General features: G+C 44.5%; 1 protein-coding gene across 1 annotated transcript; it reads right to left on the bottom strand.

Annotated features, from left to right (window-relative positions):
- Window positions 1-15,024: 15,024 nt before the first annotated feature.
- On the bottom strand, window positions 15,025-53,023 carry PXDC1 (PX domain containing 1). The gene is made up of 5 exons (XM_083449680.1): window positions 51,691-53,023; window positions 30,220-30,311; window positions 27,980-28,097; window positions 22,327-22,438; window positions 15,025-17,155 (listed from the first exon to the last, which is right to left on the bottom strand). Exons 1-5 carry the CDS (start codon window positions 51,944-51,946, stop codon window positions 17,038-17,040), a joined length of 696 nt encoding a protein of 231 aa, XP_083305806.1. The 5' UTR covers window positions 51,947-53,023; the 3' UTR covers window positions 15,025-17,037.
- Between the last annotated feature and the right edge of the window lie 19,066 nt (window positions 53,024-72,089).

Below are 72,089 nucleotides of genomic sequence, written 5' to 3'. Positions count from 1 at the left end.
TCACTGAAGGATCATTCATGGACAGTCCCTGTCAGACGACAACTGCAGCTCCTGATCACTGGAGCAAAAATCATCAGGCAGTTTCCTCTTCGTCTTCATGCATTCATTTATCAAAGCTATTTGAAGCCCTCATTTCTCAGCTGCCGAGCGAAGGCTGTGCGGTTGCTAAATATTTCACATTTGCATAACGTTACAACACTAACACATTTCTCTTATGAGAAATGAACATTAAACTGTTGGCAATGCGGAATCTGTTAGCACCAAATTACTGCTCAAAACCTACAGTTTTAATGTTACCATTCATAATCTCCTGCACGCACAAACACACAATGAGCCTTCAAACTCCTGAATTGAAATGTGGCAACTGCTTTATTTCATAGGAAATGCTTTTAAGTTTTTCTGTAACATTCAAGGCTGAAGCTAACAGAAAAGTATCTATGATGGGGAAATTAAGGGAGAAAACAAGTCACTCAATCCTCCGGGTCTCTGTCTAATTGACTGTTTATGTCTCCAGTTAAATCTCTTCTAGTTACACCAGACATCTGTCTCCTCAGTCCCTTCAGGTAACTGATCATCTTAGCATCATCAACATGCCATTTCCTCTCCAGCAAACAGATTTCCAGCTGTTTGTGGTGTTTAAAAAAAAACAAAAAACCTCAAGCCCTGTTTGACTAGAAGTGGCAGTGGGACAAAAGTTTGTTAAAAGTTTGACAGCAACAGCCAATAATTAGAACATGTTCCATTCATACCTTGAAAGTTAGGGGAGCTGATGGGTTCTTTTGATATTGCCTTTTAACTGATTTTGTTTTTGTTTTTTAAAAATATATTTATTAAGCAATTTCAACATAACAAATTATCAGTCCATGTAATCAATTACATTATTCCTTCCCCTTTCCCCCCTCCCCATCCCTCCTCCCCCTCCCACCAAAGACTTTCCTCAGCTCCCCTCTCTGATTTCTTTGCCTATATCGCTCTCTGCATATTATAAAATTGTACATATCTTTATTTTGTTGATCATATGTTCACCTAATAAATTTGCGGATGTTTATTCAAAACCTGCCAAGGAGTCCAGTTCAATTTGTTGTCTTTTTAGGTAACTTGTAAAAAGCTCCCATTCTTCCTTAAAGTCACAGTTGTCCTTATCCCGCAATTTGTATGTCAATTTAGCCAGCTCTGCGTAGTTCATCAGTTTTTCTTGCCATTGTTCTTTCGTTGGGATTTCCTCATTCTTCCATCCTTGTGCAATCAAGACTCTTACCGCTGTTGTGGCATACATAAAAAAGTTCTTTGTTTTTCTTGGCAGGTCTTATCCTACAATCCCTAACAAAAATGCTTCTGGATTTTTTACAAATGTCATTTTAAACATTTTTTTTCCAATTCATTATATATCATTTCTCTACATTCCCACCACATATGATAAAAAGTACCTTCTTTTTCTTTACATTCCCAGCATATGTTTGACCCGGTTTTGTACATTTTTGCTATTTGTACTGGTGTGATATACCATCTATGCCTTTTAACTGATTTTGGCAGCAACCCTGCAAATGGTTGCATACTGGCTGAGCGGCTTTAGGAAGTCATATCAGTGGGACATCTACACCTCTAGAGATCCCTCAGTGCATTCCCAGAAAGCTTTGCCTGTATAGATGTCCTAAGGGAAGCGTGGTCATGGGCCCTCAGTCTCCAAAGCCACCACACTACCCTGGTACTGTCAGTTTGCATTTCTTAGTGCAGAAAGTATTGATCTGATGTGTAGAGATCTTTCCTATTCTATTTAATTCAGGAAGGTTCTGGAAGCTTCTCTGTGTGAAAGAAGCAAGCAGAAGGTTCATGATGTTTCAGTTATTCCTTCAGAGAAGCTGAGTACAGCTGGCTTAAACTGGTTCTCTTATCTTTTTCTGTCAAGGTCATGCTGACTATAAAATTAAGGCCAGAAGGAGCCTGGGTTTCACTTCTCTTTCTATCTCTCTTCCTTCTGGTGTGGTATTCTGTACATAGTATGCTTAGCGTTAAGGTTTAGACTTATTAGGAGAAATTATTAAGTTTAAGTTAAGAAGAAGAAGAAGAAGAAGAAGAAGAAGAAGAAGAAGAAGAAGAAGAGTTTGGATTTGATATCCCGCTTTATCACTACCCGAAGGAGTCTCAAAGCGGCTAACATTCTCCTTTCCCTTCCTCCCCCACAACACTCTGTGAGGTGAGTAGGGCTGAGAGACTTCAAAGAAGCGTGACTGGCCCAAGGTCACCCAGCAGCTGCATGTGGAGGAGCGGGGAATTGAACCCAGTTCACCAGATTACGAGTCCACCGCTCTTAACCACTACACCACACTGGCTCTACTGCAATTGGATTTCTTATGGACAAGGCCAATCCTGAATGTGTTGGATTTGTGACCATTATCCTCATTTGCCTTCAGTAGCAGCTCTGCTGGATGAAATGCGATCGCCTCTGGTCTATTAGGAATCCTGCAACATGTTTAAGTTTTTCCTCTGCTAACTATATGTTGGAATCTGCTCTGGATCAATATTGAGTAGAATTTAATGAAAGATACGCCCACCAAATTGGCCTGAGACTATGGCAGGTGTAGTTCCTTCCCTCAATGAGAAGGAAAAATAAGAATTCTGCCTACCTCCTCCCACTCTGGCCACAGTGAACTGGCAGGGCTAGGAATACAGTGATACCTCTGGATGTGAACGGGATCCGTTCCAGAGCCCCATTCGCATCCTGAAGCGAACGCAACCTGCGTCTGCGCGTCTGCGCATGCGTGGGTCGTGATTCGCCACTTCCGCGCATGCGCATGATGCCATTTTGAGTGTCTGCGCATGTGCAAGTAATAAAACCCAGAAGTAACGCATGCGCAGAAGTGACTTCCAGGTCACCGCAGAGCGCAACCCGAAAATGCTCAACCCGAAGCTACTTCAACCCGAGGTATGACTGTATAGGACAGCATCTTGCATTGAGTCAGACCATTGGTCCATCGAGCACCCTATTGTCGATAATGGCTCACAGCAACTCTCCTGTGTATTAGACAGGGGTTATTCAGGGACGCGGGTGGCGCTGTGGGTAAAAGCCTCAGTGCCTAGGGCTTGCCGATCGAAAGGTTGGCGGTTCGAATCCCCGTGGCAGGGTGCGCTCCCGTCGCTCGGTCCCAGCGCCTGCCGACCTAGCAGTTCGAAAGCACCCCCCGGGGCAAGTAGATCAATAGGTACCGCTTACTAGTGGGAAGGAAAACGGCGTTCCGTGTGCGGCTCTGGCTTGCCAGAGCAGCGATGTCACGCTGGCCACGTGACCTGGAAGTGTCTCCGGACAGCGCTGGCCCCCGGCCTCTTGAGTGAGATGGGCGCACAACCCTAGAGTCTGTCAAGACTGGCCCGTACGGGCAGGGGTACCTTTACCTTTACCTTTATTCAAAGCCCTATCTCAGGGGTCAGCAAACTTTTTCAGCTGTGGGCCGGTCCACTGTCCCTCAGACCTTGTGGGGGGCCGGACTAGATTTTGAAGGGGGGAAACGAACGAATTCCTATGCCCCACAAATAACCAAGAGATGCATTTTAAATGAAAGCACACATTCTATTCATGTAAAAACACGCTGATTCCAGGACCATCAGTGGGCCAGATTTAGAAAGCAATTGGGCTGGATCCGGCCCCTGGGCCTTAGTTTGCCTATCTGGAGACTCCAGAGACTGAGCACGCAGGGCATCCCAAAATGCACGCAATCCCCCCCCCCCCAAGAAAAAGAATTGTGTCTGTGGCTTGTATATTTGCTCTCTAGGGATTCTTTATTACTAGCACAGCCATGTCCTGGTTACCATGGCAACTATTGCTCAGTGGTAAATTCCATCAAAGCACAAAGGCAGACTGAGGGGAAAGGAAAGAAAAAAAGAGGTTGCATACAAAGAACTGGAGTGTGAAAGGACTGGAGTGTGTCTTATCTCCCCCACCCCCCCCACCCCTTTTCTATGTATGTGGCGAGTTCCGTATTATGCCAGAGAAGCAAAAAATAAGTTATAATGCAGAAATCCCAACCGTGACAAAAAAAAAAAAAGATTCTACATTTAATTTCCCCAGTGCTCTCCTCAACTCCACCCCACACAAGCTCTTCTGTTCATCTCTTTTTACCATGATATATCTTATGATATATCAGCTATATTTGGGAATCACGATATTGATATACTTCACCATTATACAGTGGCACCTTGGGTTACATACGCTTCAGGTTACATACGCTTCTGGTTACAGACTCCACTAACCCAGAAATAGTACCTCGGGTTAAGAACTTTGCTTCAGGATGAGAACAGAAATCGTGCTCCAGTGGTGCGACGGCAGCAGGAGGCCCCCTTAGCTAAAGTGGTGATTCAGGTTAAGAACAGTTTCAGGTTAAGAACGGACCTCCAGAACGAATTAAGTACTTAACCTGAGATACCACTGTATGGCATATCGAACAATCTGAGTTACAGAGCATCTGTGTGGAAGTCTGAGTGTGTACGGTGGAGGGAACACAATTTGCTAAGCCCTGCTGGCCTCACGCGGGAGAGAAAACAACGATGCCAGGACCAAGACAGGCTTATCTCGTCTGCCTTGTCAGAAACATGTCAGTGGAATGGGAGAGTTTGAATCCTGTGGATTCCCAGTCGCTCCTGATGCATGGCTGGCCTCTACCATTATTCTGCTCTGGTCAGACCTCACCTGGAGTACTGTGTCCAGTTCTGGGCACCACAGTTCAAGAAGGACACTGACAAACTGGAACGTGTCCAGAGGAGGGCAACCAAAATGGTCAAAGGCCTGGAAACGATGCCTTATGAGGAACGGCTAAGGGAGCTGGGCATGTTTAGCCTGGAGAAGAGGAGGTTAAGGGGTGATATGATAGCCATGTTCAAATATATAAAAGGATGTCACATAGAGGAGGGAGAAAGGTTGTTTTCTGCTGCTCCAGAGAAGCAGACACGGAGCAATGGATCCAAACTACAAGAAAGAAGATTCCACCTAAACATTAGGAAGAACTTCCTGACAGTGAGAGCTGTTCGACAGTGGAATTTACTGCCTAGGAGTGTGGTGGAGTCTCCTTCTTTGGAGGTCTTTAAGCAGAGGCTTGACAACCATATGTCAGGAGTGCTCTGATGGTGTTTCCTGCTTGGCAGGGGGTTGGACTCGATAGCCCTTGTGGTCTCTTCCAACTCTATGATTCTATGATTAGGTAGAGTGAGGCAACCACCTGAGACAATAGATACTGTAGGTCAGGGAGTGGCAGGGATGTGTTGGAGGGCAGAGGTGTATACAGTGGTACCTCGGGTTGCATACGCTTCAGGTTACATACGCTTCAGGTTACCTCTGACTCCCCTAACCCAGAAATAGTACCTCGGGTTAAGAACTTTACCTCAGGATGAGAACCAAAATCGCGCACTGGCGGCGCGGCGGCAGCAGCAGGAGGCCCCATTAGCTAAAGTGGTGCTTCAGGTTAAGAACAGTTTCAGGTTAAGAACAGACCTGCGGAACGAATTAAGTTCTTAACCCGAGGTACCACTGTATGTCATATGACCTGTCCTGCGCTATCCTAAACTAATCCGCTGTCCTCAGCCACTCTTTCCCATCACCACGGTTGATTCAACTGCTTCTGAACCCACCAGCTTGTTATTCACTTCATGCCACAAAACGCATTGTTTCCTCTGCTGCTGCTGCTGCTGCTACTTCTCTGCCCTCATTGTTGTTACTTCGATAATTTATTCTTTCAGTCATTAGATTAATTTTTAATCTTATGTTTTATTTCTAGTTTATTTTATTTCTCTTTTGCCTGCTTAACGTAGGCTGGGTTTCTATTTTAAGATCTGCTGGGTCCTGGTTGAGCTGGAATAATAATAATAATAATAGGGTGGCTTCCAGCAAAATATTGAAAAATAATAAAATGTCAGACATTAAAAACTTCCCGATACATGGCTGCCTTCAGATGTCTTCTAAAAGTTGTGAAGGGATGAGGGAAATATACTGGCATAACTCTTTATCTCTAGTTTATTTTATTTCTATTTTGCCTTCTTAACTTAGGCTGAGTTTCTAGTTTAAGATCTTCTGGGTCCTGGTTGAGCTGGAATTATTATTATTATTATTATTATTATTATTATTATTATTATTAATTTTATTAATTTTATTTATACCCTGCCCATCTGGCTGGGTTTCCCCGGCCACTCTGGGTGTCTTCCAGCAAAATATAAAAAAAAATATAAAATGTCAAACATTAAAAACTTCCTGATACAGGGCTGCCTTCAGATGTCTTCTAAAAGTTGGTAAGCATATGAGGGAAATATACTGGCATAAGTCTGTCTGAGCCAAGGAGTTAAGCTGCCATATAGCCTGTTTGTGCCAAGAACTTCCTGGACCATGCAGAGATCCTCTGGATCCTATCCCACTCATCCTGATGGATCTTGCTATAGGATCGCTCCCTGCAAGTGTTTAGACTTGCAGAGTTTGCCAGTTGAAAGCTAAATAATGAACCAGTCAGGGAAAGAGGAAAATGATGAATTTTTGTGGCAAAAGACTGTCGTTTTCACCTGACAAATTCCTTAGACAAGTGAGTTATTGTCTAGGAAAGGTTAATCTGCACGATCCCCATTTTGTAGGACTGACAGTTGAGCAAGCATGTTTATAAAACAAAGGCACTGTGTATGTGATTATGTCAGCTCATCTCTACGGAGGCAGTTTTCGATCTATAGACTACCGTAACAGCAACCGAAAAAGACTTTTCTGGCATTAGAAACTTACACAGCTTTGCAGCAATAGCTTCCATTCCATCCTATTGCCTAGCTGCACCTGCCTGATAGATACCATTTCTATTTTTTCAGGCAGCTTTATTGCTTTTATCTAAAAATGAGGAGTTATGAATATATTAGAAGCAGTAATGTCTCGATTAGAGCACCTTGCCATCGTGCGTTCGTTGCTCCTTAAGAGTTCCCCAGGGCACAATTAAAACTAAATTGCCAGACTTGGAAAGAAAAACTGTCATTATACATTGCATCATATTGCTATAGAAAATCTTCCGTATGTTGAGGCTGTTTTCATTTCCTCAGCCCTTCCCTGATGGAGCCTTATCCAAATGTGCTTGTTTGACAAGCCACTGACTTTGTTTCCAGACCTGGAGAGAATTGCACTTGTATGCCTAATAATCTGGAGATGAGTTTGTATACCACATTTCCACCTTCCGTCACCAGTGAGAAGTCAAGCTATTCCAAATCGATGGCGCATGATGTGTATGGACCCGCATAATGCAGCATTGCCAATGTAATAGTCCCATCTCCAGAGTTTGTCACAGATTTAGAGTTATTTCGCAGTTCCTTGTTGGCTCATTGAGCTATAGATTTCTCTGTACACACACACACACACACACACAGAGAGACACAGATTGGCTCATTGGAACAGAATATATGATCGTTCTCCAAGTCAACATTTTTAACAGCTTGGGGTGAATACAGAACACACAGCAAGTTCATTATGTACTCCTGGAACATCTGTAGTCATCCTGGAGGTTTTGTTTTCCCCCCGCTAACATCTTTTCACAATAATAACCAGACTGCCTGCTGCGATTTTCGTTTCATAACTAATGTCTTGACCCCTGCTGCCTACACTTCTTTCATTTTTCATTCATGGTTTTGCAGATTGCTAAGCATCAGGGAATCAAACGTCATTGTGGTAGATATCTAAAAATTGAGAAAACGCTTGGGAACTGGCAGCACAGCCCCAAATCCTAAAAGTGATACAAACAGCTTGTGAGATGCTCTTATAAACTCTGCATAGCACAACCCAAGGTGGGGCAAATTAACCAAACCTCCTCTTACAATATTTGTTTCTTCCAGACCCATCATTCCCTTCCAGGTAGGCATAACTGTTTGTGGCATCTCTCTTCTGTCTGTTTTCTCTGGGTCTTAAAGGCCACCTGGTTAGAAGAGAGAATTGTGACAGGGGCAGCTCATTATGCAAGAATTGGGGGGGGGGGGAGTTCACCTGCCAAAAGGTGACCTCTTTGAGGGGGCGGCCCCCACAAATATTTTATTGGAGGTACCAAAGCGATCTTGGCCCCGAGGAGTTGTCTCCGATGTCTGCATGTATTTGCCTGTGATTTGACAGGAGCTACGATACATGCCAATTTCACCCACCTCTGTCAAACAAGCAAAGAAGATGTAGCTATTTTTAAACTACTCCTGGTAGTGAAATTTGTGTGTGGTGGTGGGAAGGACACCGAGTTGTTCTTGTTTTCTGAATCAGGCTCTGACTCCAAGCTGAAGCTTCTGAAGTACTTCAGGCCAAGGCAAGCTATTTCCTGAAGTGCCAGGGGCCAAACCAAATTTTATGGCCAATGTAATGCCATACCCCTAATGCCAATGTAACCTTCCGTGTGCCTCTCAAAATACCCTGCTGCCCTTAGGTGCCATGGAGGATGTGGTGCCACCCGTGCTGGAATTAAGATTCAACTCACATTGCAGTCAACATCTCTGTGTGGTACCAGAGAAGCGGGGGGGGGGGGATTTTGCCTACCTCAGGCTGTCAACAACAAAATGTATTTGCTCAGGCCTGCTTGCAAAATTAGTCCTTCGGGTTACTTAGATCCTTCTTCCACACCAGACCTACTTACAGTTCAGTTAGAGAAGAACACTGACTCAGCAAGAAAGCAAGTGAAAGCTTGCGGGTAACTGCTGGAAAAGAGAAAAACTCAACCCAAATGTTGCTCATCAGTTGCTGCTTATTTACTTAGGACTGCACTAATTTATTACATTCTTGTTCCTGCATGTAACTGCCTATATATATATATATATATATATGCGCATCAGCACATCCTTCAAAAGGCTCACTAGGGTAGGGAGCAACCCTGAGGACATTCACTTTGTAATAGCAAGCTCCTAATTTATTTTTTTCCTCTGGTGCAATTTTTATTCTGAATGTTAAGGGAGCCTCAGTGGGGAAAATATTCAGGAGCAGCTTGTAAGATGCAGAGTAACAAACATATATTCCCTGTGCTAACACACACAACTAACAATGCAATACTAAGGGGAATACTAACAATGCAATCCTAAGGATGTTTACTTGGAAGTAAGTCCCATTGTGTTCAGCAGGGCTGAATGTCCATAAGTGATTTTTCTGGCAGAAATTGCTGGCACTACATACAGTGGTACCTCAGATTACATACGCTTCAGGTTACATACGCTTCAGGTTACAGACTCCACTAACCCAGAAACAGTGCTTCAAGTTAAGAACTTTGCTTCAAGATGAGAACAGAAATCAGGTTCCGGCGGCGTGGCAGCATCAGGAGGCCCCATTAGCCAAAGTGGTGCTTCAGGTTAAGAACAGTTTCAGGTTAAGTATGGACCTCCAGAACGAATTAAGTACTTAACCTGAGGTACCACTGTATTCCCTTCAATATTATCAAATTTTGGTATTGACTTTTTGCATGTACGTTGACTAAAATCCATACACACTAAACAGATCAATTATGTCTCATACAGTCATAGAATTGTAGAATTGGAAGTGACCGTGAGGGTCATCTAGTCCAACCTCCTGCAATGCAGGAATCTTTCGCCCAACATGGGGCTTGCACCCACAACCGTGAGATTAAAAATCTTGTACTCTGCCAACTGAGCTCGCTCCACCATCTGGAGATAGAATCTCGACTCACAGATTCTTGACCCAACTCCCTTTCTCCTGTAGTCCTGTCCATTCTGCGAAAGACCGGAGATACATGCCTTGTGCCAAATCAGTGGAGAATTATGTTGTGCTATCAAGAGAGATTTATTACGGCATGGCCATTTGTGGATTCGAGCCAATTTCATCAGACGCATGAAGTGCCGTTCTCGGTTGGCAGATATATGCACATCTGGGTGTAGAGGGGAGGGGTGGCATTGTAAATTGTGGGGCAAAACAGCCATGAAATGCAAAGATACCATCTGTGGCAATGCTGTGCAATGCTTAAACGTACAGCTGCTGCACTTGGCAGCACCTTCTAGGTGGTTGGACTGTCTGGTCCTGGCAGTGGCAGGAAGAAGGAGCAAGCATCCAGACATCAGAAGCTTGAAGAACATTGCTCAGCATGTCACCCAAGGCACCTGTTGTTGCACCTGGCTTCTCCCTCTCTGCCCTTGGGCAGTGAAATGTCCTCCCATCTTCAGGGAAAGCGAGGAGGGACCATTCAGCAGGACAATTATTTGCCAGCCTTTGAGGGAGTGAGATAGGATGGAAGGCACTGGGGAAAGCCACAAGGATCTAAGAATAACCCAGAGAGGATATGCTAGCCTGGAGCGATCCATGCATTGTAAAGGAGTAGAAGGAGTCCTGATGTAATCAGATTTCATTCTGTTATGTAAACTGGTTTGGGGATTTTTCTAGATCGAAAGGTGCAATACATATAAGCAGAAAGAAAATACAAGATTAAAAAACATTGTCCTGTATCGGAAGATTTTTGGCAGAAGGTAACTGAAACTTGGGGGACGCGGGTGGCGCTGTGGGTAAAAGCCTCAGTGCCTAGGGCTTGCCAACCAAGAGGTCGGCGGTTCGAATCCCCGCAGCGGGGTGCGCTCCTGTTGTTCGGTCCCAGCACCTGCCAACCTAGCAGTTCGAAAGCACCCTTGGGTGCAAGTAGATAAATAGGGACCGCTTACTAGCGGGAAGGTAAACGGCGTTCCGTGTGCTGCGCTGGCTCGCCAGATGCAGCTTGTCACGCTGGCCACGTGACCCGGAAGTGTCTGCGGACAGCGCTGGCCCCCGGCCTCTTAAGTGAGATGGGCACACAACCCTAGAGTCGGACACGACTGGCCCGTATGGGCAGGGGTACCTTTACCTTTACCTTTAACGGAAACTATCAACAGAACAGTGCAGAACCACCTTACATTTATGGAGCAAAATATCCTCTTGAATTATATACTCAGCAGATGGAAACTTACAAAAGGACAATACGAATGGACTCTCCATGCCCTTACTACAGCAAAAAGACTGATACTGATGAACTGGGAAAATAAAAATGCGGCTCCCTTCGACTATTGGATTGACGACGTATACAAACTCACAACATATGAACAGCTTGCATATAAATGCAGACTTGCCATGGACAAATTCAATGGTATTTGGAATCCATTCTTACAAATGCAATGGTACCTCGGGTTAAGAACTTAATTCGGTCTGGAGGTCTGTTCTTAACCTGAAACTGTTCTTAACCTGAAGCACCACTTTAGGTAATGGGGCCTCCCGCTGCCGCTGCACCACCACCGTGTGATTTCTGTTCTTATCCTAAAGCAAAGCTCTTAGCCTGAGGTACTATTTCTGGGTTAGCAGAGTCTGTAACCTGAAGCGTCTGTAACATGAAGCGTCTGTAACCCAAGGTACCACTGTACTGTAATAGGTTAAGATCTGGTGAAGTACAATAACAACTTTGTAAAATATACAGTTTTGGGTTTTCCTCCCTCCCTCTTTATTTTCCCTTATATACGGGTGCTGTTCCTTTCCCCCCTTTTTTCTCTCTTTTATTTACATCTCACCATGTTTAATGCACATATAACTATGTACTTTTTGAACTTTCAATAAAGATGGGGGGGATACAAGATAAGCACAGTGATTATTTCTTTCCAGCAAATGTTGGACTATGAAAGCACTTAAGAACCTTTAACTCTCTAAGGTGTGAGTCCACAATCTTTACATGTTATTGGTGTTCCCCAAAGAGGGTACACTTCATATTTTTTCATTGCTGGTTTGTGCCATATTAAAAACCGAGAAGATGATAGAATGCTGACTTAGTTCTTCGAATACAGCCTTATTGTGAAAGCGAGAGAATATTATATCAAGAGAAAGAGAGATGCGGTTTTCCAAACCTCTCTCTAATAGGAGGCAGTTTCACCTTTGGACTTCAGACTTTGTACAATTGCTTCTTTCTGGAACGATGAAAATGGCAGGTGGGTTTTCAACAATGTTGAATGGATCTTGGTAATACTGGCCATAAAGAGATGCTTGACTGAGCGACACACTAGCCCTATTGACACCTTCAAACCACGCTCATCAAACACATCAGGGCAGGGATCCATCATGCTTCTTGGCCCACCTTGGCATATCTAGCAGGAGGAATGAAGGACTTCTCTGTGCATGTAAAAAGTGCACAGCTGGAGGCCCAGATTGTGCACGGGTCACAAATCATGCTTCAAAGCCTCTGTATATTTAGGTGTGCAATACAGAGTTTCCTTGGCGCTTTCTGTGAGCACAGAGAGATTTGAGGTAGATCTAGCAGGCAAAATCCCACCCTGTTATCATCCATGTGTTCAGTGAATGCTGTTTGCAGGTTCTCATGAACAGAGCTCCCATTTTGTAGGTTACATGCTTTGGTCAGTGAGCGCAACTTAAGAATCTGACGGCAATTATATTGATGTAAAATGCATTCCTTAAACACATAGATGTGGCTCTGTCTAAAGCAGTTCAAACTGACCATTAAAGGGAGCTAAGGAATCACTCCCTCAAAGGGTTTTACTGATATTATTTTGTTTTGCAAGGAAATGTATGCAGTGAGGCTGCAATGATACTGATGCGATGCACCTGCTGCCATTCTGGTGCCATTTCAGTGAGACAAAAGCAAATGGTTTGTTTCCAGGAAATTATTATTACTGTCATCAGCTTCAGAAAGCAGCCATAGCATCAAGCACAGCTAAATTCATCTTTTGAGCCGTTTCTTTGGAAATAGGAGTCTTGGGTGGGTTGTGGTTTTTTTTTTAATATGACATCAAGTACAGTAATGACCTTGCGTAAAAATGATGGCAGATGCCAAGCTGTCATACACTGATTTCTGTATGTTGCAGAGAGGAATGTGTTTGGGTTCTGAAAACCTAAATGGGAAACAACAATGGATTTTACTCCAGGGGCTCAAATGAAACCGCAACATGAATAGACCACAATAAAAAGAGATTCTTAAGATGACCAAGAGTTATTACCACAATGTATGTTAAGCACTCAAGTAAAGGAGCAGCTTTTACAGGATGATTTGATAATTACTTTGCTGGCACCGACTACGGAAAGCTTTTTAAAACAAACACAGCAGCCAACGTACTTGGACAATCTCTGGCACAAAGGTACGTAAAAGATAATCCCTGCCTCACCGGATTAGTCAAAAGTGTTGTGATTATATTGCTAATAGTAGCCAGCCAACCTAGACAGCATCTTAAAAAGTAGAGACATCACCTTGCCAACAAAGGTCCGTATAGTAAAAGCTATGGTTTTCCCAGTAGTGATGTATGGAAGTGAGAGCTGGACCATAAAGAAGGCTGATCGCCAAAGAATTGATGCTTTTGAATTGTGGTGCTGGAGGAGACTCTTGAGAGTCCCATGGACTGCAAGAAGATCAAACCTATCCATTCTTAAGGAATGGATCTGTCCTGAGTGCTCACTGGAAGGACAGATTGTGAAGCTGAGGCTCCAATACTTTGGCCACCTCATGAGAAGAGAAGACTCCCTGGAAAAGACCCTGATGTTGGGAAATAGAGGGCACAAGGAGAAGGGGACAACAGAGGACGAGATGGTTGGATAGTGTTCTTGAAGCTACCAGCATGAGTTTGACCAAATTCCGGGAGGCAGTGGAAGACAGAAGTGCCTGGCTTGCTCTGGTCCATGGGGTCACAAAGAGTCGGACACGACTAAATGACTAAACAACAGCAGTAGCCAGCTGTTAGCTTATAATACTTAAGCTAATGGCCACCACATCTCATATTTGCTTAAATTCCATCAGTCATTTCTATGCTGTGCGGAGAAAAATATATATCTCCTTTCGTTGTCTTGAACCTACTGCCAATCCCCTTTATTGCATAATTCCAAATTCTAGTCAATATTATAACGGAAGAAGTATTTAGCTCTCTGTGCCTTTGTTTCCATCTCTAGTGATTGCATTTTTTCCCCACGTTCAAGTCTCTGTCCTTACAAGTCAGCAGAAATAAAACTTTCAACTTCTACAATTGAAGCAAAAATTAACCAGTGCGTAGTTTTATTAAGACTGTGGCAAGTTGTTGTCCCCCCCCCCCCAGCCCCTTAAAGAGCTGGAATTTAGTAACATGATTTGACTTGTCATCTGGACATAACACTTAATTATGTAACCTAACTAACGGCAAGAATTGACATAAATGATCACTTTATAGGTTACAATTGGTTAGTTCTGTACTAGAAAGAGCTTGAGGGCAATCCCCAGATTGCTTCACCAAAGACAGTACAGTTAATCCATCTCAACATTTGGTATTAAGAGCAGGATTTCCCTTTGGGTATTAATGACATCACAGTGCCATTGATGGAAGCAGAGAAAAAGCAACAGCAGTGCAGTTGCTCTGTCAGTCCCAGTAAAGAAATAGCTCTGGGTTCTCAAGAGATCGTTTTTAGATTTCTCTCCCACCAAGCAAATACATTGTGATGTACTTAGACCTGGGAGACCCAGGCATTAAGCCCTGCTCAGCCAAAGAGCCAGTCGCTATTGCTTTGTGTAGCGTACCTTGTGAGGATAAAATTGTGTAGTACAGGGACAAGGAATCTGCGACCCTTTCAGGGTTGTTAGACTGCCATTCCCATCAGCTGCAGCCTTCCTGGCCAGGGCTGATGGGAGTTGGAGTCTAGCACCATCTAGCAAGCTGCAGGTTCCCTATCTTGAATAAGGGCATGTGGCAAGTGCAAGCCATGGTCCAACTGTCTAGTGATCCAGGAAGAGTGATGGACAACCAAACGAACACTGAAGGTAAACCATGTTACAGAAATAAGCAACTCCTCTTCAATACATGGTAACCTCAAAACGCCATCTTTCTTCCAAGACAACGTGTTGACACTTCAGTTCTCTGTGTTAATGGGGTCCTGCTTGGTGCCATGATGATGTGACGCTCCCATGCTGCTGCTCTGCATTGGAGCGTGCTGGGTTTGCCTTGTTCCTCACAGCCATTCTGTCCTTTAGAAAGCTACTCCCATTCAGAGCAGGAAGTATCACACTAGATGGACCAACAGCATATGGCAGTTTCATACGCCAAATACCTTAAGATCACGCTCAACACCAGGTGTTACACGTACAATGAGTAATATTTTATTTCATTAAAATATATTGGAAACATCTCTTGCAAAAGAGTTGAGTTCTCAATAATTTATTACTATTTACATTAGCAAATTTTGTTTTACAATCAATATACAAAAGAATACTGAAAGGTTCACAGGAGAAAAGGGCGATGTACCATATTCTTCGGAGCTTGGGGGGAAACAAATGGAGCAAGGAACTTGGAATGTATTCTGTTCTTCATTTCCTACACACAACTTCTGGCAATTCCACTAAACACCTCTATCAGTTTTATCTCAGTTTAACCACCATTTCCCCTTCCTCTGGGAACTATAATTTTCAGTGGGTGTTGATAATACTCTGCTGGAGCATGGCTCACAGAAATACAGTTCTTCATATTCCCCCTGAGTAGAAGGAATGGCAATTAAACCAGTTGAGGCCTATAGTTTAGATGTGCCTTTATTAAGCAGCTTCATCACAGTATGTGGTTGAATAAGCTGCGATAACAGGTGCTTTGCCACCCTAGGAGCTGGAGCCAAAACCAAGCTTAACACAGCACCATTCAGTAGTTAAAAGGCTTTGAGGCCTGCTTCTGCTGTTACCTCAAATGCTTCATATTAACAGAGCCCACTACTGTCACCACAGAACCAGTTTTCCCTCCTCATCCGTGCCATTCAGGCCTACAGAACTTGTCTCTGTGCCATGTCCTCCTTCAGGGAATGCAAGAGTTGTTTACGCTTTCCCCCAAGCCAGTGGCAAGCAGAAGGGACAATGTGGTTGTCACTTTCAAGGACCTCCAAAATTGCACTTGTTTTCTTAATAGCTGTCCATGGAAGGTCTTCCAGGTTCAAAACTCTGCCTGCTGTACAGCTATTTTGGTCAAGCTTCCACCCCCAGAAGACAAACAGAGGGGGAGGGCTAGAGTCAAAGTGGGCTAGTGGATTTTTATAAGGCTGCACCTGTTGCTGTAGCACAGCTTTAAAATGTCCACATGTAGATGGATGAAGCTTATTTCTGAATGCAATGAGAAGGAAGAATAATGGGGGCCATAGACAGACTCCCATCACTCCCAGTTGGCATGGACAATGGTCAGGGATGATGGATGGAAGTTGTAGTCCACAAATATATGGTGATCCCCAAGATCCTCATTCCTGCCCTAGAGAGCCAGCTGACAATTCTGGTGGAAACCCTGCAATAGTGAGAACGGCAAAGATTTCCTGGTTCCAAGACAGGGGAGAAATCCTAACAGCATTTCTAGCAGACCCATCCAAAATTCAGGTACAGTTAAAAAATTAAAAAATAAAAATTGTGCATTTCTTTTCCTTTCCCCCAACTTGGGATATAACTTGCTTGTTTCCTTTATAATTATATTTATTATTAATTATTATTTCAAGTGAAAAAGACAGGCCCTTGGATGATTAAATAAAACCACAGGCTTAGAATAAGTTAAATTAAGCAATCCATTTATGTGCTTATTTCCTGCAGGCACGCATGACATAAGGCATCTTTCAATGAATGAACTACCATGACACTTGTTAGAAGTTGTCACTCTGAGGAATGAAAACTGAACACAGGAGGTCTTTCATTGGAAAAGGTTAAGAATGTACTTCTGGTAAGAGGGAGCTTGAGGGAGGAGAAATGCGGATGGTCTTTGCAAGTTCTACCGTATATCAGTAAGAAGCGGCGCCACTGATTTTTGCACATTCACCAATGATTTGTCAACAGCGTGGTTGCTGCTGATTTTGCTGCATGACGTAGTTCCTTGGCCTATGATGCTCCAGGTGTCTTTGCTTCATTCCCTTTGGCAAAACGAATGTCTCTTTGTCCATTAGAATAGAAAGGCATCTTCACAAGCTGCTTCCAGGAACCACGATAAAGAACCAGGCAGAGGTGCCAGCATCAAGACAGATGTAGCGAGCCCCTTTCTGCCTTGCATCTCAAGACAAATGCAAAACTATGGGACGGTGAACGCCATGCTTAAAGACGCCCCTCTGATGTCAGCCACAAAGTTCGTTTGGCACTCTTAGTCCAAAATATCAGTTTCAAAGGGAACCAGGTGGTAGTACGACAAGTTGGTGACATATGCTGCTGGGTCATCGCTGCCCTCGAGCTCGGAGGTAAATTCGCCAACATTTTCAAACCTAGAATGGGACAAAACAAGGAGTTCACGTCATTCCTGCTTGGTCATGCTACTGTATTAAAAAGGGGAAATGTGCCTTGGGATGGAATGCACATAAGGAAACAGAAATTAAGCTCATGAGAAGTGGCAGATGCCCTTGACAGAAAGCACTATGGGATAATATATGGCATCGGTAGGCAAACTCAGGCCCGGAGGTCGGATCCAGCCCAATTGCCTTCTAAATCCGGCACCGTGTTTTTACATGAGTAGCATTTGTCCTTTTATTTAAAATGCATGTCTGGGTTATTTGTGGGGCATAGGAATTCTTTCATTCATATATATATATATATATATATATATATATATATATATATGCGGCCCCCACAAGGTCTGAGGGACAGTGGACCGGCCCCCTGCTGGAAAAAAGAAAGTTTGCTGACCCCTGGTATATGGTTCTGTTTTCCTAATCACAGTGCTCAAAACCACCAGCTTGTTCACAACAATACCAATGGTGCTAAAAGCCTTTTGCAGGGGAGATAATGTTTGGGACCTGCCGAGTTTTCTTTGTTGTTGTCCCCAGAAATTCTTTGTTCAGGCTCCATATTCCTTTGCTCAAGCAAATCAATGGTTTGAATTGACTGGCATGCAGATCTAGTAGCTGAAAAGGCTTGAAGGGCTACCAGAAGTATGCAAATTATGCTCAAGTCATACTTCTTGGTTATGGCAAGCCCACTAGGCTTCAGAGTCTACACTCAAATGTCCACAGGCCACCATTTTCCATGTCACCAAAAGCTTCCTAATAACTATATAACCAACAGACCAAAATCCTGCACCCCGATTGAAAACAAGCATTTTTCTCTCTGGGTCACCAAAGAGGGTCATGTCAAATAGTAATAATGTTTCATTTTATTATAACTTGGATTGGAGGATGAAGAAAGGAAGTTAACTGGAAAATGCTATGGCCATGGTTTTTGCAACAAATGCCCATATCTTCACTCTGAGAGCCTTTGACAGCCTCTCCAAAGGCCTTTTTACTTAGCACATAGCAAGCAGTGCAGAAAGAAATCCAAGCTGATATTCAATGCCAGCCCTACTCAAAGCAGGCCCATTGACATTAATTGGCACAGCTAAATAAGGTTCATTACTTTCAACGGGTCATCTCTTGACCAGAACTCTTAGTTATAGCTAAGATGGTAAAAATCTCCTGTTTCTTCCATTTTGATTCCTATGAGGTCACCCACTGACAGTTAACATGACTAAAAATTAATGTAGATGGAAAATGTTGATGGGATCTGGGCTGAGCTTGGCATCTGACGAAGCATGTGGCTGGCCGCATACTGGGGGCTCGTAACTCACCCATCTTCTACTTTAAACAAATGCATAGCTACCCAAAGTGGCTTGATGAAAGTGTAGTAAGCTAAGTTGGTATATTTGGAAGCAAACACTTCATTCCTGGTGTAGTCCCATTCTGTGCACTGTACGAACTGGCCTTCATTTCAGGCTGAATTCAAGCAACCACAGACGTTGTTGATAGTCATGTGGTATCCTGAATTGAAGTTCACTTGTTCCGAATGGATCATGTGGGAACTCCACTAAATGCCCAGGTTAATATTGGCCGCAACTCCACACATTTTCCCTAAGCTGGTGAGAGGACAGAATGTTCAGTTGTGCTCTAGGCCTGTTGTTGATGGCCTTACATGATCTCTTCCTTGTGAATTTGCAACATTTGTGGGCATTATTTGAAAATAATAACCGCCACAGAGAACATGACTTTATATTCAGTGGCTAGGAAACTGCCCCTCATTTTAGTCATGAACAAATGAGCTTTACATTTTAGCTAAACTAGATGAAAGATACTTGCATTCCCTGCCTCTCTCTTGCTAGGTCATTTACCATCGCAGTATCATGGTCCTTGCAACCTAAGACTTGCTTCTTTGAGGCTAACAAGACACTCTTAGAACATCTTTCTAGGCATGAGAACTTTATAGTATGGCTGGATCACTTCAGCCGTTCTTCTGAACTAATATAACTGCAGCGATTAAAACACCCGGAAGGCTGCAACAATCAAGCCAATCTAATGTTCCACATGCATGAAAACTCGAGAGGAGAGACTGCCACCTACTGAATCAGAAACACCTCCTTCTGAAGGATGTTGGAAATATTTGTCTGCTTCCTGTTTAATTGAAATTTAAACCAATCCCCCCTGCTGCCTCAATCATCTTGCAAGACTATATAGGTAAGGTAAAGGTTAAGGTAAAGGGACCCCTGACCATTAGGTCCAGTCGTGACCGACTCTGGGGTTGTGCCGCTCATCTCGCTTTATTGGCTGAGGGAGCTGGCGTACAGCTTCTGGGTCATGTGGCCAGCATGACTAAGCCACTTCTGACGAACCAGAGCAGTGCACGAAAATGCCATTTACCTTCCCGCCAGAGCGGTACCTATTTATCTACTTGCACTTTGACGTGCTTTCGAACTGCTAGGTTGGCAGGAGCAGGGACCGAGCAACGGGAGCTCACCCCATCATGGGGATTCGAACCACCGACCTTCTGATCGGCAAGTTCTAGGCTCTGTGGTTTAACCCACAGTGCCACCTGTGTCCCAAAAGCAATAGGACCCCTGGGCGGTGAAGTCCAGTCAAAGGCGACTATGGGGTTGCAGCGCTCATCTCACTTTCAGGCCGAGGGAGCCGGCGTTTGTCCACAGACAGCTTTCTGGGTCAAGTGGTCAGCAGGACTAAACTGCTTCTGGCACAACAGGACACTGTGATGGAAACCAGAGCTCACGGAAACACCGTGGGGATTTGAACTGCCAACCTTCTGGCCAGCAAGCCTAAGAGGCTCAGTGGTTTAGACCACAGTGCCACCCGCGTCCCTACTATATATTCTATGTGCATAAGCAAGCCCCCACTGAAGCTCATCCAGTGTGACTTCTGCTTCTGCCCCTGACATTCATTAATATGAGCAACAGTACCAGTGGAGGATTTAGCTGTGTGGAGTATGATTGCAAGATCCCTATGGAATAGCTGGCCACTCAGATGTACACAACAAGATCCTTGCATGCAAGATATGTACACAACAAGATCCTTGCATGCTGTTAAGACAAAACAGGCCACTGCTGTGTGCAAGGATCTGAAGACTGAAACCACTAGATCTAGTCCAAAAATGCTGCAAACCAACTGTCGATCCATTTTATTGTAATCGTTTTGGTTTTCAATCTTTTCTTTCCTCCTCCTTTCTCTTCTGTCTTGACGTATGAAGAGTTCAGTTTTTACACTGCAAATATTTAAGTTCTTGAAGATACTGTTATCTGAAGCTAATTAACACTACTTGAGGTGACACATCAGTTACCTGCCAGAACAGAATTTCCTAGGGATCTTCTGCAGTGAAGAGTGTCAACATAGCTGCCTATGAAGACAGCATTTAAAAGTTTGGTTTGGTTGCTATCTGTAAACTCTTCTCCTATCATTAAAGCAACATAGAAAACAATATTTGCAGTGGATGGGAGATAGAAAAGAGAGTGTTTTCAGTACTGTACTATACTAATGCCAACTGGGATTCAGCATTAGTAATATAATAACCACCTGCCTGACTCATAGTAGCTGTATTAAGAGTATGTGTTGGTTGTTTGTTTGTTTGTTTGTTTGTGTGTCAATACACACAAACCAGCATGATTGGGTTGGATAAGGTTCAATACACAATCCCAAGCAATTGAAGGGAAGTTCACAACATAAATATATATATATTCAAAGAGAAGACAACATAAAACTGATCACACAATTGGAATCTGTTGCTGCAAGGGAGCAGTTGTGCTGATATAAAAACTAAAGGAGTGCTCTTGTGCTGGACTGGTACATTCAATCCGTAATGACTCTCTGCCGCACATTATAATGGAAAACGCTAAGTCAAAGGAGTCCCACTTTGTATGTTAATTTATACAGGAGATTCGGATCTACAAGCGACTCATTGCTTGCAAATCTAAATTTCTTATGAATGCCCAAATAAATTCAAGTCTTTGGATTCTCAGCCTCATCATGTTGCCGTGGTAATGGGATAAAGACTGGCGTTTCAGAGCTCTGCCACTGGGATGGGTGTCCAAATTATATTGAACTAGGTAAAGGCATATAGAACTTCATTCCTTGATTCATGCTGTCTCCTCTCACTACCTGCCCCTAGCTGTGATTCAACTCTCCTCTCTAATGTCTGCCCCCATTCAATTCCTCTCTTATGCTTTTACATTCAACCCAATCTTGGTAGAATGGAAAAACATATTGTCTAACACAGGGTGATACCTGCTTTTCAATATTGAACTATAGCACCAGCTAAACATCGCTATATATCAATATATCACAATGTCTGAAATAAGGATGGAACGGGGTACCTTTACCTTTTTATGTAGAGGCATACAGTAGGGCTGGGTGATGCCTGGTTTTCAACATGGTGCTATATCGCCAGCTAAACATCATGATATACTGATATATCACAATGTCTGAAATAAGGATGGAGCTGGTTTTCAAAATTGTGTTATATCATCAGCTAAACATTGCGATATACTGGTGTACAGTGCTTGTTTCCTAGAAAAATAGGTGCCGGAACTCACCGTGAAGTTGTTACAGTAGGTCCCACAATTTTTAACAACAACAAAAAAGAGGTGCCAGTACTGCATACTCCATGGGGGGCAAAAAGCACTGCTGGTATATCGCAATGTCTGAAATAAGAATGGAGTTTTGTAGAGGCATTGGCTGGCTTCACAGTTTTTCCCACATTGTGATTTTTGCATGGCACACAGACACACACATCATGATTCGCAATATATTGGCAGGTCAAAATTTATGAAACTGCTATCACAATAGGGACTTCAAACGAGTTTTGGACAATATATCGTCTAGCCCTAATATTGTTCCCTCCCTGTTATCTTCCACCTCAATATTAGTTCTCAGACTTGTATCTCCAGTCTACTTTTCCTCCAGATTATGCTGCTCTTGGTAGTATGAGAGGCATTGGTCCACGGTAAACTCTCACCCCAAACTTAGATCCTGTTTGGGGTGGGGCATGGAAAAGAGGCGATATATTTCATCAAACAGCTTCGTCTAACATTTTGGTTCTTGATCAACCCTGGGATGACACAAAATGATGTTGAGAATGGGCATTTATGTTTACGGGTGGAAATATTCATTCAAATACCATGTATACTTACAAATGTTCTGCTGAATCGACATCTAAGTGCTTTTCTTTCCCATTTGGTATACTGTGATCAATGACTATTGTTTCAGTGTTGGCTAAACAAAACCCATTAGATCGCATGATTTCTATGGAAGAAGAAAGAAAAAGGGGAAACATCAATATATGAGGACTAATCCCGGAAAGAAACGTGTGCCTACCTAACAAATGAGATCACAAATCAAACATTATTTGAGGAAAAGGAGACATAAATATTTTACCCACAAAGGAACACACCGACACAAATTTAATGTAAGCATCTCTGCTTTATGGATTAAGCCTTAGCGAAAGGAAATTTATGGGCCATCTCTTGGATAAACAGCCTCTTTAGAAATCACTGGCAAATTCCAATTGTTCTCAGACAGAAAGCATCTTATGGTCTTTCTAGCTGTAAGACGTCAGTGATGTAAACATCCTTGAGGAGTCCACAAGGGAAAAAATGAGGGGGTGTATGTTGTTGTTGTTGTTTAGTTGTGTCCGACTCTTCGTGACCCCATGGACCAGAGCACACCAGGCACTCCTGTCTTCCACTGCCTCCCACAGTTTGGTCAAACTCATGTTGGTAGCTTCGAGAACACTGTCCAACCATCTCGTCCTCTGTCATCCCCTTCTCCTTGTGCCCTCCATCTTTCCCAACATCAGGGTCTTTTCCAGGGAGTCTTCTCTTCTCATGAGGTGGCCAAAGTATTGGAGTCTCAGCTTCAGGATCTGTCCTTCCAGTGAGCACTCAGGACAGATCCATTCCTTAAGAATGGATAGGTTTGATCTTCTTGCAGTCCATGGGACTCTCAAGAGCCTCCTCCAGCACCATAATTCAAAAGCATCAATTCTTCGGCGATCAGCCTTCTTTATGGTCCAGCTCTCACTTCCATACATCGAGGGGGTGTATGACCACAGGTAAAAGAAGTGGAGCAATTGGTATTTAAATAACCCTACCTCCCAATAAGATCCTTTAAGCCCATGGTCTAAAATTACCAATTGGGCCAAACTGAATCATGGAACATGCCCAATCAGACACCCAAAACTGAACTTGGAGAGCTAAAAGCATATTTTAGGGTACAATGCCGCCCTCCCACCCCACCCTGAGAAATTGAATTGATAAGTGGGATCTATTGAAGTTTTAATGTTGTGAACCTTTCACTTATTTCCACGTATAGCTCTGGTGGCAGCGACCCAAAAGTGCTTTATTTGCTAAGCAGAATCAACAAGGGCAAAAAGTTGGATGGGCGACTACATGAGAACACTGACTCCTGCTGGCTATATGTGGCATTTCATTCTTCTTTGGGTCAGCCTGGATAGCTTAGTTGGTTAGAGCATGGTGCTGATAATGCCAAGGTTGCAAGTTTGATCCCCGTAAGGGACAGCTGCATATTCCTGCATTGCAGGGGGTTGGACTAGATGATCCTTGGGTTCCCTTCCAACTCTACCATCCTATGATTCTATGTAATGTGTGTAAATAATGCCAGTGACCTTCTTCCAAACAAACTGACTCCTGCATGAGCACTGTACCCTTGGAATAGCTCCCCACTTGGAAGTGGGACGCATATGCATAACAAGAGACATTTGACTTTTGATTCCTCAACTGTGACAGAAACCGTTATGATGGGGATTGTAAACTTCTCAGTATTCAATTAGCGTGGGAGGCTGCAATTCTGTTTGTCTTGAACTGAATTTTGCCAAGAAATGACAGCCTTTGGTAACAGATTTTCAATGGGAGGAAAAGAGAGGGGGGAGGAGAGAGAATGAAAGGGCTCTTGTACCTTACACGCCAGTGTTTTGTGCAAAAATAATGGAGAAATTCTCTAATTAGGTACGGGATTTTAAAGCCAGAAACTTTATTCCGGGAACCCCTAAAAGATTTTGCTCACTTTGTCACACTAACCTGGCTGTGCAAGATGAAACTAAACCGTCTGTTATTCTTGGTTTTAAGCATATTCTCATTATCTTCACTCAGACACAACACTTGAGCAGAAGGATGATTCTTCTGCCTATTCTGAGCTTAGTAAAAGCACATTTATTGTTAAGTTTTCTATCAGTTCCCTGTCTCTGCTGCCCTCCTTCTCCTAACCCATCAGGAAGTGCACTTAAAGTATGACTCATCTTCTGCAACAAAGGATTGTACTGCAGACTGAGACGTAAACTCCAGACTCAAGCCTCTTACCATCTGGTATGCTTTCCTTCCTCTTTAATCTGGAGAGAGACTGTTTTGGGAACAGGCTTTTCTTTATTGAATACAAAATATGTCCTCCCTTTCCCCTTTCCAATCTTCTTTGGATGATAACAAATGGCCAACAAACAAAACCGCAGCAGATCCAATGTGAAATATGACCAGAATATTATTTTGCTTTGCTTTTCTCCCCACACAGAATCATAGAATTGTAGAATTAGAAGAGACCCTGAGCACCATCCATTCCAACACCCTGCAATGCAGGAATCTCCACCAAAGCGCACCATGATGGCCATCCAAACTCCGCTTAGAAACCTCCAAGGAAGGAGAGTCCACCACCTTATGAGAGAACACATTCCGCTGCCAAACAGCTTGGAATCGCCTTTCTTGCAATTTGAATCCATTGGTTTGGACCCTACCCTCCAGAGCAGGGCAAGCTTGCCCCATCTTCCCCGTGACAGCCCTTAGATATCTGAAGATGGCTATCATATCTCCTTGCCAACAAAGGTCCGTATAGTAAAAGCTATGGTTTTCCCAGTAGTGATGTATGGAAGTGAGAGCTGGACCATAAAGAAGGCTGATCGCCAAAGAATTGATGCTTTTGAATTATGGTGCTGGAGAGTCCCATGGACTGCAAGAAGATCAAACCTATCCATTCTGAAGGAAATCAGCCCTGAGTGCTCACTGGAAGGACAGATCCTGAAGCTGAGGCTCCAATACTTTGGCCACCTCATGAGAAGAGAAGACTCCCTGGAAAAGACCCTGATGTTGGGAAAGATGGAGGGCACAAGGAGAAGGGGACGACAGAGGACGAGATGGTTGGGCAGTGTTCTCGAAGCTACCAGCATGAGTTTGACCAAACTGCGGGAGGCAGTGGAAGACAGGAGTGCCTGGCGTGCTCTGGTCCATGGGGTCACAAAGAGTCAGACACGACTAAACGACTAAACAACAACATCATATCTCCTCTCATTCCCTGTGGATCACCCAGTCAACAGAGCATGAGACACTTAATCTCAGGATTGTGGGTTCGAGCTCCACATTGGGCAAAAGATTCCTGCACTGTAGGGGGTTGGATCAGATGAGCATTGTGGCCCCTTTCAACTCTACAATTCTATGATTCTTATCCAGGCTAAACATACCCAACCGTTCCTCATCAGGCTTGGCTTCCAGACCCTTGATCATCTTGGTTGCCCTCCTCTGCACATATTGCAGCTTGTCAACATCCTTCTTAAACTGTGCCTCCCAGAACAGCACACAGTATTCCAAGGGTGGTCTGACCAAGGCAGAATAGAGTGGGATTATTGCTTCCCTTGATTGTGACGCTAGACTTCTGTTGATGCAGCCTAGATTAGCATTAGCTTTTTTTCTTGCATCCTTGAGACTGCAGCTTTTCTCTTCCAAGCTTAAATACTACCTTAGCAGTTAGCAAAAACACTGGATAATTCTACCCTGCAAGATTCTAGGAACATAGGAAGCTGCCTTACACTGAGTCATCCATGCGTCTAGCTCAGTGTTGTCTACACTGAATGACAGCTGCTCTCAAGGGTCTCTGATAGGGGTGCCCCCCCCATCTGAAGATGCCAGAGATCGAACCACAGTTGCTTTACCAGTGAGTCACAGCCTTTCTGAATGGGACGTCAACTTTCAAAGGAAAGGAGAGGGAATATACAGATCCTATCTCCCTCTCTCCTGCCTGAAGTGGACCTCTGCCCCCTCTGCCTCTTTCCAAGTCCTTCTTTAAATGGTTTTTTGATTCAGTTAGCTCTTCTTCTTCTTCTTCTTCTTCTTCTTCTTCTTCTTCTTCTTCTTGACTGTGGAGGCCAATTCCGGATCGCTCAAACCCCCTGCTTCTAGCATCTCCCAGCTCATCTCTTCTGCAGACTGCTTTTCTGTGTCCCACCATCAGGATCCGGGATCTAAGTTGTTGTCCTCTGTGCCCTCTTGGACAGACGGCTCTCACCACTCTTCCTCATCCAGCCAGCCCCTGACACAATAGGACTCAGCACCTGATGGAGGGCAGTTCCCCTGGACAGGGTGCTGAGCCAAGGGGGTGCAAAACTGAGAAGATACATGATTGAGAAGATCCATTTGGGGTGCCAAATTATGGGCTCACAAATGGCGCCATATTATGAAAGATTACCAAAGTCCTCCCACCTGCTTTTTCTTCTTCTTTGGCGATCACTCGTAGCCAAGTAAAATTATCTTCCATAGACACGGTTTTAATAATGAGTTCATCAGTGACTGTGGAGGCCTATTCTGGATCCACACGTCCTTCCACAGTGGGGACATTGGTTTCCGGGCGGGAGTTGATCATGGTGTGGATTTGCCAAGCGTGCCTTCCTCTTAGCACATTCCTCCTTTTCGTGCTGAGTTTGAGCATCTTCAAAGCCCATGACACCTTTGTTAAGGATGTTCTCCAACTGGAGCACTCGCAGGCCAGTGCTTCCCAGTTGTCGGTGTTTATACTACATTTTTTTTAGATGTGCCTTGAGAGAGGCTTTAAACCTCTTTTGTTGAAAGCATTACGCTTTCCATTTTTAAGCTTGGAATAGAGTAGTTGCTTTGGAAGACGATCATCAGGCATCCGCACAACATGACCAGTCCAACGAAGCTGATGTTGAAGAATCATTGCTTCTTTATATGATTTTTGCTTCAGTTAGCTAAAACGTATAAGACTGAATCAAACAAAGCTTTACATTGTGCTTTAGAATCAGAGAACTGGAGGGTTTGAAAGGACCACGAGAGTCATCTAATCCACGCCCCCTGTAATGCAGGAATCGTTTGCCCAATGCGGGGCTCAATTCCATTACCCAGTGATGAAGAGTCTCATGCTTTGTCAACTGAGCTGCCCTAGGGAGTCTTCAGTATGATGTCCAAACACAGCCATTATAGAAAGCTGGTGTAGGCAATGTGGTTCCATCCAAATGTTGTTGGACTACAACTCCCACCCTTCCTGCCACGCTGGCTGGGCCTGTTGCAATCTGGAGTCCAACAAAGTCTGGAGGATGCCACATTGGTTATTTTTGAAAGGGACCTTGGAAGCATCTAACAACATTCAGAAGCATTTTACAGTGGTGGGAGGAACTGCTATTACTCCAACATGTGTTCAGCTCCCTGTGTGACTGTCCTGAACAGTATTATCCAAGATCAGCACACACAAAAACTAGATTACACCCCCTAACCACTTTAGATAATAGCTCCTGCAGAGGTTACTTAAGAATTATCACAGCAGCCCAGATCATCCTGTCAATTACCATGTCTCCAGTAGCATCCAGTTTCAAAGAAAATTAGAAGGCATGGGGAAACAATGAAGTAATTCTCATTTTTGGAGTAAAATCCTTTGAGAAGCCTTAGGAAAGGGGGGAGGATAGAGTGAAAGTGACTCTCTTTTGAACCATATGGATGAAGATGGGTAAAACAGTAATATTAACTATTGTCGCTAAAGCATGTTGATAACTCTTACCTGATATTTTAACTGGACTTTGAAAGCTTGGTTGAATTTTATGGACATTGTCGTTTTTTAACACCTGATCTAAAGGAGATCTTTCAAAGAAGGTGAGGACAACTTCTGATCTGGAGTACTGGAGAAAAAGGATAAAAAAGAAAAATATAATTACAAGACCTCAGGAACGGGGGGAAATCTCATCTGAGAGTTCATTTTCATGGTTGCCTTTATTTACTGAAGGAGCACATTCTAAGCAGGGTCAACAAGACACAATAATGGCAGCCATGTGTGTTTAAACATGGAATTGGCCCAATAATATAGGAAGTGAAAGAGTGGGATCTGGTTTTAACCACAAAGGCAACACACAGATGAAGGGTCCAGGATCCCCTCTGGGCTTGCCACCTACTTCTTTGCTGCCCCTAGAGAGAAGAATAGAAGAAAAACCTGCTGGGTCACATCAATGGTACAGTGGTGCCTCGCAAGACGAAATTAATTCATTCTGCGAGTCTCTTCGTCTAGCGGTTTTTTCGTCTTGCGAAGCAACCTTATTAGCGGATTAGCGGATTAGCGCTATTAGCGGTTTAGTGGCTATTAAAGACTATTAAAGGCTATTAAAGGCTTAGCGGATTAGCGGATTAGCTGCTAAAAAGCTATTAGCGGTTTAGCGGCTTAGAAAAAGGGGTTGGGGAGCGAAAAAAAATCTCAAGACTCGCAAGACATTTTCGTCTTGCGAAGCAAGCCCATAGGGAAATTCATCCTGCGAAGCACATTGAAAAACGGAAAACCCTTTTGTCTAGCGGGTTTTCCGTCTTCCGAGGCATTCGTCTTGCGGGGTACCACTGTACATCGAGATTAGCATCCTGTTCTCACATTGCCCAACTAGATGTTTGTGGGACACCATGGAGCAGAACATGAACACAAAAGCATTCTCCCCCCCCCTTACCCCATAGTTTCCAGCAACTGATATTCAGAAGCATTGCTGCCTCTGACGATGGTTGGTAGGCATCCGTAACTTTATCCTCCATGTCTAATCCACTTTTAATCCAAGTTGGTGGCCTTAACTGCCTCCTATGGGACCAAGTCCCCTGGTCCTAGATCAGGCATAGGCAAACTCAGCCCTCCAGATGTTTTGGGACTACAACTCCCATCATCCCTAGCTAACAGGACCAGTGGTCAGGGATGATGGGAGTTGTAGTCCCAAAACAACTGGAGGGCCGAGTTTGCCTATGCCTGTCCTAGATCTTCCAAAATTCAGTCCTATGGGTTGTCCATGGGTTCTGGTATTGTGAGAGAGGAAGAAAAACCGCTATCCACTTTTCTCCATACCATGCCCAGTTTTAGAAAGTTTTCAAAATGGATGGAAGCTGATTTGAGAGAAAACGCATCCAACAGCAGTTTCCCCCAAGAAGCTCCAGGATAGATGCAGATTGTGGCTACTGTCATGAGTTTGCGGCTTCCAATGCTAGTGTGACGAGAACACTAGAGGCAGGGTAAATGGTACCCAGCCTACATCCCCCATGAGCTATGCACCATACTGGATACATTCTGTCACTCCTGTTGGGTCAAATCCTTTTATGAAGAGGGAGGGGAAGATCAGCCCCATTCCCATGACTGCCCTGCTTCCGTATCAGCTGTAGATCTACGACGTTTCTCAGCATTTGCTGGACGGATTTGTTTCTGCATTTCTTAATGGTGACGGAAAGGTGGAAGAAACTCTCCCACACAGTATGCACACATAACAACTGCTAGCGTTAAGCAAGCAACGTCCAAGCGTCTCTCTCAAATTGCAATGGTAGTGATTTCAATGGGCAATCATTGCAGTGGCTGTTTGATTCAGTGTTGGACTGAATCAGACCACTGGTCCACCAAGTTCACAGTGGTCTGCATCCACTGGCAGTGGTTTTCTGGAGAGACCAGGGACTGAACTTGGGACCTTCTGCATGCAAAGCAGATGGCGCTACCATTAGGCTACAGCCCTTCCCCAGTGCAGGCTGTCCAATGGATTGAGTTTCACATGAAAAGAAGCTATTTGCCTATTACCTTTTACGGATTTCCATAAATTCCAAGAATGGATGCAACTGAATGGAATGAGGGATTTATTTAGCAGAAAGAATCAGAAGCCCAGAGACCAAAACAAGGAAAACGACCCATGGGGAAGTTGAGAATACAGACCTAGTTTATCACAGCTGTTAAAACCACAACCTATAAGGTGGTAGCCCAGGTTTTCATCAGTAAGTCTTCACATCTGCTCCACTTACCTTCCAAGGCATATTTATAATATTCTTAAGGAGCTTCTCTACTTCATTAAGCCTGGCTTCTATGTCGTGAGACTCCTTAATGGTGATTAGTCCTGGAAACAAAGAAGATCTGTAAGGAATGTGGGGTGTGGAGGGACCAAACACACAGCATCGTATAGAGGAACCGGCTTTTCATTTTCTTCAGTTATATGCATTCAGGTATACATTTAATGCTGAACCTATCTTAGCCTGAGGACTTCAACATGGCTAAAAATCAATTAGACAGCTGATTTTATTAGAAGGCTATGATGCATATTCCTCAGACCTTTGCTACATCTAAGCCTGCCCACCATACATCACTATCAAATGAGAGTCTAAAAAGATATATATTAGGTCTTATGGCAATCTGGATTGCATTATGGATGCTCCATCTATCGTTGGCAGAACACTCAGAAAGCAGCACAAGGGAGGTTCAAAGACGTCAGGTGTAAAGGGTTTCTAAAATTAATCTAAATTTTAGCTTTGTAGAGTGTCCATACAGTTCCACAACTGCAAGGTCACCACTGAGAAGGCCTCCTCGTATTTCCTAGACGTGGCACACACTGATGCTAAGAACATAGGAAGCTGCCTTCCACTGAGGCAGCCCATTGGTCCATCTAGCCAGACATTGTCTACCCTGATTGGTGGTGGTTCTGTGGGGTTTCAGATGGAGGACATTCGCAGCTCTACCTCAAGATGTTGGGATTGAGCTAGGGACCTGTTTCACACAAGGCAGATGCCCTACCACTGAGCCATAGCTGCTCCCAACCCTTGGTTGACCTTTACGATTTCCCTGCCCCATGTTTCCATCCTGGGTCACAACTCTTACTCTAGGGAGCAGCCGCCTCCATGGAAACTCATCAATGCCAATTGTTCTGGAACTTCTAGAGGCAAATTAAGACTTAAAAGGCTAAAGGTAAAGGGACCCCTAACCATTAGGTCCAGTCGTGACCGACTCTGGGGTTGCGGCGCTCATCTCGCTTTATTGGCCGAGGGAGCCGGTGTACAGCTTCCAGGTCATGTGGCCAGCATGACTAAGCCGCTTCTGGCGAACCAGAGCAGCGCATGGAAACGCCGTTTACCTTCCCGCCGGAGCAGTACCTATTTATCTACTTGCACTTTGACGTGCTTTCAAACTGCTAGGTTGGCAGGAGCAGGGACAGAGCAACAGGAGCTCACCCCGTCGCAGGGATTCGAACCGCCGACCTTCTGATCGGCAAGTCCTAGGCTCTGTGGTTTAACCCACAGCACCACCTGTGTCCCATAAATTAAGACTTAGTGTTAACCAATTTCACAGAGCATATATCAGATTGTTATTGCCTTCTTTTAAATGTGTGTGTTTCCGTGTGTGTGTTTTAATTACTGGTTTATGTTACCATGAACTGGAAATGCATCTGCCATAAGGGAAAGGCATATGTGTGAAGGTCACAGTACCTCTGAATGTGTTTTATTTTAAGCCATAGGAATGAATGAACACCACTCATTAATATGAAAATGAGGACGTGTCCCAGGGATGATACCGGGATAGGTTGAAGCCTGTTCTCTACTCTTGTTGTACCAGCCATGTAAAATCAAATGGTTGAGAGTCAAGCCTGATTCTATCTCCATAGTCTGTCCTGAGTTCTGTCTCTTCATCACTTTAGTGTGTGATGCTGAGAAATGGTTTTTTAAAAAGGTATCTGTTCCTATTACAGTGGTACCTCGGGTTACATACGCTTCAGGTTACTTATGCTTCAGGTTACAGACTCCGCTAACCCAGAAATAGTGCTTCAGGTTAAGAACTTTGCTTCAGGATGAGAACAGAAATCATGCAGCGGTGGTGCAGTGACAGCGGGAGGCCCCATTAGCTAAAGTGGTGCTTCAGGTTAAGAACAGTTTCAGGTTAAGAACGGACCTCCGGAATGAATTAAGTACTTAACCTGAGGTACCACTGTATCTAATTATATATATTGTCTTATGATTTGGTATGCATCTATTGTATTTAATTAAAAGTAAAGCTGGCTTGATGTCGATGTTAAAGGCAGAGGAGAAGCTCAGGAATCAAAACGCAAAATAAATTTTAGGAAGTGCTGTGACAAGCGCATGTGCAATGCATCCAAGCACTGCTATATGGAGAGACAGATTGAAAATGTCAATTCCACAGCAATTTCCAAGACATCCAGCAGAGAGCAGCATAACGCCACATATAACCTAGGATTACCTCATAAGGGAAAAGCAACTATATAATATGCAAGCATCCTGAGATCATTTGGCAAAACCATCTTTTTGCTAAAATTTATTTAGCATTTAATGCAAACCAGCATGAGAACTTTTGACTGAAAAGTGATGCAGATGTTTAGGAAGTAAATGAGCAAGAAAAGAGTACAGATCTCTGCCCCAAGGAAATTGCAGTCACTCTAGTTGATGGTGCAGGGAGCAAGTAAACAGAGCCTGAAGGAAAAGAAGGGGAGGGTAATATGCCAAGGTTATAACTCACATTTCTGTTTCACTTAGAGACACTAATAAGCAGCAAAGTTGTCTCTAAGTGAAAGCTGCCTATTTATAATCAGACTGCAACCTGGCACAAGTGCAGTTTCAAGAATTCCCTACAGGGTGACCTCAAAACCACCTATAGAAACTTTTTTCCATTAATGAAATAGAGCCAGTAAGTGCTAAAAATTAACTTTTCCACTCCAAAAGCCACAGGTGGGAAACACAGTGCAGTTCACAATATACCACCCTCAATTGCACTGTATCTAGGGTTGCCATATTTCAAAAAGTAAAAACCAAAAGTTGTTTTTCACTGCCTCTAACCAAATAACACCAGTCTTGAAAGACCTACATTGGCTCCCAGTAGGTTTCCGAGCACAATTCAAAGTGTTGGTGCTGACCTTTAAAGCCCTAAATGGCCTAGGTCCAGTATACCTGAAGGAGCATCTCCACCCCCATCGCTCAGCCCAGACACCGAGGTCCAGTGCCAAGGGCCTTCTGGCGGTTCCCTCACTGCAAGAAGTGAGGTTACAGGGAACCAGGCAGAGGGCACCCGTCAGATGTCAAGGAAATAAACAACTATCTGACTTTTAGAAGACATCTGAAGGTAGGCCTGTTTAGGAAAGTTTTTAATGCTTGAAGTTTTATTCTGTTTTTAATGTTTTGTTGAAAGCTACCCAGAGTGGCGGGGGGTGGGGTAGAAATAATAAGTTGTTGTTGTTGTTGTTGTTGCACTTTCTTTAGACAAACCCCAAAGTTGTTGAGTTTGACTTGCCTAAGATTCCGGCAGTCCTAGCTGTATCTAGACCGCAACGCACATGTGATGAATAGGCTATCCCAATGGTCCCTTTTGAATGCAAAAGCCCCTTCCAGTGAGGGCTCCTTATCAGAATCTTTTCCAGCCTTTCTGACCATTGAGGTAAGGCTGTTGGGGGAAAGAGAAAAAGCCTTTTCAGTGGTGGCACCCTATTTTTGGAACCTCCTCAGAGTGGCCCACCTAGTACCAACACTGTTCTATTTTCAGCACCAGTCAAAGGCATTTTTTCTTTCCTCATCTTTTTTTTTTGGGGGGGGGCATATTTTTGGTTTTTAATATGTCTGGGTTTTGTTTTGTTGCTTTTTTAAAATGAAATTTCTATTATCTTTGGAAACAGCTCCGGAAGTTCTGCTGGAGGCTTTTAAATAAATAAATAAATAAAATGTGTCCGCTACTCAGAAATTTCCAGGGTTCGTTGAACAGAAGCAACTGCAATTCAACCACAAGCATGCCCTAACAAATGTTAGCAGCATGTTTGGAAAGAATGTTCCCTTAGGTTAGATTAACTGAATGTGGAAGCGTTTTGGAGGGGTGGGGCCGCAGGTTGGCCTGTGTCATAGTTACGTGCTTGCTCAGATATCTGGGTGGGGTCAATGAAGTGTGTCTCATTAGATCTTTGCCTTGATCTGCATGCACTGCTATCATGGTATACTCATTCTGACTGCTTCTAGATTGCTATAATCTCCAAGCTGTGAACTATGGGTTGTTTGGATTGGAGGAGGACACTCAGTTATACAGACTTTGGCTCAGAGCCACTTCAGCCCCTTAATCCACAATACATTTTAGAAAATGGCTTGCCTGTCCGTCTGTTCTCTATGCATTCAGGTGCCTCTCGAGATATCATCGCAAACTCAGCAAGCGGGTTGCCAGAAGTGGGAGAGACTGTGTCTTCATTTAGATACCGCACGGCATTTTGAATCAAGATGGCAGACCAAAATGTGACTTTGGTATGACTTCTCCCAATTTTGGACATGATGGATCCAAACTCACAAATTCATTATTATTTTTCACCACAGTGTTTGTTGGTTTCTAAGAAATCTCAGGCAGCATTTGCATGGGCATAGCCAGGATTTTTTTGGGTGGGGCCAGAACCGATGTGATTGGTCAGTTAGTTATGTATTTCTATTGTTTTACTTGATCTGGGGGGGGGCTGCCCCCTGCTCCCCCTTGGCTACTCCCATGATGCTGGGCACTCCTGCTAGTACTATGAACAAATGTATTACATGCCCACCTACTTGCACTTTGCCAAATTCTGGACGAAATTTGGGTGAGATGCAAAGAATTGCCTATTGAGAGTTCCTCTCAACCCCAGAACTACAGTTCCCAAGCACTATAGGAAGAGGAAATAACTGCTCAAATCAAGTTACGAATGCAGTCCTGAGCTCATCTATCAGAGAGTGAGTTTCACTGAGCTCAAAGGGGCTTTTCTTGTTGTTGTTGTTTAGTCGTTTAGTTGTGTCCGACTCTTCGTGACTCCATGGACCAGAGCACGCCAGGCACTCCTGTCTTCCACTGCCTCCCACAGTTTGGTCAAACTCATGCTGGTAGCTTCGAGAACACTGTCCAACCATCTCATCCTCTGTCGTCCCCTTCTCCTTGTGCCCACCCTGGGTGTTTTCCAGGGAGTCTTCTCTTCTCATGAGGTGGCCAAAGTACTGGAGTCTCAGCTTCAGGATCTGTTCTTCCAGTGAGCACTCAGGGCTGATTTCCTTCAGAATGGATAGGTTTGATCTTCTTGCAGTCCATGGGACTCTCAAGAGTCTCCTCCAGCACCATAATTCAAAAGCATCAATGCTTCGGCGATCAGCCTTCTTTATGGTCCAGCTCTCACTTCCATACATCACTAAAAAGGGGCTTACATCTGAGTAAAGCTATTTAGGATTACAGTGCACACACATAGCCATCAGTGAAGCTGATGGCAGCAGTGAAGCAAATACCCTTGAAAAGAATAAGAGGCAAGTGTATTTGTTTGCAACACTCCTTCTTGTCTGGTGACATCAAATGACATCATACTATTGGCAGGTGGACAGAGTTTGGTAGAAATGGCCGCACAGGCCAAATGAGGCCAGTGAGATGGAAGGTCCTCACCCCCTAGACCAGACTCTCAAAACAATGATGAACTTCAGGGGGGAAATGATAGCTGTAGCGTTCATACAGTTACAAAATTCTACAGTGTCCTCTTGGGCATCTTTATAAGCAAATCGCTGAAATTTCTTTCCAAGTTTACTCCCTAGTAGAAACCATCTTCCAAGAGAAACAATCTTCCAAGCCTGTGAGCAAAAAAGTAAACAAACCCCAGAGCTCTTCTTATATTAGGTACCTAAAATTAGCCACTCTTTGGTCAGATAGCTAGGAAAGAATAAAACTGCTTTGACATATATGAGTATCCGTCTCCAAACTGTCAAACATGAGAAATGTTACCCAACTTCATTGTTACGTGGGTAAAACTTGCTGAAAGAGCAAGAAGAGATTTGTGTTGTTCTCTGTGGGCATTTTGTCTGAAAGAAGATTACAGCATTTACAGCTGTCATTTGAAATTACAGTTAACAGCCGTCTTTGAAACTGCAAACTTCTTCCATACCTCATAGCCGCCTCCTGTTACATATAATTTCAGAAGTGTGAGGAACTATGTTTAATGTCATCACGCTTAGTCAAATATCCTGAGGCGCCAAGTCATCCCGTAATCATGAGAATCACCACATCAGCTTCACGTCTCTCTTCTGGGCTTTCACAAGATAGTGCCCAGATACTTCCAAGCTAATCTCCAGAACCGTAACGCAAAAAAACTTGCTCTTTTGAAGGTGAGATTCTGAAAATGCAGAATCCCACCAAATTCCATAGTTCTGCAACATATTTAGAGAACTGCATGATACAGAGCCCTGAGGATTATATAGGTTCCCATATCATTTTTGCTATGATCATTTATATACTTGCAAGGTTATTGTTCTTTAGTCATTTAGTCGTGTCCGACTCTTCGTGACCCCATGGACAAGAGCACGCCAGGCACTCCTGTCTTCCACTGCCTCCCACAGTTTAGTCAAACTCATGCTGGTAGCTCCGAGAACACTGTCCAACCATCTCATCCTCTGTCGTCCCCTTCTCCTTGTGCCCTCCATCTTTCCCAACATCAGGGTCTTTTCCAGGGAGTCTTCTCTTCTCATGAGGTGGCCAAAGTATTGGAGCCTCAGCTTCAGGATCTGTCCTTCCAGTGAGCACTCAGGGCTGATTTCCTTCAGAATGGAGAGGTTTGATCTTCTTGCAGTCCATGGGACTCTCAAGAGTCTCCTACTTGCAAGGTAAAGGGTAAAGGGGACCCCTGACCATTAGGTCTAGTTGTGACCGACTCTGGGGTTGCGGCACTCATCTCCCTTTTTTTGGCCGAGGGAGCCAGCGTACAGCTTCCGGGTCATGTGGCCAGCATGACTAAGCCACTTCTGGTGAACCAGAGCAGTGCACGGAAACGGCGTTTACCTTCCCACCAGAGCGGTACCTATTTATCTACTTGCACTTTGACATGCTTTCGAACTGCTAGGTGGGCAGGAGCTGGGACAGAGCAACGGGAGCTAACCCCGTTGCAGTGGCGTAGCGTGGGGGGTGCAGGGGGGGCCGGCCGCACCGGGTGCAACATCTGGGGGGTTAGGGTTAGGGGGCACAAATCCATGGGTTAGGGGGCGCAAATCCATGGGTTAGGGGGTGCAAATTACTTGCCTTGCCCCGGGTGCTGACAACCCACGCTACGCCACTGCCGTTGCAGAGATTCGAACTGCCCACCTTCCGAATGGCAAGCCCAAGTGGCTCAGTGGTTTAGATCACAGCACCACCCATGTCCAACACATGTGTGCACATGTACAGACATATACAGAGTTTCCAATTGCTTTTCACGTGCCCTGTTGCCTACCTTAAATATACAGAAAGCTGGAAAGCTGTGAAGTCTGTAGTCTTGAGCTGCGATCAAGCATTCACATGACCAAAATGAAATTAGGAAAGGGGTGCCACAGCTGATTCTTAGAATGCTCAAGATGGCTTTAAAAGATTAGGCAAATTCATGGAGGATAAGGCTACCAGTAGCCACTAGGCACCATGTCTATGTTCCTCCTCCGCTGTATGCCTCTGAATATAAATTGCTGGTCATCACAAGTGGAGAGCACTGTTGCAAACAGCTCCAGCTTGAAGGTATCCCATAGGTATCTGGTCGGATGGCATGAGAACGGACTGCTGAACTAGATGGACCTTATATGTGATCTACCAGGGTTCATCTTACATTCCTTTTAAGACTGCAGTGAGATGGGTCTCTGAAAGGCTTTTGCAAGTCTCCTCCCTCTTCCCCACTGAAGTCCCTGAGACCAGGAACTTCGAAGGAAAGAAGAAAGAAACCTGCAAACGCCTTTGCAGGTCTCCCCTGCTTTAAGTCCCCAATATTGTGCCAATCTCACTCTGATCTTTAACTGTCACTCATTAGCTGATGGATGAAGAATAAACCCTAGGCTATGTGATCCTGTTCCCAACGGGATAAAACCCTGTCTGTCTCTCACCCATCAGCTGGTGGGCAGAGTTTGGGGAAATGGTCTGGCAAGTCAGCATTGGTTCATGGACTCGAGATTCTCCAGCCCTGTTATAGTGGGATGTTCTGCAAGCACCAGCAACAGCTAACTGAAAGGGGGTTAGATTTGCTGCTGGGGGAGAGGTAAGGCATGAAGAAAGTTTTGCTGTGGAGAGATAGCTGTGCTTCTCTTCGGCAAGGTTAAAATCAGGTAAGATGTGCCCTCTTTGCCCAGATCCAATGACCATCTTTTGCATGCACTAGGCATCCTGCATGCATGGAACAGGTACATTGTTCACACAGAACCTTACAGAATCCTGCTATGAACTGGAAAACAAAAGTAGATACTTGTGTTCTGTGCATGGGAACACATGAGATCTTGCTGCAGGAGACAGGCAAGGCCTGCAGATTCACTACCATATATACAATGTGAATGCATGTTTATATTTAAGCACGGCACACAGTAGGAGTTCTGTAAAGAGCCATTTCAGGGTGCATTTCTACAAACCAAGTATCTCAGCAATTGCATACTTCGATAGCAGCCACTTCTCATCACTGTCAAAGACACTAGGACATTTTCTGTCAAGGCTGAGACTTAATGGGTAGGGTAATTTGATGGAGGAAGCATTGGTCCAGACAATAAGATTGTTTTAATGGTCACGTGCCAATTTAACCATGGACTTCGTAAACCCAGAATTTCACTGGCTTTCTTCTGTCTCCTTGGTGAGTGCCAAAACTCTTCTAATTGGAAGAGTCATTTCCATAGAGGAAACTGAGTATGTTGACACAGTGTCAGCTCACTGAATTAATTTTGAGTGACGGAATAGCAAAGAAATGAATTCTGAATAAAGCACAGCATTCTACATTGCCTGATTGGAATGCACAAGTGGAAATATGTAGCACTTGGTCATTATATAAATGGGATCTGAATATTTGTTTAAGTTCTAATTCGGATCCATCAAGAGATGAGGAATGAATATTCACAAATGGAGTTTGATGCTCAACTGCTGCATTTTATGGGTGTGTGTTTGGACCCAAATTCTCAAAACAGCAGTAGTAGATTGAGGGCAGAATTCCTCCACTTCTGTATTATCTGCACTCACTGGAAAGTCAGATGACTTCCCACCAAGTTAACAGTCCAGTGTACAGAAAGGGAAGTGCTAAATTTACACATCCTCCATCAACTGTAATCTCATACTATGTCCCCTTCCAACTCCTCTTTGCTGGGGCAAAGTTATATACTAAGAGAGCAGTCCTAACCATGGGAAATCATGGTTGCCCTAAGTGGACGAAGGGATCTCTAATGCAATGTTTGAAACTAGCCAGGCGCCAGGCGCATTTGGTTCTGGAGAGGTCCAATTGCAACTACGTGGAGACTTCTGGGCAGCAGGTTGGCAACCACAGTTTAAAGACCTTTGCCTTAGTCCATTGTTAATGCATTTCCATTTCCTCTGTGTGTGTTTCTGCTTCTTGCATATTGGGACAAGTGAACTGCTGTAAGAAGCAAGCAATGTACTGTAGTTTTCCATGTATAAGACGAGGTTTCTTTTACTGTAAAATAATCTCCCGAAACTGGGGGCATCTTATACACTGCTCCTCTTATACACGGGTAGTGGGTAGGGGTGACCGATGATTGGTTGCAGCTGCGAGCTGCAGATTGTCATTGGCGATTTGGTGTGTGATTGTTGGCTGAGTCAAAGGCTGCTTTGTATTGGCTGATGCTGCGTTAAATGGATGCGTGATTGGTTGCTGTGACAAGGGCTGTTGTGGATTTGCAGCCACTGCAGCAATGGGGCTTGCGATTTCCTTCCACTGTCGGCGATCGGGCAGACTCATTTTGCAAATGTGAGTGATTGTTAGCAAACCACGCTAGCAATTGTAACTGTGATGGGTTAGCTCAACAACTCTGGTCAATCCTCTGGTTCATCCCCCCAAAAAGCTCAAACCTTGGGTCATCCTCCCCCAAAAATCTCCACAACTTTGAGCCATCCTCTCCCCAAAAGTGGTGCTGTGGGTTAAACCACAGAGCCTAGGATTTGCCAATCAGAAGGTCGGCGGTTTGAATCCCCACGACGGGGTGAGCTCCCATTGCTCGGTCCCTGCTCCTGCCAACCTAGCAGTTTGAAAGCACATCAAAGTGCAAGTAGATAAGGTACGGGAAGGTAAACGCATTTCTGTGCGCTGCTCTGGTACGCCAGAAGCGGCTTAGTCATGCTGGCCACATGATCCGGAAGCTGTACGCTGGCTCCCTCGGCCTGTAAAGCGAGATGAGCGCCGCAATCCCAGAGTCGGTCACGACTGGACCTAATGGTCAGGGGTCCCTTTACCTTTACTCCCCAAAAAGTTCAACAACTCTGGGCCATTTTCTTAATTTGGAGTCCCCCAAAATAGGGTGCATCCTATACAAGGGGGGCTGTTATACATGGGAAAGTACGGTATGTGAGCTCACAGAATCATAGAAGGGACCCTGAGGGTCATTTAGTCCAACCCCCTGGTGAATAAAAGTTGTGGTGACCATAACCTAGGTTTAAGGTGGCATTTGCCACCTAGCTGATATACCCGAGGTTCTAACACTGCTCTAAGGTCACCTCTAGACTGTTGGTGTTTTGCAGGATGGATTCAAGTGCATATTGGAAATTTAGCTTTGCAGCATTAAAGTGGATGATAGTGTTCTGTTGCCCTGGTGCAACAAATTCCCTTTAAAAAACAACAACAGACTTTTTACAGTAAGGAAAGAGATGGGGGAACACAGTGAAAGGGACGGACTAAACAATTGCTTAATAGGAAGGTGCATAACCAACCACACAAACAAATCAGAATGGGTTCAGGATGAATGCTCACTATCCTATCGCCTCCCTGCGAACAAATCAGAGCAAATGCTCAAAAAAGATTGGACACAGTCCAACCAGTAAGTAAGCTTTGTGCAAACAAATCTGGATTTACTGCCCCATAAACAGGTCATCTAGGGGAGCCCTGGATGCGACAGGGGAGAGGAATATTTCACTCTGGAGACAGATAACTTCCTTCTCTCTCTCCAGGATTGCCAAGTCCTGATGCCGCTGTATCTTTGGGAGTTGAATTTCATCAAAATTTGGAGCAGAATTCAGGAGGTCACAAAAAACTGCACATCACAGCAAATATTGTAGATTTTGATAGCTTAGCTCAGACTAGTAATATGAGTAAAGATTGTATCCGGGTTACTCTGCAGTGAAGCTTTCTAAATATTTGTTCTCTCTTTTTTCCATTTCAGCAAACTCAAGCCTAGCATATACAGTGGTACCTCGGGTTAAGAACTTAATTTGTTCCGGAGGTCTGTTCTTAACCTGAAACCGTTCTTAACCTGAGGTGCCACTTCAGCTAATGGGGCCTCCCACTGCCGCCGCACGATTTCTGTTCTCATCCTGAAGCAAAGTTCTTAACCTGAGGTACTATTTCTGGGTTAGCAGAGTCTGTAACCTGAACCTGAAGTGTCTGTAACCCGAGGTACCACTGTTGTGGGCACACAGCTAGCTTTTAAAAAAGGAGGGTGGGGGGGACTAGTAACCTGTGTGACTTTGTTTTGCAAGCCTGGCTTAGTTACAAAGTCAATGTATTCAAGTAACCCTGTGACAACATATATCAGCTAAAAAAACTATTGTCTTGTTCCCAGTAGAGTGGTACCTTGGGTTACAGATGCTTTAGATTACAGACGCTTCAGGTTACAGACTCCACTAACCCAGAAATAGTACCTCGGGTTAAGAACTTTGCTTCAGGATGAGAACAGAAATTGTGCAGTGGCAGTGGGAGGCCCCATTAGCTAAAGTGATACCTCAGGTTAAGAACAGTTTCAGGTTAGGAACAGACCTCTGGTACGAATTAAGTTCTTAACCCAAGGTACCTCTGTAAATTCAAAATGATTGGCAGCACAGCATTAAGATCTTTTTACCAGGGCACTTAAAAGCAAGCAATTCATAACAAAAGATACAAACTGGCTCCTTTTTCGGCAAGCTGCCCTGCCAGGGTGTACAGCCCATGCCATATTAAAAACAACAGCTCCTTGCAAAGGAGAACGAGTCAGCCAAAAACTTACTTTCAGCTAGATAATTGAAGAGTCAGAGCCTTTGTTTGCCAGACAAAGATTCTGAGCAGGCTCCGTTAATGCACTGTTGACACTGCTGACAATAAAATGTGCCACAACTGATGCGGGGCATCAATTGCGAAAGTATCTTTACTGCCACAGCATAGCAACTGCAGCCGCTGCCTTTGGAAACGCTTGGTTTGCTTCAAGAAAGTTACAGACTTCCAGGAAACAAGGAGAAACCTGTAGACCAGCGTACATGCCTAATGCATATGTACAAATGGTCTTCACCAATATGGAAGAGCCCAAAATTGTTGAACCAAAAAAAATGATGTTTCGATTGACTTGTCTAAGTTCCAGGACCACCTTTCAGAAATTCCCCTTGGCCGTCAATTCCACCTTTGAAGTCCAGGTAATGTCCAGGGAAATCTGGATGCATGGCAGCCCTAACTTCAACTATCCAGGAAAACACTGTAGTACTCTGTAGTGTTGACTCCTTAACTGCTGTGGCAAAAAGTCACAATTCAAATTCCAGGGTAGTAGAGTTGTACTTTTGAGCACCTAGGCTGCGTAGACACTGTACCTTTAAAGCACATTCAAAACACACCCTTTCCCTCACATAATTCTGGACAATACAGTTTACCACTCACGGAGCTAAAACTCCCAGCAACCTGTAACAAATTAGAGTGCCCAGAATTCTTTGAAGAGGCAAATCTGCTCCAAATGTGCCTTAGAGTCCAACCACCACAACTTATTTAATACTATCTAAACATCCTGTTTTGAACCAACTAGTTTGGAAACCAGGGTTGAAATCCCTGCTCAGCCCTGGGCCATTCACAATCTCTGGCTGCATCTACACAGCCTTGGTGAAGATTTTATGTTTTCATCCGGAAAAAGTTTTTTATTTGAGTTTCTAATGAAATGAGGCTGCATTTTAATTTTGTATTTTAATCTTGTTTTTATGTTGTATTTTAATCAATTGTTTTTATACTTGGTGTTTTATACTTGGCGGGGGAGGGCAGGGTATAAATAAAACAACTTATTATTATTATTACCACTACTACTACTACTATATTAAAAAAATCTCTGAAAAACCCCATTTAAACCTCACAATGGAAAAATTCATAGAGTTCTACAGCACCATCTGGTGTCACAGTGTTATAACGCACTATATTTTACTAATACAGTGGAACCTCGATTTTCAAGCATCTCGGAAGTCGAACGTTTTGGCTTTTGAATGCCAAAAACCCAGAAGTAACTGCTTTGGTTTTTGAACGCTTTTCAGAAGCCGAACATGCCACACAGCTTCCATTTTGAATTTCCCTATTGTATTGAGGCTTCTGTATTGAGTTTTCAGTTTTTGAACATTTCGGAAGTCGAATGGTCTTCCGGAATGGATTACGTTCGAAAACCAAGGTTCCACTGTATGGTTGAAAGTCTCAGCCCAATATACCTCACAAAGTGGTTGTTGAGGAAGAGAACGATGTACGTCACCTTGAGGTCCTCAGAGGACAGGTGGGATATAAATGTAATAGTGAACAAAATAAGGCTGCTATAGAAAACAAAGAACTTCTTTAAAAAGGCCTGCATGATTTGATTCCTACCAAGTTGTACAACCCACCAGCTCTCTTTAAGTGGTCTGCCTAACATTGCTCCATTCCCAGTGTTCGAAATTAGCCAGGAGCATTTTGCACCTGGATATCAACCACTGGGGACCAAGTGAAGCTGCCTGGGTGCCAGGATGGCGCCTGACATCTCCACCATCTGGGGGTCATTGGATCTGGACTATTTCCACACACTAATACCCCATCCTGTAGATGTCTATCAGTTATAATTTATCTGCACACTCGGAATGGATTTCTGGATTCTCCCACTGAGAATAATGGGCAGCATTTTGCTAGTTCACAATAACAGTGCGCCTCCAATAATTCTTTTTATCCAAGGGCCCTTTGTCCAAATGCAAAATCTTTGTAAGTGAACAATTGCTGAGGATCAAGCCAAAGAAAGAAAGAAACATGAAACACCCTGTATATAATAACCATGTTTGAATCGCATATCTTAAATAGTGATATACATCTGGGTCAGTCTCAGGAGGTAAAAGTCACCCAAGAGGTTTTATGTTCCCAGGCAGAAAAGAAAAGAAAAGAAAAAGCAGTGTACAATAAATTAGCCCACTAAAAGATATTAACAAGAGATATTGTGTACACAGTATCACAGTGTTAGTGAAGTTTTGGGTGGCGACCATGTGGAAAGATATCAAACGTATGCATTTGCTGTAAGTGAATCCATAAGGATTTGAATGTTTGCCTGTTAGCCATACAACTTCTTGCCCTGGCAAATTTTCATTAACATTTGAGAGAGGATATAAAACAAGCTATATAAACCCAAGGAATAGATAGCTTTTTGTGCATACTTTATTGAACAAATTGCTACTAGCAAAGGGCTATGCAAATGGATGGTATTCTTTAAAGTTGGCTGTAACCTCTGACACCTTCATTTCGCCTTATCAACAGGAATCCCAAAATAAATGGGCACTTCGTCTGTTCTCTGTGCCTCATGTTAGAAACACAGATCCATACTTACTAGCAGCAGCTGTCTTGGGTATATCAGACAGGAATGTTTTCTGAGCTGTACCTGGAGATTGAATCTGGGGCCTTTAAACACAAAATGAATAGACCTACGGCACTATTCGATGGTAGTACATGGTATGAGGTCACATGCAATTCACTGGGAAGCCAGCAAATAAGACTCCCCCCCCCAAGAAGACCAAATACACACCCACAATCTGATGTGCAAATGGCAGAACAGCAAGAATGCTTGCAAAGTATTTTAGAAAAACAAACCCGATTGGGTTCGTCTCCAGGTTTCAGCAGCAGTGCTCCAGAGCTGTCTGCAGGGGGCGCTTCAGGACAGTGAGTCTCAGCCAAATTCCTCCCTCCCGCTGCCAGCAAAGCACAAACCAATGTGGAAACAACTTCACATTTCCAAGATCACAAAAGGAAACAGCAGCCTAAAAACAATGCAGTGAAGATTGAAGTGGCAGAAGCAGAGCAGAATGAAATAGTCCAAATACTTGAGGGGGTGGGAGCAGTAGCGGTGGTTAGGGGAGGATTCCATTAGAGGCAGAGAGTGAAGAAACTTGGCTAGTTTAAAGACCTAGGGAAAGATGGGGAAGATAGCTGAAGGCAATACAGCCGGGCGCTGACAGAGCATGCCACAGCTTCTGTGGCCCATGAGCTGAAAAGGAAGAGAAAGGCTGGCTGAAGAATTTCTCAGCAGGCTGGTCAGCCACCTATGGCTGGGTGACCTGGGCCAGCCACTTCATACATCCATGTACACCCCTTGATTTCTCTATATTGATTATTCAAGGCACAAGGCTCTTTGCTGCACCCAGTGGCCTCGGTGCAAGGTGACTTCCAGGAACATGGGGAGCTGAGAGCGATCACAGGCTGCCTGGGATCATATGCTTGCGAGTTATGATGGAATTTAATCAAATGGATTTGCACACAGGTGAACTCCCGATGCTGCTGGACCACAACTCCCATCAATCCCCAACCAATGGCCATGTTAACTGCGGCTGATGGGAGCTGCAGTCCAGCAACACCTGGCAGGGCACAAGTGCCCCATCTCTGGCCTAGAATGTGAGCGTAAAGCCATCTCAGGGTTGTTTCCAGGTAAGTGTCTAAAAATATGTAGCTTGGCCTCAAATCAGTGCTGCCCAGCAGGCTTTGCTAGAGGCTTATGGGCAGTGTTAAAGGTAAAGGGTAAAGGGACCCCTGACCATTAGGTCCAGTTGTGGCCGACTCTGGGGTTGCGGCGCTCATCTCTCTTTATTGGCCGAGGGAACTGGCATACAGCTTCTGGGTCATGTGGCCAGCATGACTAAGCCGCTTCTGGCAAACCAGAACAGTGCACGGAAATGACGTTTACCTTCCCGCCAGAGCGGTACCTATTTATCTACTTGCACTTTGACGTGCTTTCGAACTGCTAGGTGGGCAGGAGCAGGGACCGAGCAACGGGAGCTCACCCTGTCATGGGGATTCGAACCGCCGACCTTCTGATCGGGAAGCCCTAGGCTCTGTGGTTTAACTCACAGCGACACCCGTGTTAGGAACTCAGATATATAAGCTAGGTGCCAAATGGCTCCTTAAAGCAAGGCTGTGGTCACCAAAACAGAATGCCTACTTGCCCTTTTGGGGCAAGGCGGCTCTAAAGTCTTCTTTTTTGAATGCTGGACTGACTGTGATTGAGTCTCAATTGAACTAGTTCAGATGGCAACCCTGAGCTAGGTTAAGAGCTTTGAGAACTTAAAGAAGAAGAGTCCCATGATCCAGGGACAGTCCACATACATACTCAGTGGTGTAGTGTGGGGGGTGCAGGGGGGGCCGGCTGCACCGGGCGCAACATCTGGGGGGGGGAGCGCTCGCACTCGCAGCTCTCTGCCCCTACCTGGCTCACTCTCTCTCTCTCACTGCAGTGCTGGCTGTGCGAATCCGATCCGAGCCGCCGGGTCGCCGCCCACTGTGGAGGGGAGGGTGCCAGGTGTGCAGTGCGGTGCGGAGAGGTGAGAGAGCGAGGGACTATCTGGGGGAGGGACAGTGCAGCGGGGGGGGTGCAAATTACTTGCCTTGCCCCGGGTGCTGACAACCCACGCTACGCCACTCTACATACTGGCCGATTCCAACCTCTTTCTCTTAAGGATAACTGCTCCTGCTTAGGCTGCTCAGAAAAAGCATGTTGGTTCCAGAAATTCATTCTGACTGTGCATATTAAATATAACGGACAGGATTCTAAGGGTGGGGTATTAGTGAGTGGAAACAGTCCAGATCCAATGATCCCCAGACATGCACCTCCAGATGTTGGAGATGTCAGATGCCACCCTGGCACTGAGGCATCTTCTCTTGGTCGCAAGTGGTCGAAAGACAGATGCAAAATGCGCCCGGCCAATTTCAAACACTGCTTATGGGATATTTATGGCCATTATAAATATCAGTAGAGTAAAGTGATACCTCTGGTTATGTACATAATTCGTTCCGGAGGTCCGTTCTTAACCTGAAACTGTTCTTAACCTGAAGCACCACTTTAGCTAATGGGGCCTCCTGCTGCCACAGCGCGATTTCTGTTCTCATCCTGAAGCAAAGTTCTTAACCCGAGGTACTATTTCTGGGTTAGCGGAGTCTGTAACCTGAAGCGTATGTAACCTGAAGCATCTGTAACCCAAGGTACCACTGTATACCTCAAGGAGCGTCTCCACCCCCATCGTTCCACCCGGACACTGAGGTCCAGTGCCAAGGGCCTTCTGGCAGTTCCCTAACTGCGAGAAGCCAAGTTACAGGGAACCAGGCAGAGGGCCTTCTTGGTAGTGGCACCCGCCCTGTGGAGCGCCCTCCCACCAGATGTTAAAGAGAACAATAGCTACCAGACTTTTAGAAGACATCTGAAAGCAGCCCTGTTTAGGGAAGCTTTTAATGTTTGATGGATTACTGTATTTTAATATTCTGCTGGAAGCCGCCCAGAGTGGCTGGGAGAACCCAGCCAGATGAACAGGGTATAAATAATAAATTATCAATATTATTATTATTATGACTACAAATATAAAATTATCTAAAAGTTGGTGACACATAGCAGAGGGTGAGACTGCCAGTTTCTTTTCTTTTGCCAGTCTAGTTGCAGCATCCAGTAAAACCTTCAGCAGACTCTGAGTTCCTCTGTCCAAATAGATCCGTCCCTGTTTTGCAGTTTGGTGAAGTAGAGGCAGCCATCCAGGCTCTTCTCTGTGCCTCTCTTTCCCTTGCCTGCCTGCAATTGTACTCAGAGTCTCCTGCAGCGCCTAGGTGCAGCCTGTGTACATAGAGTTTGATTACCCAGTTCAGTTTCCCAGCAATCAGAGCCAAGCGATGACAACAGATCCCCTTCTGCCTGCCCAGTGTTTCCACGTGACTTTGTAGCATTTCTTCTTGACATCCAGCTGGCACATGCATATATAATATATATATATGGCTTGATGCAGTGTCACACGGGGGACACCCAATCCCATTCACTTTGCGGCATTTTCCCACCCCAGCTGACCCTTGTTGCTTTTCCTGAAAAACTTTTTATTTACCGTATTTTTCGCTCTATAAGACGCACCAGACCACAAGACGGAGGAGGAAAACAAGAAAAAAAATATTCTGAATCCCAGAAGCCAGAACAGCAAGCAGGATCGCTGTACAGCAAAAGCAGCAATCCCTCTTGCTGTTCTGGCTTCTGGGATAGCTGCGCAGCCTGCATTCACTCCATAAGACGCACACACATTTCCCCTTCCTTTTCAGGAGGGAAAAAGTGAGTCTTATAGAGCAAAAAATACGGTATTTCATTTTTACCCCACCTTTTCCTCCAAGGAATTCATGCTTCTCCCCTTCCCACGACACCCCTGTGAGGTAGGCTAGACCAGAGGTCAGCAACATTTTCCAGCAGGGGGCCAGTCCACTGTCCCTCAGACCTTGTGGGGGGGGCTGGATATATTTGGGGGGGGGATGAACGAATTCCTATATCCCACAATAACCCACATTGTTATTGAGCACACATTCTACTCATGTAAAAACACCAGGCAGGGCCCACAAATATCCCAGAGATGAAGTTTAAATAAAAGCACACATTCTACTCATGAAAAAACACCAGTCAGGCCCCAGAAGTAACCCAGAGATGCATTTTAAATAAAAGGACACATTCTACTCAAGTATAAACACGGTGATTCCGGATTTAGCAGGAGATTGGGTTAGGCTGAGAGGCACAAGGTCACCCAGCGAGCTTCATGGTTGAAGGCAGGGGGGAATTGAACCCTGGTCAACCAGGTCCTAGTCCAACACTCTAACCACTACACCACACTACCGTTTTAGAGTAGAACTTCACAGAGGTACAATTCCCAGCACCATTAATAAGCTACAGCTCCCAGGTTCTTGGGAGGTGCATGTGCTTAAAATGTATTTTAAATGTATGGTGTGCACGCACAGCCGTAAACGGAGATGTAAGGCACAGCTATGCTTTTTGAGTCCCCTAAAACAATTGCCAAGAATAGTAATAACAATTTTTTTAAAAAAAAACCCTAAAGCAAAACATTCTCCTTGGACTACTGAGTTTGCTGTTATGGGCAAGCAGCTATTTATCACAGAAAGCAATGCTAAAAAGACAACCCACATGCCTAGGAAAGCTTGCAGTGGGAGTGCATTTCATAAAACACATGGGAGTCCTTTTCTACATACCAAACTTCCAGTGCATAAAAAGTGAGAATGTCAGCAAAAGGGAATCTAAGCTAGTGTCATTTTTCATGCGTGCCAATTTTTTGCATACTCAGTTGCTGCTGTTTAACGTGGTGAGCGCAAACTATTATTATTATTATTATTATTATTATTATTATTATTATTATTATTATTACGCTCTGCTCACTTGCATTCTAAAGTGGTACAATTCCAGTAAGTGCTTATTATGTGCTTTTCATTATGTGCATAGATTGGCTATAAGATTGCCGTAAAACCACTTTTTCTACTGTACTGGGGGGGGGGGAGGTGTACTTCGTTATGGATAGTAATTACATGCATATGCCATCAGTTATATTGGGCAAAAATGGCTAATACCATAATTCACACACTTAAGTCCTAAGCCTGCCTTTCTCCTTCGTTTTCTTTTGTCCTTCACTTTAAAGAGTCCTCAACACAATTAATGAAGCTGCTTTAAGCCACCTTAGTTTACAATGCAACCCTGTTGCACTTGGGATGTCATTAGCAGAGGATCAAGGTGCTGTGTCACAACAGTGACACCTCACAGACTTGTTGCAAGGATAAAGGTGGCTTATGGATTGGAAGTGTTGATCAATCATCTTTGCATTTATAAAAAAATGCATTATTTTTATTTTATTTATTATTATTATTATTATTATTATTATTATTATTATTATTTTGTTGTCCATTATTTACCACACACTTGCAAGGAAGTAGAACAGAACGAAGGAGAGAGCCATTTCAAAACCAAATGTAAAACTTGCCAACATAGTTATTACTTCTGAATTGCAGTCAGGAAATGCATAACTCTGTATAATTGTCACTTGTCAAAACTGCCTTGCAACTTCCTGTGGGGCTGTTCCTTCCTGATTATTTGGAAGAGTCATTCAGCGCGGAACGTGAAGGGCCAATGCTCCATAGTTCTGGAGATCAATCTACGATACTAACGTCTGTACTGATGAACCGCCATCCCTAGGCACAAGCCACCTGCCTATCAAAAATGGAGAGAGATTTTTCCAGGCACTGTACCACATCATTCACACCCCACTCTGAGACTAGGCCACCTGAGATAATTAAGATATGCTGAGTGGAAATGGGGCATTTCTTAGGTTGCTATGCTACCTATACTTTTTAATATTGGTGCCAAGCCAATCACCTGCCTGGAGTCTTTTAAGACCGGAAGGTTTAGAAATCTGAAAGACTAGACTAGAGTGGACCAATCAGCCCTCCTACACTTCCCAAGATATAGGATGCTCTACAAATTAGCTTCCTGCCTATGCCACAGATTACTGGGCAAGATACCTTCATCTCAGGCTAGTACCTGACTCACTCATCAGCACGTCCAAAGACTGTTTGCACACACTTGATGCCCTTTGCTGAATCAGCACAACCCAACACTCACAAGCGTACACAGGGCCAGAGATCAGCACTGAGAGTCGAAAAGGCTATCAGCAATCAAGGTGGGTGACTGACATGGCAGGGGGAGGGTTTGCTCACTAAACTCCTGCACAAAATGACCAATCAGTGTCCTCGTCTGCCTCTTATTCGGCAGGAGTGTCATCTAAAAGCATGCCAAAGTGCCAGCAGATCAGACAGGTCCAGATAAATGCAGTTCCTCATACAGCAGCTATCAGAGCTACAGCAGTTTTAGGAGTTAATTCCAGCAATCGCACCCCTAGTGTTATACGCATGATGAGAGTCCACAGGATTAAAGGGCCAAAGACAGTACGCAATCTGGGTTCCCACCGTCATTATCAGCAGTTACGAAGTGTGCATGCACACGAGAGCTCATACCAATAACTAACTTAGTTGGTCTCTAAGGTGCTACTGGAAGGAATTTTTTAATTTCATGATCAGCAGTTACTTTTGCACATGCTCAGAGGCACTCTGTACAAAGCATTCCATACATCCCAGGACTTAAGTATTGGAGCCGAAGCAGTCCTTGCAGCCAAGCCCTGAGGACCCTCGCCTCCGATTAAGCCTGGCTATTGGATTCCCACCCATCCCACTCTTCCTTATTTCTCTTCCTATGTTCCTGCTCGGGACCTAGGGCGTAGTCCTGGCTGTAATCCTGCCCTGCAGCTAGAAAGGCACTCTGTACATGCTCGTAGTGAAACCCACCAGCAAAGGATTGAAAGGGGAACGAGAGGAATAGGACCCTCCCAAGTCTCCCCAATTCCGAGGAAGGAAGCTCCGCTCTGATTTTAGCTCAACTCCCTTCCGAGTTAACGGAGACGCGGCAAGGAGCGTAAAGCGAAACGAGGGCGAGAGATAGAGGGGGGGGGAGAGGGAGAGCGGGGAAACCCGTGCCAACCTTGGAGCAAGGGGGACTGTGACAGCTCGGGGCGATCCTCGGGGAAGGAGTCGAGCAGGCGCTTGAAGAGGCGGCCCAGATCCGAGTAGCTGCGGTGCAAGTAGAGCACGTTCCTGTCCGACCACTCGGTGCGGATCTCGAAGAACTCCTCCTCGTCGCCTCGCCGGTTGATGATGAGCCTCCGGATGCCGTTGACCCAGCAGCCGCGCACGAACATGTTCACCAGAGAGGTGCCCTCAAACACGGCCGAGGCCATCCCGCCGCTGCCCGAGGCGCATAACCCCTCCGCCGGCCGGGGACTGGACGGGAGCGGACCGCCTCCGTCCTCCCAGGCGCGCCGATTCAGTGGAGAGGACGGGAACCCGCCATCGCAGGGCTAGGCGGCGTCGCTTTCGGCCAGGCGCGCTCCCCTCGGAGCTGCGCGTAAAGCGGCCCGGCGCCTCCTCTGCGCTCTTGGCCCGGGAAAGGGGGAGGTCTCCGCCCTCCTCCTCCGGCTCCTCCTCGCTTCCACTTGCCTCCCTGCGTGTCCACCAGCGCGGGATCGCGCCCGGAGACTTGCCCTCGAGTCAACCGGCCCCTTTTCGCTTTGGGGACACTACTTGAGGCAGAGGCGGGGATCCGACGACGGCCCAACCAACGCCACGGAGGAGCGCCTTAGTACGTGCTGTGCGCGCGCGTTAAAAACTCTTCCCTTTTTCTTCTTCTTTTGCAATCTGAGCTTCCGAAGAATCCGAAATACTTCGCTGGCGGGGCAAAGAGCTTGTTGCAAAACACGCACGCAAAAGGGCGGTTGGCTGGGCGCGCCAAAGGTGGCTTCCGATTGCCCTAATGCAACACGTGGAAGGAAACTGGGAGACAGGCAGCCCTCTCCCCGAGAGTTCCTTCCTGCTGCCGCTGCGTGGATCAGCTATTAGTCGGACATCGGTAGAAAACAGTGGCGTATTATTATTATTGACAGGTTAATGAAGGGCGGGTGGGATCCGAAACAGCGACGAAAATGAGCGGATTCCCTGCTTGCGTTTTCCTCCATCGCGGCCATCCCTAAGTTTCTAGTCCTGTGGGAGAATAGGATGCCAAGGAGGAGGGTTCATTTTCCCCCCAATAGGTTTTCCTTGTAAACAAACCGCAGCTGGTTTAGGCGAAGATAAGTTCAGAGATTGTTTTCCCTCTCCGGAGCAGAGCGGGTTTGCCCGTCGAACAAGCGGCGAGTTTGCAGCTTCCACGCGCGCGTTTGTTTCCACGCAGTCCTGAGTATGGGCAGGCGTCGAAAAAGCCGAGCGTGGCGCAGCTTTGCGCGCTCGCCTTACCCTACTGGGGGCTGTTCCGGAAAGAGACTCCAAACTCTTCTCTTTCTCTCTCCGCCTTCGCAACAGCTGGAAAGGGCGGGGCAGATCTGTCCAGAGAGCAAGAAAAGAGAGAGAGATACTCTTCCAGTACTTCCCACGACAATCCTTTCCAGCAGCGGCAGTCTGAAAACAAAACAGCAGCCGCACACAAAAGGCGTCTCCGATGGTTTTAAGAAGCTGAATAATAGAAATCCTGTTCCAGAGCCGACTGGAGGTTTGAGGACCTCATTCCAAAGCGCCCGCTGGCGGTGGATCCCGCGTCCACCCGCGGGTCCCGGTCACGGTGGACTTATTTGGACAGTTGGGTCCAGTCACCATTCATATTTCCCACAGTACTCCTTGGAAATGGCAGCTAGACCCAGGCAGCTACCGCTTGCTTGCTTGCTTGCTTGCTTGCTTGCTTGCTTGGAAGCAAGCTGTAAAAGGCACTCTGCCAGAATAGTGAGGGCCTAGTGGCTGCCCCAGGGATGCTGATGTGGGGCTTGCCCTATTCGGTCAACTTGTTATTCCATCAGTTTCCACAAGCACGCATTTAAATGCTCTTAATGCTTTTGCACTCTTATGCCAGTGAAGTCTTTGTCTTCCTTTGCTGGAGTGGAGGTAAAGGTAAAGGGACCCTTGACCATTAGGTCCAGTCAGGACCGACTCTGGGGTTGCGGCGCTCATCTCGCTTTATTGGCCGAGGGAGCCGGCGTACAGCTTCTGGGTCATGTGGCCAGCATGACTAAGCCACTTCTGGTGAACCAGAGCAGCGCACGGAAACGCCGTTTACCTTCCCGCCAGAGCGGTACCTATTTATCTACTTGCACTTTAATGTGCTTTCAAACTGCTAGGTTGGCAGGAACAACGGGAGCTCACCCCGTCGCAGGGATTCGAACCGCCAACCATCTGATCAGCAAGTCCTAGCTCTGTGGTTTAACCCACAGCACCACCTGCGTCCCTAGAGGAGGAGGAGGAGCACATAATTCCTAGCTCTGAACCATGTGTCCATGAGGGCCACAGCAGCAGAGGCAGGCCATTATAGGCGGTGGGCCTGAAGTTGCCATTAAGGGCAATGTGGCAGTCGGTGGATTTAACTGAGGGGCCAGAATCCAGGATGATGATGATGATGATTTATTGAATTTATATACCGCCCTTTACCCGGGGGTCTCAGGGCAGTTCACAGAATAAAATCAAGATATAAAACCACAAAATACCTAATAAAAATAAAAACAACAACCCAACCGCCCCCCCGAAAAACACATTTTAAAAAGTCATAGGATGTCAATCGGATCAGCCAAAGGCTTGGTTAAAAAGTAACATTTTTGCCTGGTGTCTAAAGGTGTATAATGAAGGTGCCAGGCAAACTTCCCTGGGGAGAGCATTCCACAGACAGGGAGCCACTGCAGAGAAGGCCAGTTCTCGTGTTGCCACCCTCTGGACCTCTCGAGGAGGCAGCACACAAAGACTGGCCTGAGAAGATGATCTCAGAATCCAGGTAGGTTCATATGGAAAGAAGCGGTCCTTGAGGTGTTGTGGTCCTGAGCCATTTAAGGCTTTATAGGTCTAAACCAGCACTTTGAATTGGCAGAAACTACTGTATTTTTCGCTCAATAAGACGCACCAGACCACAAGATGCACCTAGTTTTTGGAGGGGGGAAACAAGAAAAAAAATATTCTGAATCTCAGAAGCCAGAACAGCAAGAGGGATCGCTGCACGGTGAAAGGAGCAATCCCTCTCGCTGTTCTGGCTTCTGGGATAGCTGCACAGCCTGCATTCGCTCCATAACACACACACACATTTCCCCTTACTTTTTAGGAGGGAAAAAGTGAGTCTTATAGAGCAAAAAATTTGGTAATTGGTAGCCAGTGCAGTCTGACCAGGATCGGTGCAAAATGCTCAAACCGTCTTGCTCCGGTGAGCAACAAGGCTGCTGAATTCTGCACCAGCTGAAGTTTCTGAATGTAGCTGAGCATGTGGCTTAATGAAATGAACACAAACTGCACCATCTTGGCCCGTATCAGTTAGGTCAATTGAATATCCCTCTAAATGTCCTTCTAAATTTTCCTCTAAAATGTCTTGGATAGACCTTGAATTGCATTAATGGGTTCACTCATCCTGACCCCTGTTCCTCACTGAGGTACAGCTCCTTGCATGATAGCAGGGGAGCCAACTTGAATAACGTAATTGAGGCAGCAGGGAAGCCCCGCCCCATATAACTGATCACATGACATGGTGCACACCATTTGAATGACCTTGGCCCCCAGAAGTTGGCTCCTATGCATTACAGAAAACAAAAACAAGAACTCAAGGAGAGCTCCACAGGGCTTTCACTAAACATGAAACTTGGATTGAAGCATCAAAAAATAAAATAAAGACCAGCCCCCACCGGCAATTGAAACATGTGAACAGTACAGGTGTGCAGCTCTCAGTACTCAGCAGAGAAGCCTCTACTGCTGTCCGCGGCTGCTGCATGTTCACAGGAGTGCAGCCTTGAGTAGAAATCTGCATGATTTCACAGACAGGCTGAGGAGCGATGATGCATTTCCTCCTCCTTGCCTCCCGTTGACCCCCCAAAGACATGATTAATCAAGGGAGTGAAAGCTCCCCCACCTCCGCCTCAGGCAAAGGGGCCTAAGGGAGCTGTCTCATTAAGTGCAGCTGTCTGCCACCCCACCCCACACCCCCTCCGCACATAGTTTCAGATAGAGGCAAAGTAGGAATATTTGTGTTGTGGAAAAAGTGATGTGGGAGGCAATGGCTGCAAAGAGTCACCCTCTCGAGGGAAGGCTGGCTGGATGAGGGCACGGTGTGAAAAGCCTGGGGTGAGGACAGTGCTGAAGGAGCAACGGAAAGGTTATATATTGAGAACAGTTATAATACGTCCGAAAAGTGGGAGGAAAAAGAGAAGTGAGACGGTTTCGCCTTGGAAGAGGGTGGGTGGGAAGGAAGTGGTGTGTTTTTGCTGGACGTGAAGCCATACTTAGGCAGTATTCTCACTCCCTGCATTTCCAGAGCTGGTTTTTTAATCTGTGTTCACACTAGGTTATCCAAAATGCATAAGCATCCTGTACAGTGGTACCTCAGGTTAAGTACTTAATTCGTTCCGGAGGTCCGTTCTTAACCTGAAACTGTTCTTAACCTGAAACACCACTTTAGCTAATGGGGCCTCCTGCTGCTGCCACGCCGCCGGAGCACGATTTCTGTTCTTATCCTGAAGCAAAGTTCTTAACCTGAAGCACTATTTCTGGGTTAGTGGAGTCTGTAACCTGAAGCGTATGTAACCTGAAGCGTATGTAACCTGAGGTATCACTGTACAGGTTATAAAATACTTCTGCATTCAACAAACCTTTGTGCTATCAAAGGGGTTTCCACCTTCTCCTCCCCCCTCCCCCCAATGTGTATGTTGTGCCATTGCCACATCTGCTCTGGGGGGTTGGGGGGGGGGAACCCAGAACAGATTTAGAGGGTGCAGCAGGAAGAGGAGGGAGAGAAGTCTCTGTCATGCAAGGAAAAACCCTTGTGCTGGTGGAACCTTAGTCTTGCTGTTACATTGAATACAACCCTCTGTGGTGAAACAATATATTTTGTTGGGTTTCTTGCCTCCACCCTTTTGTCTGAAAGAATGAGGAGTTAAAATTCTCCCAACAAACAAAAAAGCCACCCAATTATAGCGACATCATAGCAGCAATTTACACCCCTCACATTCAAAGGAAGTTTTGCATTTTATTTCAATGGGTGGTGAATTGTGCCCCTTGGTTTTAATTCTAGGTTTGTATAAGCAATCCCTCTGCGCAACCAAATTGTTGCATCTGGATACAATTATATCACTTTTAGCCATAAAACATGCTACACATCACATCGCCGCTTGGCTTTTTAATGCACTGTGAAGTTACAAAAGCACTGGTGTTCCTTTGCAAATTACACAACTCTGAGTAATTATGTCACTACGAAGCAGTTTTCAGACAAACAGAATGAATTTCTGAAGACTGACTGTCGCAAAGCAGATGAGTCAGAAAAAAATCAAATCCCTTTTCACACACTTAAAAAACAAAAACACTGCAGCTGTTTCTGAATTTATTTGAAGTGCCATATAATGTTCCAGAATCTAGCAAAGAAAACCCTGTTGAATGGTGCTTCTAGGAGCAGAAACTCTTTTCTATGGTGCCTCTAAGTCAGTTTGCACTGACTCTGTGCATTGTAAGGAGAGAGCTGTGGACATGTTTGATTGTGGTTTCTGTGTTATACTACAGTTGCACAAGCAGTTTCTCTGCAAATGTTGGCCACCACCATTTTGTTGGAAAGGACATACATCTGGGTATAAATTCCATGGAATTAATTAGGAATTACTTCTGAATAGGCTTGGATCCAGCTGGAACTCATTGGATCAATTCACGTATGCCAAGTTACCTGCACAGATTACATATTTATTAGAGGGAAGGAACCATGTACACAAGACATCATCACATGAAATGAATTATCCGTGTCTGTTTCACTCTGTGTATACTTGATTATATGCATTCATTGCCCACAACACTTGCCCACGTGGCGTTGCAGAATGGCTAACGGTCTGAGCTGCACAAAGTCCGGCACAAATTCACTGGGTGGGAAATTAGTTTGAAAGGGAGAAAACACCTTGAGGAGTCGGTGTGGATGTGAGAGGGAGAAGAACAGTGTTTTCTTGCTGCTGCTTTCCCATTTTCATTTATTTCTTCGCTTGAAAACAGATCTCTTGCCATTATAAAGTAGCTAACTGTATAAACAGTTCAGCATGTTTGGACACTCAAATGTAGTTGCTTCGTTGATGTAGAGGTGGCAGCCTCTTTATGAAGACATTGATCCGCCACCATCATGCGTAACTGTGCTCTTAGACAAGCTGCTTTTCCATCCATTCATGCCACCGGAAAAGGAATTTTGGGTTAGAACTCCAGGCCCTATTCAGCAGAATGAACATGAACCCACCCCAAGGAAGCAGAACTGGCCTGCCAAATTTTGAAATAAGTGCGGTAATACATGTTCCATTCAAAGCAGCGGGGACTGGACTGTTAGGGTGAATGGGGTCACCGCCCCATCGACCTTAGTTGGTCCCCAGCTAGCCTTCCTCTATCTCGCTTCTTATAAGTCCAGAAGGTAGCATTGGCTTTCAGCTTGCTCCTCTTCCTCAGTCTCAGTGTTGCTCTTATATAAACTCAGTAGGGTGAAGGATGGGGCAAAACTAGAATTAGTTGGCTCTGCCCGTCATTGGCTCTGACTTTATCTACCTTTGACCTCCTTTTCTTCTGCCCCACCAACCCTAACGGGCACCAACCATCCCCAGTCCAAACAGTGCAAGACCATTGGAGCCAAAGTCTAAAGCTACCTAACCACACCACAGATTTCATCAGCCTCATATTCCCCTACTCTCACAATATGAGGGTGATAATGCCAGTCTACCATACAGGTATAAATAATATAAGGATTGCAGAGATCACGTATATGATGTTATATTATTTATACCCCACCCATCTAGCTGGGTTTCCCCAGCCACTCTGGGCGGCTTCCAACCGAATATTAAAAACACAATACTGTACAGCATCAAACATGTTATTCAAGAGCCAATGTGTTGTAATGGAGTTTCAGACCCGGGTCCTATAGTGAGATCCAATCTCTATCCAGCCAAGAAACTCACTGAGCAATCCACTATTTCTCAACTTACACTATTTCACAGGATTCTTATCATTACCCCAGACTGGGATGACTGTCACCATGAGTGCCCTAGAAGAATCCATCTGTCATAAATAAAATTCATGAAATGTGCTGTATAATGTAGTTTTTTTTATTGCTGTCAGGGAAATCAGCATTATGGTGCAACCCTAGTTAAAACCAAGCTATGGTCGGTAGATATAGAAGTAAGCCAAAGTCAACAGCAAATTCAGTTGCCCAAGCTGACATTGGCTCTGTTCAGATGTAATGACAGGCCATAAGTATAGAAACATAACCACAGTTAGGTGTTGTGTCCAAATAGGCAAGCCATGAGTTGTGATCAGCTTAGCTACAAGCCAAAATAAGCAACCTTGGTTTGAGGCAGGTTTGCAAGCGATGATTAGTGCTACCTATGGTTTGTGACGACATTCATTCCAACAAACTGAAGTATGTGGCAGAGGCCCACCCACTTCTCAGAGTGGCTTGTGGCAAAGGCTTTCGCACATCCCTGACAGACGAGACTTCTCTTCTGTATGAGTTATTAGCTTTTGGGAATATTCAGTGTATTTCAAGAAGAGGGATTGATGTGACCCTTTGTGGCGTAAGAACAACATAACATGGTTCTTTTTGTTCCAGGGAAGCTTTTGTAATCTCTCTTGTTCCTATACATGGTGGTCCCTCTCGCGCTCTTCAAGGGAGGAAGCAAAACAAAAAGAAGAAAGAACTTTATTTCCGACAAGTTGCTGTGGTAACCCAAAGTGAATGTGCAGTCATAGGTCTTGGCTAGTGTGAATATGTCGATCCTGCTTCTATATAGGGAGACAGCAGAGACTGAAACACCTCATGAGAGGTTAAGTAGAACTAGCTGAAGGGAAAAATATTTTCTTAAATGAAAGCTATTTGGACAAAACTAAGGAGTTTAAGTGAGTGTATCAACTCTTAAGCAAATGCCCCGTTAATTTTTGCCCATTATACTGTTGTCATAAAGTAAGTAGGATGTCATTTTGCCTCAAAGTAACTGTCGGAACATGACATCCTAGTGATGACTCTACAAGTCTTAGAGCCCCTAACAACTTAGTGTTAGAAAATGTTGAAATAACAGCAAAAACAACAATACCACAAAAAGGCACACAACTTCTTTTTAAGAGAAACTCAAAAGTATCTTTGACTTAACATCTCCTGAGGCAAATAATGGCTGAACTACACATTACACCTAATGTACGAGCATATTTATTGTGTGGAGGATTCTTGAATAGCATCCACTGAGGATAGCATCCGCTGGGGAACAACAGTTCAGGAGTGTTAATCCTTTCCTCACGTACCACAGCCCCAATGAAAAACATTCCACCCAAGCTGCTCTTTGATCTGAATGAGAAGCTGCCATTGACACCTTTGACAGACCAAAGCTTGGTGGGTGATTTCACTGGGACTGAAGTGCAGGGGAAGGATTAGCTGCCCTCCCCACAAAGTCCAGATCACCTCCCACTCCAGGGCTACTTTAAAAAGCCAGACACATTAAATCTGCATATTGTATATAATATGTAAGCCTTGTTCCATCATGGAAAGAGGGTACTCACATCCTGTGAGCCATCCTGAGACCTGCAGGTATAGGGCGGTATACAAATTTGAAGAAGAAGAAGAAGAAGAAGAAGAAGAAGAAGAAGAAGAAGAAGCCACATTCCCAACACTGCATTTTCTGCTGGACCTGCCTCACTCTGTCCACACACTGGGGACTTGTCTGCAGAGAAGAAGCCTTCCAAATGTATTTGGGCCATCCTCTGTAAGCTATGACTTTCTAAGAACAGTCATACCTTGGATTCCAAAAGCCCTGGAACACAGACGTTTTGGTTCCCAAACACCACAAACCAGGAAGTGATTGTTCCAGTTTGTGAACATTCTTTTGGGCTTCAGTGGCTTCTGTTTGGCAGCAGGAGCTTCTTGCAGCCAATCAGAAGCCACAATTTGGTTTTTGAACATTTTGGAAGTCGAACGGACTTCCCGAACAGATTCTGTTTGACTTCCAAGGTACGACTGTATTGTGTAGCAAGCACTAGGGACATGTCTTGGACTGTGACATTGTTACTAACAAGCAACCCCATGCCCCTGATGCTCACACATTTTGTTTAAGTTACCGTATAACATGCCCCCCGTCTTTTGTGGGACTCCAGATGGAAAAAAGGGGGGAAGGAGATTGCCCGGAGTTGTTAAGCTTTTTATGGGGGAGATTGCAGGAAACCCACAGCCAAACGCACACACATCAACGAAGCCACCAATCGTCTGCTTGCTTGCCAAAAGCAAGCACCAGTCGTCCAACCAATTGCCCAGCAGCCAGCGGACCTTGCGGCACCCACCAATCACCTGCAAAAACACTGCTGACAATCTCCTGCTCATGGCAGCCACCAATCGCCCGCCCCACCTCTCCACTATCCGTGTACAAGACGACCCCATTTTTAAAATAAAATAACCTTGTCTTATACCCAGAAAAATACGGTATGTTTTCATTTCTTGTAGTCTTCTCATGTGCTACTGCAACACTGAAGTGATCATCTCACTATGGTTCTTTTCATCAATTTAGAAAGCAACACATACACACAACTCTATCCTATCAGGATATTTTGTTTTCCTCAGATGTTTGTTGCACAGATGAGAAGAGGAAACACTTGAGTCAGGAAAATGTGCAACTTTCACACTCAAATTAACATAATGCAAAATTTATTTACGGATGCCTGCTTTTCCACACACATACACATTCAAATAATTGCAAAGATTTTATTTTAAGTAGCAAAGCAAAGCACCCCCTGCAGTTAATAAGGGCATTTATTCACGCTTGCCTGTAAGCCTGGGATATAAAGTTCTTTATGGCATCCTGCATAACTCTAAAACATTATGGCACTTGTACAAGAACTCTGCTGAAAATCCACATATCATTAGAAGTTCTTTTTTGTACTTATTAGTAAGGCTTTTTGCTATAATTGGGGGGGGGGGCGGCAAGCAATCTCAGGTGTGCTTCAGCTTAATTGTTTTAATCACCTTAAGCATGCTGGATTGTAACCTTACTCTTTAAACAGACACACCTTGATAATTTTGGCAAATCTCTATAAAATTTCAACTGTGAAGATTAAGGGAGTAGCCTCCCCCCACTAATGTATGCTGCCGTGCCCATGTGGTGCACACTTTTTATAAAAGTAAAAAAGAAAAGAAATCACACATACTCCTTCATACATTTTAATTCTGTTCAAGTGCAAAAGGTATCCTAAGTGTAGACAGTCTGTTTTCCCAGAGTCTATTATAGTGAGTCATTACACCATTGCCAAAGTTTGACAGACACTTTTACTCCATTTGTCCCTTTCAGGTAGACTTGTTTTCTTCCAATACTTTGCAATTAAAAGAGGGGCTGAGATGGACAAATGATTCACAAAGTACTGGATTTTCTATTTCTTTTTCTTCTTTTTTAAACATTGTCCAAATAGACCCAGCAACAAGGTTTCAGGTTTTGGAAGTAGAAACTTGCCTATACAGTGGTACCTCGGGTTAAGAACTTAATTCGTTCCGGAGGTCCGTTCTTAACCTGAAACTGTTCTTAACCTGAAGCAGCACTTTAGCTAATGGGGTCTCCCACTGCCGCTGCACCGCCGGAGCACGATTTCTGTTCTCATCCTGAAGCAAAGTTCTTAGCCTGAGGTACTATTTCTGGGTTAGCGGAGTCTGTAACCTGAAGCGTATGTAATGTGAGGTACCACTGTAATTTATTTGCTAGCTCAAGCACTCAGTTTTAGAATTGAGAAAGGAAATATTTGTGTGTGTGTGTGTGTGTGTGTGTGTGTGTGTGTGTCTGTCTGTCTAGGCAGAATCTACCCATCAGGGAATTAGAAACCACTGGTTCTCCAAACTATGGGAACAATTGTTTTGTGCCCAAAACATATCTATCCAATTGTACACACACACAATTTCAGCATAAGTTGTAGAACTTTGTTTTCGGTTTGTCTGTTTGTTTTTAAAGCAAAGATCCCTGGTGAAATGTTTTTGCTCATGACTATATAATTTGGCTGAAACGTAATGGTACAACCCAGGACAATTTTCAGCAAAACAAGGGCATGCCTAGAAGAAAGATAGGTTTTAAAAATTATCGGTCCTCCTGGGCTGCAAAATATTGAATTTCCACCAGGGCATGAATCTTGGAGCTGAAAAATGTCCAAATCCAGTTCTCCGCTCAACCTCCCCGGTGCTTGCCTATTTGTTTATTTCTGCTATTCATTTTGTACCTCTTCTGGTAGAGGGATGTCATTTATATATTCTGGGCAGCGTTGAGAGAGGAAGGGGAAATACATCTGTTTCTCCACAGGTAATTGGAAATATTCATCCATGTTCCATGGACAGGTTTCTTATTAAAAACATTTATATTTTTATATCCATTTCCTAGCTGGTGCCTCTTTTATGCATATGGGAATATGCATAAAATACTAGTGCCTGAGAGCATATATTTGCCATTCAAATATGTTTATAACACCAGCAGCAATTCCTGAAAGTTATGGGTTGGTTCAACTACTGTATTTTTTGCTCTATAAGATGCATCAGACCATAAGACGCACCTAGTTTTGGGAGGAGGGAAACAAGAAAAAAAATTTCTGAATCCCAGAAGCCACAACAGCAAAAGGGATCACTGCGCAGCAATCCCTCTTGCTGTTCTGGCTTCTGGGATAGCTGCACAGCCTGTATTCGCTCTGTAAGATGCACACACATTTCCCCTTACTTTTTAGGAGGGGAAAACTGTGTCTTATAGAGCGAAAAATACGGTAAGTGGTACTCGGAATAGACCCATTAACAGAAATGAACAACAACAACAACAACAACAACAACAATAATAATACAGCAATAATAATAATTTATTTATACCACACCCACCTGGCTGGGTTTCCCCAGTCACTCTGGGCAGCTTCCAACAAAATATTAAAAATACATTTAAACAGTCATTAAAAACTTCCCTAAACAGGGCTGCCTTCAGATGTCTTCTAAAAGTCAGATAGTTCTTTGTTTCCTTGACACCTGATGGGAGGGAGTTCCATATAATAAGTCAGTGTGTCTACTCTGAGTATGACGTGGTTGGATACAACTCACTCTGGGTGCACTGATTCTACATCTCCCTGCTCAATGAATTCTGGGCGGTGTACTTCGCCCTTCACAGAGTTTCAGTTTGCAGCAAGCTTTAACAAATTGCAGTGCCCAGGATTCTTTGAGAGACTCGGATGAAGCAATTGAAGCGATGATCATCATATTTGCCTATGACACCAAACTGGAAATGGTAGATAATGCCACTGAAGGTGACTGTCAGATGTGTATTTCACTCTGTGTCACACCTGTCAGGAGGTGAGAATCACCTCTGTGATGTAGCAGTTGCACTAGGACCACGGACAGCCGTCTTCAAATCCCCACCCCGCTGTGAGTCTGGCTGGGTGATTTGGGGCCAGTCACCATCTCAGAGCCTAGCCTACCTTGCAAGGTTGTTGTGAGAGTAAAATGTGGTATGAGAGAGAGAGACCTATGCCTACTCCCATGACTGGACAGGCTAAACATGAATGATATAAGTGTGTGTAGCTTTAACTGATGGGAGTGACTGGACTAGGACTGCGCAGGTTGCAGAAACCTGTTTACCCTGAACATTCAAAACCATATCTTAGCATCCAGCAATTGCTGACACTAGCCCTTTTCAGGCATTCATCGTCCTGATGTATAAACAAACCCCACCCCCTTGAACTCATCAGCTTTGCCAAAGCCCCACCCACTCTGACACATCTTCTCTACCCAGTTTGGAGCCCTTCGTAAGTCTGAGGGTGGTGTGCATTTAGAAGTTAGGGGTCTAAATCAATGCGAAGAGGCTTCCTGCTTCAGGTCTTCATTCTTAAATTCACAGAGGACTTACCGTATTTTTCGCTCTAGAAGACGCACTTTCGCCCTCCTAAAAAGTAAGGGGAAATGTGTGTGCATCTTATGGAGCAAATGCAGGCTGCACAGCTATCGCTGAAGCCAGGAGAGCAAGAGGGATTGGTGCGCACCGATCCCTATTGCTCTTCTGGCTTCAGCGATAGTCATGCAAAGCCTCTTGAGCGCTCCTGCCTCTTCGCTCAAGAGGCTTTGCGTTGCTTTCTTGTTTTCCTCCTCTAAAAACTAGGTGCGTCTTGCGGTCGGGTGCGTCTTATAGAGCAAAAAATACAGTAGTTAGTGTGATGGTCATCCAGTGGAGTCCTGCTCATTGTTACAGGGGTTTGATTCATATCCACAAAGAGTCAAGCATTTACTGTGGCTGGTCTCATGCCTCCTGTTCTTCCAGCAGAGATTCAACAGCTATCCTCTCTTTTGACCTACTGGTGTAAGACCTTTCTATGTGATCAGGCAGAGCCAGGCCACTGATGGGGTGGGATAAAGCACCTGCCTCAGGTGGCAACAGCGTAAGAGATGGCATTCTGCTCACACCACCACTAGAACAGTCCCTCACCTTGCCATTGAGAGGGAGGCACTCTGGCACGCAACATTGCTGCCCATCTTCCCTGCCCCTGGAGCAGAAAAGATGCATAGCCACGCCTTCTGAAATGCCCTGGCTCTTACTGAGTTCAGTGAGAAGAAGGTGTTTTTAATGGTGTATTTGTTGCATACATATTGTTGTGTATGCAACTACCCTAATATTTTATATGATGGTACATAAATACTTTTGTAAATAAAAGAAAGGTGTCACAGCAAAGGAGGTGGGGCTTAGCAGCACACCCTGATTTCCCCCTTGCAAGTGAGGAAGGCAAGCACCCAAATAGGGCTACTCTCTTCATCTTTTCATTTACCCACTGTCACAAGTAGGCGCACACAACTAACCTTTGGTGCCACGATTCTGCACACCATCTGACAACAATACATCTTTGTAGTATTGCTTACCAAAACAGTCACTGATAGTTTTTTTAAAAAATCAAGGCCGTGACATAAATGTCTTATACGTACTCTCAGTCCGTTCTAACTTGTCTACGCAGTGACAGATTTGCTTGGAATGTGCAGTTTTATCGGAGAATGAATTCTTCATCCTGCCCTCCACAGAATCCTTTCTTCCACTGCATCCCTCTCATTCTTGAACAAAATCTTCCCTGGAATCTGCACTTGCAAGGAAGCTATAGATTCAGGGGCTAGTGGCTGTGAAAGTCCTTTCAGGGAGCTAAAGGATGGTGTGTCTGAATGGGAGCTGAATGCAGAGAAGCAGCTATATTTGCTGTGTTCCTCTACATTCATTCACGTAAAATGGAGAGCCTCAGGCTATCTACTCCTACTATCAGAGTGGGGGAGAAACAGACCCTTTGTGCTTTGCAAGGCAAGGCAGTTCACACCATAATTTTGTGTGTGTGTGTGTGTGTATTTGTGGTCTCTTTTCAGTCCCCAGGTTCTTTTTCTGCATAAAAGTAATTTGAAAGACCTCCACCTCTCTTCTGTTTCAGATAATAGAAGAGAATGAGATGCATACAATTTAAAGGTTTCTCATAAATGCTCAAGGAAGTGTACATAATGTAAAAAGCCAGGTTCCATCCGAATGAGCGCTGTTCCTCACAGAAATAATGCTATCCTTCTTTAAACCTCGGGGGAGGGGAAAACAGCAATATTGTGATGGATTTTACTACCAGATGTTTGTGAATCATTGTGAACTGACTTAAGGCTTCTCCCCAAACCAGCTTCACTCTAAATTGATTCCCTGTGTACTTCTGTTTTATTATATCCATCCCATGATTCCCTTAATTTCAGATATGCAAGTTGGAAGGATTGCTGCTTGTGTGGCCGAAACAGCACTACCCATGCAATAATAATAATAATAATAATAATAATAATAATAATAATAATAATTTATTTATTTATTTATTTATTTATTTATTTATTTATTTATTTATTTATTTATTATTTATACCCCGCCCATCTGGCTGGGCTTCCCCAGCCACTCTGGGTGGCTTCCAAAAAAATATTAAAATACTGTAATACATCAAACATTAAAAGCTTCCCTAAACAGGGCTGCCTTCAGATGTCTTCTGGTAGTCTGGTAGTTGTTGTTCTCTTTGACATCTGGTGGGAGGGCGTTCCACAGGGAGGGCACCACTACTGAGAAGGCCCTCTGCCTGTTTCCCTGTAACTTGGCTTCTGGCAGTGAGGGAACCGCCAGAAGGCCCTCTGTGCTGGACCTCAGTGTCCAGGTAGAGCGATGGGGGTGGAGATGCTCCTTCAGATATACTGGACCGAGGCCATTTAAGGCTTTAAAGGTCAGCACCAACACTTTGAATTGTGCTTGGAAAGAGAGATATCTGGAAGAAGAAGGAGGAGGAGGAGGAGGAGGAGGAGGAGGAGGAGGAGGAGAAGAAGAAGAAGAAGAAGAAGAAGAAGAAGAAGAAGAAGAAGAAGAAGTGCACAGAAATCTTTACAAAAACTCAATAAATCCCCCCACCAAAAAAAATTAAAAATCCCAATGAAGACTGAGTGTGTGTTATGTCAACAGAATGGTAATTAGCTGTTGAGGGAAAACTCTGGAAAAATGAGTAGGAAGAGAATGAGATTGCTGATCCCAGATATCTGTATCCAAATACATAGCTCTTTCTCTCAGGCAATCAAGGCAGCATCCACAGATCCCCCCCCCCCTTTATCTTATTTAAAATTATATTTATATTCCCTTGCAAGGAATCCATGGTGTTCTGTATGTTTGGGGCAGCTCTGCAAAGTAGGTTAGGCTTAACAGCAGCGACTGAGTGGTCCAAGGTCACTGAGTAAGACTCGTGACGGAGTAGTTTTGCCTTAATTCCTACCTTTTGAGACAGAATTGGAATTCCCTGGATCAAGACCAGTACATACTCCATCCACTGCCCCCCACAGCCTCTTTATGACAAACATTAAAACCAAGGCTGTGAGGGGGACATACAGAAAACCTATGGTCAAGGATTTGCTGTCCTTTCGGTGAAGAGAAATAGCCACAGTGAAACCCGTCCATTCCCAGGAATGAATGAGTAATATGTGGACCTCCTCTGTTTACCATTTTGAATGCTTCATGTCAAAACAAGCGTAAATGATTGGATGTGTCTGCATAGCGTAATTAGGGATGTAAGCAGACTTCCAATGCAGAAACTGGAGCAATAAACAAAGTAATTACACGAATTATTTCAGTCTAGTTGCAGTATACATCATTACTATAATTACAAAACTTAAACATGAGCCCATCGTACCTTTTGTTGTTCAGCTTGTGCAGAACAACCTACTCATTGATTTAAAAAGAATTTTTTTAAAAAAAATGCACCTCACTTGGGTGGACAATATTCTCTTACGTTTCTTTGGCTATCTGGTTTTGTCAGAGAATTTTAGGGTAGCCTTTGTTCTAAAGGTGTCTGAGAACCTGGAGAGTCTAAATGTTCTATTACCCATCATTCCAAACCCTTCTGTCCAGACAAACCCCTTTTTAAAATAAAGTTTAAAAAAAGTTATTTTCATAAGATTTATAAAAATGTATATGCCACTTGATTGTTAAAAAAACAACCCTCAAAGCAGTTTACAAAGAGAAAGTACCTTGCAATTTTTGCTTCTGGCATGCTTTCAGGTTCAAAACTGTTTTTGGATTGTTTGTGAGAGAATATGAGATATGGATGGAGCATAAGAAACATTGCCTAATTGTTTTTCTTCTTCAAGGCAACTCCTTTGTTATTTATCCCTTTCCTGAATCACGAAGAAAGCAATTTTTTTCCTTCCACTTTCAAGCCCTTTGTAGGTTGTCACTTTGGGTCGTCTGTTGAATTCATTGGGGATTACCACCAGGTAAGTGAGTTGATTATTGTAAGATAAGCTGAACTTGGAATACACCCATGGAAATCAATGGATAAAAGTTTATCTAGTTGTCTTGCCTGACACTGTATCTCTATGCTTGTATCAGCATTATATATCAAGGCATTATATTTGTAAATACATTTATTCCATTCTTATCATGCAATTTCTTGTCTGTCCCCAAACCAGTGGTTGAGAGGGAGGATAATGAAATGTCATCAAAGGTCTTGAACTAGGAAGTCTAGCTGTGGGGCTTACTTTCAGGCAGGCTTCAGCACCACCACCATGGATGGCCAAAGGTGGTATTGCAGGTGCCAGCTCAGCAGGAGTCAGGTGATACAGTGGGACAATTGGCTTCCTCTTAAACCTATAGATGCTGCAGGTTGCTTCAGTCTTGCCACTCCCTCTGAGTTCTCAAACTATCTGTCCATACCCTTGTCTCTGCTTCGGCCGGCCTTGATGAAGATTTTCACACACGAGGCCTTAAATCCACTTTAAGCCTCTCAATTAGATGCATACATGTGCTCCTAGCTAATGCTGAAGAGAAAACAGAAGAGAGACCTTTGTAATTTGGGAGTATGTACATTCTGGTCTATGGGACGCGGGCGGTGTTGTGGTCTAAACCACAGAGCCTAGGACTTGCCGATCAGAAGGTCGCGGTTCGAATCCCCGTGACGGGGTGAGCTCCCGTTGCTCGGTGTCCCTGTTCCTGCCAACCTAGCAGTTCGAAAGCACGCCAAAGTGCAAGTAAATAAATAGGTACCGCTCCGGCGGAAAGGTAAACAGTGTTTCCGTGCGCTGCTCTTGTTTGCCAGAAGCGGCTTAGTCATGCTGGCCACATGACCCGGAAGCTGTACGCCGGCTCCCTCGGCCAGTAAAGCGAGATGAGCGCCGCAACCCCAGAGTCGTCTGTGACTGGACCTAAAGGTCAGGGGTCCCTTTACCTTTACCCTCTGGTCTTTTTATGTTTACATTTGCATTTCAGTCTAACTTAGTCAAATATCCTTTTAAGGCTCAGGTAGCTAAGCTGTGAAAATTTCCACATAAACTGAGAGTTCTATATAAACTTAGGTTTGTATCATTCTGCCAGTCTATCTGTCTGTTGATTCGTCCATGCACACTGGCAGATAATATGGTGTATTGATACATGTAATCTCGTGGTGGAATAGGATATTTTTTTATGGAACACTTATTAGGATCTTCTGTTCAGAGCAGAACAATACATGATGCCAAATGCAGACTGGTTAAAAATAGCAACTCCATAGCTAATCCCGTCTCCTCACTACATTAGATGCCACCCCCATAACATAACATCACAGCACAGCACATGTTTCCTCCACCCTCACTAGCAGCAACCTGTAATGGAGGTGACATGATGACCTCACAGAGCTGAGAAACAAAGCTGTAGACAGGCAGAAGAGAAGGAAGTGGGTGGTGGCCATCTGGGGTGGCAAACCTGTATTTCTGACATCTCTGGTGGTCACACCTTCAGCTATAATAACCACTATTAATCCTAATCTGACTGAGACTGCAGTCCTATGCCCATTTACTTTGGAATAAGGCCAATGAACTCAGTGGGGTTTATGTCTGAGTACACATGGTTTGTGACAAACCAGGATATCAAACCACAGTTTGAAGCTGGCTTGCAAGCCACACTTTAAGCTAACTGTGGTTTGCCATTACACCTGAATTAACAAACCACTGACAAAGCAGTGTTATTATGGCCACCGGTCAACCTTCAGAGAGAGATGAGAATGAACTTATTGGACTTTTGAAGCTCAATGCTAGTCAGATGAAAAAACAAAAGCAGCCAAGCAGCTCTAAACCATGGTTGACTGTGGTATGTTTGAAAGCTCAAAAGCATGGTGCAGGTTTGCAACTATGGTTAGCACAAACCATGGGCTGGTTGACATACCTAAATTTAACCATCCTTGAATGCACATCTGGGAGCTCTTGTCAAGTCCTGGAATGTTCATGAGGAACATTAAATAAACTACACTTTGGTTCCACACTACCATAGACACTCTGTTGCCTCTTTGCAATTCAGAATATCTATAGCTATAGCTGGGACGTGGGTGGCGCTGTGGGTTAAACCACAGAGCCTAGGACTTGCCAATCAGAAGGTCAGCGGTTCGAATCCCCGTGACGGGGTGAGCTCCCGTTGCTTGGTTCCTGCTCCTGCCAACCTAGCAGTTCGAAAGCACGTCAAAGTGCAAGTAGATAAATAGGTACCGCTCCATCAGGAAGGTAAACGGCGTTTCCATGTGCTGCTCTGGTTCACCAGAAGCGGCTTAAGTCATGCTGGCCACATGACCCGGAAGCTGTATGCCGGCTCCCTCGGCCAATAAAGTGAGATGAGCATCGCAACCCTAGAGTCGTTCACGACTGGACCTAATGGTCAGGGGTCCCTTTACCTTTACCTATAGTTATAGCTAGGGAAATTGTTTGGAATGATTTTTAAAGGGGTTTTTAAAATCACTGCGGAAACCAATCTGCTCAAGGAGCAGCGAATAAATGTTGCAAAAGAGCACTGGCACAAATGAGTGGCCAAATTCTTAAGGACAGGATGTGCAAGTACAAGAGTAATGGACTACTGCTTCTGAAACCAAAGGTATGAAAGCATTCGCTGGAGAACAAATACCATAAGATATGCTCTTTACCAGTCTTCTTCTTTTAATAGACTGCTATCATATGTTTATTTTTAATTTGGAACTGGGTAATCAAGAACTCTGTGCAACGAGTCTTTCAATAAAGAGATATGCCCCCTCCCAGCTTAGCTTATAGAAATATTGTGTCACTGCTGTGTCAGATCTAGGTAGTATTGTTTATGTTAAATGAATGCAACAGGATAATCTTGATCAGGCATTTTATTGCATTCGGTGCACGCCCAGCAGCATCCAGGAAGGACATTCTCTCTTCGCTAGGTCAGCTGGTTACGTTCTTAGCATTCATTGTTCTGCTTTGAAAGAGTGTTTTGATTCAGCCTGTCACTTGCCATTCTAGTTGGATCAGGTGGATTGCCTTTCAGGTATTGTCAAAGGGAGCTGCCCATGACATGGTAGTATTACTTTCAGATGTGTCATCTAGGGGGTGGATTGATAAAGTGGACTTCATCAGGTGTGACTGCTCTCAGCTTGGGTTCCTGACACACTTTTCCATCCATGAAAGTTAAATTTAAAAGCCTGAACTCTAGATCCAGAGTTTCCCACAATGGTGGGTAAAGGTTTCTGCTCTGATGGTGAGGTGAACAGAGTTATATTCAAAAATTGGATCCACCTGCCACCAAGCATAAAAATTAAGATGCTCAACACAAGACCATCCTAGCTCAATTCTGCAAAATTTCATTTTGCCTGGCTAGATCTAATAATTTGGGGAGACCTACTGACGCGGGTAGCGCTGTGGGTTAAACCACAGAGCCTAGGACTTGCCGATTAGAAGGTCACTGGTTCGAATCCCCGTGGCAGGGTGAGCTCCCGTTGCTTGGTCCCTGCTCCTGCCAACCTAGCAGTTCGAAAGCACGAAGTGCAAGTAGATAAATAGGTACCGCTCCTGCGGGAAGGTAAACGGCATTTCCGTGT

Source organism: Podarcis tiliguerta (genome assembly GCF_965153285.1).
Source record: "Podarcis tiliguerta genome assembly, chromosome: 7".
Taxonomy (NCBI): Eukaryota; Metazoa; Chordata; class Lepidosauria; order Squamata; family Lacertidae; genus Podarcis; species Podarcis tiliguerta.
The sequence above is the reverse complement of the archived record's forward strand: the minus strand, read 5'-3'. Positions and strand labels throughout refer to the sequence as shown.

Bases quoted from the DNA above. Each gene is read 5' to 3' on its own strand.
- PXDC1 (XM_083449680.1), bottom strand. From the start codon at position 51,946: ATGGCCTCGGCCGTGTTTGAGGGCACCTCTCTGGTGAACATGTTCGTG. The intron at 22,439-27,979 runs GTAAGAGTTATC...CTTCTTCCATAG, and splicing joins AAGTCCAGTTAAAATATCAG to AAATCATGCGATCTAATGGG. The intron at 17,156-22,326 runs GTAAGTATACAT...GTCCCATTCTAG, and splicing joins GTCGATTCAGCAGAACATTT to GTTTGAAAATGTTGGCGAAT.